A 65999-nucleotide genomic window follows, 5' to 3' on the forward strand; every position below is an offset into this window, starting at 1 on the left:
AAAATACAAACAACACAAAGAAGTTCAAAGTAAAAGTTTATAAGCTAAAAGCAGAGGAAACTGGTTTTTAATTTGGATTTGAAGGTGGCAGAGTCTGTGGTGTCTCAGATGTATTGTGTGAGAGAGTTCCAAAGGGTGGGGGCCAGAACAGAAAAGGCCCTATCCCCCCAGGTTAGGTGCTTGGTCCTGGGCACTATCAGGTTGGCATTACCAGAGCAGAGGGTATAGGAAGGGGTGAAGCATGTCTTTGAGGTAAGAGGGGGCCTGGTTATGGAGTGCTTTATGGGAAAGGGGGAGGATTTTGAATTTGATGCGGAATGGAATAGGGAACCAGTGAAGGTTTGGAGGACAGGGATGATGTGGTCTGCTGCAGGCAGCAGAGTTTTGAATATACTGAAGTCTATTGAGGAGGTTTATAGTAGTGACATAAAGGATGTTGCTGCAGTAATCAATGCAGAATGTCATGAAGGGTAGAGAGGGGTGGAGACGGGCAATGTTTATGAGATGGTGGAAAGCCGTATTAGCGACAAGTCTAATGTGTTGGGTGAAGGTGAGCTCAGTATCGAAGATAACACCAAGGTTCCAGGAGTAGGGTGAGATTGACAGAGTAGAGTTTAAGGAAAAACTACGCTCACTGGCACACAACCCTTTCCCCTACCTTAGTCATAGAATGCAATGTAGGATAATAAAATTTTTAAATCTAATTGATAGTGCATGTTTTATAAAGACTAAATATTAAAGATGCCCTGAAACTGAACCAACCCAAAAAACAAAAACTACAAAAGAAATAACAACTTATAATTGTCAAAATCTTTGGCCCAATTACACTAAAAACTCTATGACAAGTCTAAAAGCAATGATGACTGGAGGCTGGTTCAAGCAGATCCAACACAGCAAAGAATGTGGGTGAGATTTCGGAAAGACTCCAAGTCTGATATGATGGATGAAAAATGCACTAATAAAGAGTCGCTATAATAATGAATATGGTGGAATCCCAAAACCCCAATCTCCAACCATATTTGCCAATGTCTTTGTAAGTGCAGATGCCACATTATCATTCCTAATTTTTTTTAAAAAAAACTATCAAGATGAGCAGGTTTTGTGACTGAAACATCTGTTATATCTATAGGAGAAGACTCACAAACTCACTAAGATGTTTTCCTCCATCTTGACAGAAAACATGAATCAACAGGGCCTAATCATTATTTTGATAGATTACACAGATAAGCATTGGATGGTTTACTATGTCATATAGCCTTTGTCTTTAAAAAAACAGGGAGGTATTTGTGGCAATGATGTTTTTTTACTGTCCTTTGCAGGAGTGTGTCAGTATGAAATTCAATGCAGAAGGCGTTTTAACGGCTTCAGTGGGCAGCAACCATCTTTGCATCTCTGTCATTTTCCCGCCGCCAAGAAGAAAAGTTTGCCGAAATGTCAGACTGTTCAGAGGAAAACAGCAGCAACAAGCACCATCTATCGACTGACAGGTTGGCAGGCAGCTATTACTACGAGTTGAAGAGTTGAGGTGAAGTCGATTCACCAAAAATAGTCAGACAGGGTTATAAGAAATGATTTGACTACTGATGACAGAAACAACACACATACACACACCCACACACACAAAGCAGCTATTTACTGAAGGGAAGCAGTATCTCAAAAAAAGGGCAGATTTGCCAGCATTGTTTACTTGTGTAATTAGGCATTGAGGTATTTTTCTTAAAGTGACGGCAAACAGATGGACTTCAGCAGCTGCAGCCATCTATCAGCCTTAATGCAAAAAACACTGGCTTTCCAAAAAGATCTGCAAAGACTCATACAGAACAAGTGTGGGCTGGTTTCCATGGTGAGCAAAGCTAATCGGCCATTTCTCATCTCACTGAGTGACATGAAATGAACTCAGAATCCCCTTAAAATACAGGTTTGAGGAATTAACTTAAATAACCATCTTTCTCTTTAAATCGACCCCGCATGCAAAGCCTAAGCATTAAACATCTCCTATGTGATTCAGAAATTAGATGATCACCATGTCACCTTAATTCGCCATTTCAAGAGGAGACAGACGTTGGAATGAGCAGCAAAGTGTAATTGCCCTTGTCTAGTACGCAAGATTGTTGGTATTCTGAAGGAAAAGAGACAGCAGGCCCCCTTCATTTGCCTCACGATGAAACTCATTCTCAGAATATATAACGAGGTAATTGAGCGATGAATTACTTTTTGCACCAGCACCACTCAATGACACTGATTCTGAGGTAGTCATATATTATCTTCCCCTCTGTGGCAATTTATCCCCAGAATAATATTCAGTGAAAAATGAATATTCCCCTCTTTTATCAAACCTAAAAACAACCAAACGAGCTTTGCAAAAGCAACAAACTGTGTCAGAAAGTGGGCTGCGACATTGTGGTTTTTCATTATGTTAAGTCACGTCTCTGAGTTTGACTTGTGATTGCTGTGATCCCCTAAAGAGAAGAAATAAATGAGTTTTGCATCAAGTAATGAAATCGGCCATGGTTAAACTTAGTTTTACAAAAATATTACAGTCTGCCATAATTGGGTAGGCACCTCCACCTTGGATTAAACTGGTTGAAAGAAAAACTATCACTATGGATGATAATTGAAGTTTGATAGAGAGGGGGATATCTTAATGGGAGAAAACAAGGCAATTCAATAAAAAAAAAGAGGAAACATTTAGTGGAAGACTCATTTAGTGTCACTTGAAAGTTAATTTTGGATGTTACTTTTAAAGCAATTTAGGCTTTAGGCTTTTTATGTTGTTTTTTAAATCCTATAAATAATTTGATGGGTTTCTTTCTTCTTTTTGCTTTGTATTATGTCTATTTAGATGTATAATATTTTGATGCTCATACTGGCAGAACTGCAGATTTAATCTAATTTTATGATCTTGTCAGCCTACCATTTTTTCTTTTTTCTTTTTTTTGACAGGGCTCAAATAGCAAGTTTTTATGTATGTTCTGGGTCAACAAGCTACTGGAACATCCAGCTGGATGCAAGTTTCAATTGTTTTCCTGATGGTTTGAGGCTCAGAATTAAGACTTGTAAGTCACTCCCAGTTTTTTACTATTAACTTTGTGTAATTAGCAACTAATGGGGTTAATTGTCTTACCTTTACTTTCCTAAAGCATTTAATCTTCTAACGTCATCTGATCTGACCATAGACTTTAGACTATAGAGACCATCTCCACCACCAGTGCTGGGAATAACGATATTACTTTTTGGGTGACGAAGTAAAGTAGTGCGTTACACTTAAAACATCGGTAATGAAATTACTTTACTGTACTACAGTAACATGTTTTTCTGCGTTATTCGAGCTGTGTTTGCCTGTGTGTAAAGTTCTGATCTGTTTTAAGTGGTACGCGCGTGCTGCTGCCTGTGTGTGTGCTTGCCCTGGCACGTTGCCATAGAGATCAATTTGCGTGATGTAGCTGATTGTGCACCAACTAAAGAGAAAGAAAAATTAAGCTGGAGAGTCGGAGAGCCGGGCTTTTGGTCAGTGGTGATATTCGCATTATTTTCAGTTCAGTCCAGTTTCAGTCCAAACTTGTGGTGAAAGATCCTGCTCACCGGTTAGTGGAAGGAGTCATTCAGCAGCCGACCCGCCTAAACAAGCTAAGCTTTTTTCAACATTTCCTGTAGCGCAGCAGCCGGTAACACAGAAATTAACAAGCTAATTGCAGGGTTTATTGTAGGAGACGTGCTCCCCCTGTCGACTACCGAATCGCCAGGTTTAGAAAAATACTAGATAAAATGATTATGAGACAAGTGTGCCCATTTCTCTCCACAGACAGGGATGTTCTTGTAGTTTTAAAGCCATTTTGTTTACAATATACAATAAACACTATGCAGTCAGGTGGTGATGATTCCGCTATGATGTTTGTCCATGTCTACACGGTGAATTATTAAATGGTAAAGTAAAGTAATAAGCAGTTACAATTAAAGTAATTTCATTAAAATTTACAGAAGTAACGAGTAACTAGTAACTAATTACTTTTTTTAGAGTAACTACCCCAACACTGTCCACCACAAGGTTTTTTTCTTTGCCAGTGTGAACTTTGGTCAAGGTGGAGGTGTTTTATGGTGGGTGCTTCTTCTTTGGACAGCAGTCAATTGCAAAGTAAAACTTTTCTGTGGACGGAGCAAGTAATACTGTGCTGTGTAAGTAGTACTCTGTTAAAATGGTAACGTTAGCATAATTTAATATTATGCTGCTGTATATTTCATAGCAGCTGAGTCAAGGGCAAGAGTGATATCCTGGACATATGCAAAGTCTTTAGCAAAAACCTGTTTTTAAAGTTGTCAGAAACCCCAAAGATAACATACACTGCTGTTTGAGACCCCCATGCAATGACTAAGTGATTGTGTGATGTATCAAATGGGTCATCTCACAGCAATACAGTATATGTAAGGCTGGAAAACGATCATAATCGTCAGAAATAAGGAAGATAAAGTGGTTTGGGGGGGTTCGCTGCTGTGACAAGGCACTTGCATGACCAAAATGAGCTTCCCTCACACACTTACTTTGTTATGTATTTAAAAAATTAAGGTACTAATTTAAAAGATTTATCTCTTCATTAATGGTTTATTTTGGCAAACCTGGTAAAAAAATTATTTGATAAATGTTGGCAATATATGTTTTTATAAATGTTTTGCAACCCTCAGTCTTTGAACCACTGCTTTAGACTATTGTTTTATCTAACGTTGAGCCTCACCTCATTATGCATTCTGACACTTGTGTTTCTCATTATAGTTGAGGGAATAACTTCATATTTATACAAACATGTTAAAAGTCTTATTAGCAAGGTCAGCATTAGTGCTATCATGGCTAGGTCCAGTGGTGGCACACATTAGACCAGTGAATTAGTGTCACACGATCTGAAATCACAAGGCAAAATGTTGGTTTTCCAATCAATACATATATTTTACAGCTTAGGAAGGCGTTTTACAAAAAGTTTGCTTTTAATACCCAAAACTGTGTTTTGAAAGTTTGAAAGTTCTTATTTCCCCTTTGTTTCCATTTGCATCCAATCTGATGGGTTGAAGTTTGTTTCAGTGCAGTAATAAGACAGATGCTCCAACTTGCTTCATATGTTTTGAACATGCTTTCTATGGAGAACCACCCAGCTGGTTCTCTGGAGGAAACTGTAGTACATCTCCACCTGTTTGAAATGGCTCCAAAAACATCCTTGATTTGTGCAGATCCATAATTCTTTTTCTTTTCAGATTTGCTCAGAGCTCAATGGTCTTTCCCATTTTCTATGTATTGATCACTGAATGCCGTTAAAACCTTTTATGATGACACATAGAAGCCATCAGCTGCAGTCAGTTAAGATCACAACCAGCAAGTTAAGAACCCTTAAAAACTTTGGGGACTTTGAGTACCACTGAATTAATAATTTAACATGCTTTTTGAATATTTTTTGATGACCCAACTGATTTCAAGGTTATGCACCAAATCTGTTTTCTTCTTCTTTTATATTAATGATGTATGCTGTGCAGGAAATCTGGCCCAGAAAGTGGTCATTTAAAGACACCGTGTTGGTATTACAAACACTTCTGTTTACTATGACTAGATTTACATGTATTCAAGAAAGCACTGTGAATTCAGAAAACTGGATAAGGTTTACGCTGTTCTGAAGAGCCCAGCTATAAAGAAAATAGGTATTTTTGCATATAAACATCCCAAATATGTTTCACAGTAGTATAAGACAGGATACTACTGTGCATGTAAATAAATTTTAATTAGTTACTTGCAAATCTGACTGCAAATTAGACCAAAAAAAGAAAAAAACACCAGTCAAAAAGAAAAAAAGGACAAGCTTTATTTCCACTTTTTAAAATCTGTAATAAATTGTGACAATCTTAATTCAAAATAAGAAGAAGTTTGGCAGAGAATGACAGGCAACTAAGACCAGAAGGCAAGGTAAGGGCAGTGCGGTTTCACAGTAGTAATTACAGGTAACCTGCGTTACAAACAACAGGTTTGCTTATGTTCAGGTGCCTAAGCTGATCAAGTTTTCAAGCTAAAGCAAGATGAACATCATGTGGCTTATGCGAATCAGTGAGCTGCAGTTGGGCAGACTGTTATCCTTTGACAACTTGAGAAGCCATTTCCTTGTTTCCAGTCTTAATGCCACACTTCAGCTTGGCCTAACATACATTTGATCTTTCTCTACTTAACTCTTAATAAGAATACAAGCGAGTGTACTTTCCAAAAATGTTCAACATTAAATATCCAATGCTGTACTTGAAAAGGGAAACTTCTGTTATTTCTAAACAATTAAAAACAGGAATCTATTTAGCAGGTATTTGGGTTATGAAGCGTTATTTCAGGGCCTTAAAGTTGCCTCCCTGGATGTGCTTTTCTTTTTCTTTTTTATAAAAACAGAATTACACTTGAAATATATTGGTCTGGTGGATTAAAGGAATAAGCTGTACCCCCAATGGATTTCAGCTATTACATACACTTCAGTCACAAGGAAAGGAAAATAGAATATAGCTAGGTTTCTAAGCTTCAAGACCAACTGACAATACGTTGTAACAAAGAAAAAAAAAAAAAAAAGAAAGTCCTAATATTCTCTATGCTCAGTGTGCATCACTCTGCACTGGGATGTACACTTCAAAATGCTAGCTGGATATAATATAGGAAATGGTGATGGAGGTGAGAATGAAATATGGAAACAGACAGATCCTGTCTGTCTGAGGAATATGAGCTGTGAAGAGCTACAGGAGCCATTGATGCATGTTATGGCTTTTGCTTGACAGGTAGAACCCATCTATACAAGACATTTTAAGTGGGGTGGTCATTTTGGGTGGAAATGGGTTAAAGAAAAAAATCCTGACATGTTGGGAGTGATACAAACAGCCATTTAAGCTTTTTTTCATCGTCTTTTAAAACAAATGGACAGGTGGCTGACAGAAAAATAAGTCAAACTGCGCGACTGTCTCGGCACTTTGCACCCCTTGAAGAACAAGAAGAAGAAAGTTTTTCAGGCAATAGCATACAATAGAAAAAGTACATTTCATTTATGGCAGATCTTCCTTCCCGGGCACTTCCTTTTCACTCTGCACACATCAGTAACAACATCTACAGTTTGGGTCAGGGGAAGAAGTAAACAGAATTTTAGAGTAGTAATTTTATATGAAAGGCAATATTTATTGGTTTCTACCATTGCAGGATATATCAAGAATCAGAATGAAAAGAAAAAAAGTTTTAGATATGACAATGATATAATGGGGGCATTTATCTGTAAGTGGTTTCAAATAAATGGTATAACAGAGAATGTAAACCATCCCATTTCAGAATCATAATAAATAAGGTGGGTGTTTGGTTCACAGCCATCCCTTCTTCTTATAGATACTGTTTACACTCCATTATTGAAAAGGCCTTTAATTTTAATTCAGAGACTTCACCTAGCAGCCATCCTTACTCACGGACACACTGAAGATGGGAGAACAGTCCGTGCTAGAGGGGCTTGGAGGGGTTTTAAGAGGAAGTGAGATGAAAAACAAAGAAGCAGTATTACATAGATATGTCTTTGAGTTTCATGTCACTGCATTTGACTAGGCCTATCATCCTTTATCCAGCGGGTGCCCCTATGTTAATCGGTTTTCTTCTCTTCGGGATCCTTCTCTCCAACATCCTCCTCCTCCTCCTCTCCTTCTTCGGGACCCTCCAGCTCAGAGATGCGTTGCCTCTCCTCCTCCTCTTCCTCCTCCTCGTCAGTGAAGCCCTCCCTCTTGAGAGCATCCACAACATCATCTGAACCGTCATCTGACTCAGCTGTGCAGATGCCGTAGCACATCAGGCTAATTACACCCAGTGGTAGGCCGAACAGGAAGCAGCCCAAGAGTGGAGAGCTGCGAAAAACTGACTGATGCAGGAAAGAAGACGAGAAAAGATGACAGGCAAAAAATATATATAATTATGGAAATAGAGGGTTGATATAATTGTACATAAAGTAAGAAAAACAAATGATTGAATGAAGAGGGACAGCAAGAGAAAACAAGAGAGAAAATGCATTGGCTTACTTTCATAATTGTGCACTTAACTATCTTCAAAAAAAAATCAGTAATCATCTGCATAGATTGACATTCACTTAAAATCTTCCTAAATCTTTTGTTGCCTTAATTATGTCTGGATTTTACTGTAAAAGCAGGAAACTGTCCAGCAGGCTCCCAGATCTTAGAGGGGGATTTTTGTAAGGCCTTACTGATGATCATTTATACTTACAGACTTATCAATTCATACATAGACATCACAAAAAACAGGATTTTTAAGCCATTTTCTTTTTTGTAATCAATTTATTGCAGTGGCTCAATTTATTAATAATAAGTATTAATAATTTCATCATCACCACCTTGTTTGGTGGTTCATACCTATCATGATCTATGTGCAAATAACATACTGTGGAAAACTTTGTTGAGAAGTGTCTTAGTAAGGTGTTTCATGTGTGTGTCATATGCTTGTATAAAAGTTTCAAAACATCCTGATGCAGTTGGTTAGCACCTACTTCGTTAGTGGAGAAAAAGACACAAAACAGGTCAACAAAGGGCCCCCCACTCAGGAAAACACACTACACTTTTGTCATTTTTACCAACAGGGTTGTAAAAATTTCACTATTAAGTATGTATATATTTTAATTACTAACATCTGGTTAATATTTTCAAGTGGTGCCGTTTTTTTTTTTTATTATTATTATTATTATTTCTGCATCATCATGGTCACCCAGACTTATTCCCCTCCCCTCGCTCAGATATCACAAAGCACTTAGCTGTTTCCCTCTTCTTCAACTCCTCAGCCATGTTAATGCCTTATCCCACTAAACCCAGTCATTCTAATTGACTTCATTGATGTCAAATGCCTGTCCAAAATATTGCACAAAACTGGCTGATAAACTTGATTAGTTCTCATTTTACTTTCACCCTTCATTACATTATTCCCTCTTTTATCAAAACCAGCTAAATGACTGGGTTTATCAAAGAAACTGCAGACACAGCTGCTGTGACATTTTCTGATTAATAAGCTACAAGCTAACAATGTGGTGCAAAGCCCGTTACATTAAGTAATGAATACACGATGAAACAAAGCTAAAGTGACAACAGCATCTGTACGAATGCAATACATAAAGCTTAAATTCATTGTCCTATTACCAAATGAGCTAAGCTAATGAGTATGTATGTAAACTTATATTTATAAGCTTATTTGCGATTAGCCTATTATAAGCCAATTAAGTACCTTTTCATTAAACCTTTCTTTTTTTATGTTAAATAAAATGACCGATTTAAGTAAAAAATATTATAAAAAACTGACACTATCTGGAGTCTATTATGTTTGACTAATCATTTTCTACTTGACTCTGTATCATTTTTGTATTTTGCTGAGCCCTGATTCATTCCTTCTGGTTAATGTTAAATGACTATCAGTAAATGAGAGTTAGAGACTACTAACCAGTTAAAGCAAAGGACTTGTTAGCACTGTGACAAGTGACTAACTATTGGTGGGATAGTCTCTATGGAAAAGTAGAGCAGCTTCAAAAGCAAGTCTATCCATACTGACCCACATTAAAAATGCTGGACTTCACAGTAGATTATAATTCCCCCCTTCAAGAGAGGCTGGGGGGATTTTTACACAGAAAAATTCAAGTTGATAAAAAATTAAGTTTAGGCCTAAGGTTTTTCATAATTTAAAGTAATGCCTGTAATTGAGTGACAGGCGAGTGCCTTAGCTGCGACACGGCAAGCATGCATAGTATCCTCAAGTGTTCAGAAAGATTCATCTTATTTACGTTTCTTCCCTCTCCAGACATCCAAGATGGCAAATGCCAAATAAACTTGATGCTTCATAATGTGTGACTGCAAATCAATGAGTGACATTGTGATACCTATGTCCTTTTCTTTTCTTTTTTTAGTCTATGACTACTCTTTAGAGAGCGCTGTGGACAATACAATCATCCAACATGAACACAATGTTGACCAAAATCAATACAAGAAATACAAAATGTCAGCTTTGTCTCATCATCTGTCTACCACATCCAGCCTCTAACAAGAGTACTGGTTCGTGTGGGGACCTCTGGGTGAAATATAATGAAGCTGCCACACATGGTCTAACATATGCACTGTCTACGGTAGGTACTTAAGAGGAAAGAGAATGAACAGACACATCATTAGATACTAAGAGGAACTAGGGGTCGAGGAAATAAGGGTCAATGGGGCCCAATAGCTCAGTTTTATCTCCTGATGGGCCATCCTAGCCATGACCTTATTTCTCAAACACGCAAAAAAAACAAAAACAAAACACTACTAATTTATCTGTTCAGTGTAGTTGGGCTGTTTTTTGAGTGGGTCACTGCTTTTTACAGCCAGCATCTCTCTGAACAGTCAGTGATAGTAGATCAAAATGTATTTGTTGATACATCACAGGGAGGCTTTTATGCTTTTAGTAAAGACACATGATGTTTAGTCATTTATTCATACATTTGCATTGAGCCATTAAGCCTTGTGAGCATGTTGTAGAAACACACACAGGCTTCAATGTTTAAATATTTAATTGCATTTCTGTCATTTAACTGTATATTTGTAAAATGTTCAAATTATTTTTGTTTCTCTGAGCTGTTTGTTTTGTTCTACACTGATGAGCTTAATGGATTTTTATTCTTTTATCTAAAACCCCTGGGATCTTTTGTGATTGCTAACCGTAGAGTTTAAACTGAGATTAATAAATAAATCTCAAACTTCAAACGCAGGCAGAGGTCCACCTTTATAGTCTGTCTGAAGATACTGTCTGCATACTCACAGCTTTAACAGCTTATTACAACCGAACCACCCACCATGACATGCTCACACACTGAAGCTGATATTATGAAAGTGACATGAACAAAAGAGAGAGGGATGTTAAAGGTTACCACATTTCAAGATGATCGATTGATCCAACTTCCTGTTAAGACGCAAGTCTAAACAGTAAAGAATGAGAAATACCAGTAGCTTAACATCTATTGTGCACACATGCTGCATGTTGTGTGCAAGGATTTCATACTTTCTGAGATTTAAGTAGTTGTATTTGTCTTCATTTTTTTACTTTTCAGAACACCCTGCAAATTATTAATGTATTCTAATTCAGCACCTTATCTTAATGACTGTCTGAAACCCATAAGAAACTGCACAAAAGTAGATGCACAAAGCCATCCAGTTCCTCTGGAGAATCTCTCCCAGCCTATAATTAAGGCACTTTTCATTTTGAATTCATGTTTTTCACCTTGATAGATTTTTCTGTTTTCCACACCAGTCTTGTAAAATACACCATCCCTCATCTCCTGTGGGAAATCCACTGATCAACTAAAAGACAGCTCTGCAAGTCCCTTTTCAAATGATCCAGATGACAAAAGTCTCACTTGGCATTAATGTAGCAAGATACATCACAGAAAAAGTACCTAGGAGGGAGCATTTGGTCACAGCTTCTGACAGCCTCTGAACAGAGAGGAAGAGAAACCCTCCTGGAAGAGGGGGTTGGTAATTGTCAGAGCTCTGTGGTGCTAGATGAAGTTAGGATGGGTATGCTATGCTAACACAGCTTGCAATGAGTCATTGGGCTTAATGATGCTGCTTCCTAATGCTGCTGTCAGACATGCATTTAGATAAGCTCTTCAGGGGCAAGGTTATGGCTGTTGTCTGTTTCCTTTTTATTACATCATGTCACTATGAGCAACATCCGTCAATGTGATGCCTGCAGATTGCTAATTCAGAAAAGTGTTAGCGGTTCGAATTTAATTTCTTTTGCAAGCGTAACTTAACCTTTGGTACATGGATTTTTACTTTTGTGGAGCCGTTAATAAAAGCAGAATACAACTCAGCACATTAGGCTCCTTCACAGCTTTTGGAAATATATTATTATTGTTTCTGTACTAAAACCTCTACTCATTTTCAAAAATGGTTCTGCTCTCATTTAAATGTGTGAAGCCTGACCCAACAGTTAAGAAGTAAAGTCTTTCTAAAAAGCCTTTTCTGTGCTTCAACATCAGATTTAAGAACTTAGTAAAATTTCTATGTTGATGTTTTTTGCAACAAAATCCATCATTTTCCTTTATGTGTTTAGTAGTGAGATTTAATAAGTTTGCTAACTGAAATGTATTACAACACAACTGTATTTACACTGCAATTACACCCTTGTTAAGATAAACACTAGTTCTCCCAAAAGAAACAGCTACTTAGAGCAAAAGTGGGAGGAGAAGCAAGTTCAGCTTCCTGGCCCTTTGTTCTCCTCCCTCACTACTTCACCTCCTCCTGCTCTGCTGCTTGTTTCTTTTTTCCCCATTCTGTGTTTACTGCCTGCATTGCATATTCTCAGCTGTGCGCCCAATCTTGTCCTCTAAATGTCATTTTTCTCAAAAAGGAAAAGTGCAGGACACTTGGGCATTTGTTTACTACTGCTGCAGAACCTCTAGCGGGTTGCACAATCTAAGTATTAACCCTGCATACACAAACACAGTTAATGACAAACATATCTGCAAGAGCATTAATCTTTAAGATTGGTCATTAGGTGTTTAGTGAGACTACAATTATGGGTGCTGTAATTGTAGAGGTCAAGAGAGACATTTGGTTAAAGCTGCTCAAATAGAGGGAATCTCAGATAAATGGTTGATTAGAATAAGGTACTATTATACTGATACTCATTTTTTAAAAGTAAGCCACATTTATATTTGAAAAACATTAATGCAAATAGCAAATATCAGACATGAATGTTGTATGTACGTATATGTGTATGTCTGAATAAAAGAGTGAGGAACATTAATGTAAATGGGATCCAAGTCCACTGAATCTTGCTCAAACCATTTTTTTGAGTTCTAAAAACCCTTATTAACAAAAATCTCCTCTACTACAAACCCATGTTTTTATAATGAATACAGTATATGGTTAAGCATCACTGAAATATACGTTTGCCTGTGAAATAAGCATGCATCCCCATACCATCAAAGATGAAGGCTAGTGAGCATTAATAACAAGCTAGATGATCCCTCTCTTTAGTCTGAAGGATACAGTGTCCATCACGTCCGAATAGAACCTCAAACATTATTATTTATTTAATAATGTAATCTTATAATTTAATCTATTTTGAAATATCAAATTGTCTCATCACAAAACAGCTTTCCACTTTACCTCAGTCCATTATAAATGAGCTTCAGCTCAGAGAAGACAGTTTAATTTCTTGATCATATTCACATATGCTTTCTTCTTTACATGATACAGCTTTAATCTGGATTTTCTATGACATAATGATATTTTTTTTAATGCAGTACCATTTAAAGGCCTAGATATCTCAGGCATTCCAATACTGATGCAACCATGTCCCTTGAAAACAAAGATATTTCCACCTCTCTGCATATTTTGATGACATTATGTACTTTAATGGAAGATCCAAATTTGGATGCAATTTTCTTCTTACTATGGGACTCTGCCTCTCTAAGGTGCTCTGTTCATACCCAGTCATGTTGTCCATTAATCTAATCAGCTGCAACATGTTCCTTCATCAGTTTATTGACACTGTCCCAACATTTTCCTGTCAAGATGTCCCACATTAAAATTTGTACATGCTTTTACATGTTCTCTATGTTCTATTGAGAATGAAATACCAGTTTGTGAGATATAAAAATCTTTGCATTCTGTTTATGTACATTTTACATGCCACCAGTTTTGTAGACTGGACTAAACTTAAACCAGCTTACCATTATGGTGGATCTGGCATCAAAGGCTATACGTTTAATCCTCTGAATGATGCCGTCACCTCCATATGCCTGTAGAAAGACAAAATTAAATAGAGACTGAGAAACAACTATGTCTAATCAATGCAAATATCCTATTTAACATATGTATAGCACATTTTGGTGTAGGGCTGGGCAATATATCGAGATTTTCAAATATATCGAGACTTTATCAGACGTAATATAGAAGGAGGGAATATCGTTTATATCGAGATAGCTTGTTTTGAGTTAAAAGCATTGTTTTGTTTTGCATTTCGCACAGCTGTATTTTTGTTATGGTCATTGAAAAGTTATTTTAATTTATTTTGTTTTAGGAGAATTTAATTTAATATAAAGGTACTTTGATTTCAGTCAGCTGTTTTAATGCACATGTGCTGCTGATCCTTAATAAAAGTATATTTAGCACTGAAAGCTGTAAATTAGAACTGTCTCTTTTGTTACATGAAAACACAAAAAATAAATAAATAAATAAATAATCGAGATATATATCATATATCGTGAATATCGTGATTCAGGTAAAAAAAAAATTGATATAATTTGGTTCATATCGCCCAGCCCTATTTTGATGCACAGTTTTTTACAGTTCTTAAAAAATGAAAGCAGTTATCAAGGTCTCAACTCTTATACAACACAGACTGAACATTAAAGTCTCAGGTATGCAGTGATGAGCTCATTACATTGCAGACATTCTTAATATGAGTTAACTGCTGTGCCTGCCTCCAGTTTGTTTACTGTCCAACAGCTCTGCTCCATCTGAGCTAATTTGTTGGCAAAGGCACCTGGGCAGCCAATGAATGATCTGTCCTGACTCTAATTCATCAGGATGTCCAATTAGCAGGCTCTGCTTGAGCAGGAATTTCTGAGTGAACTCAAGACGAGCATGGGAGGATTTTTGTGGAGGCAGCTGTTGCACACTGAGCTTATACAGCAATGAGGGCTACATGAGTAGTTTCATAAGGTTTTACATGTACAGGTTTTTATAGCATATTGTTGGAACTGGGCCTAAGCAGAAAAGATGAAGGTGGCCTGTGAATCACAACAGCAGCAAATGGGGATAAACTTAAAAACTTAAAACTCCTAAAAGAAACTGGTAAAGTTGCCACAGCCTTCCACATCTGCCTCCTGATGACTGATTTATGCTTCACATGAAGCAAAACCCAGCATCTGTATGACAGTGTTTCTATTTTTTTATGCTTCCTTTGAAAAGCACAAAAAATTATATCTGATTTTTATTTGTATATGGAAAAAGAAAGAAACATCAGTTCAATATTCACCCATAAAATCCACAGTAACAATTGTTAACAATGTTAGCAACTGGAGTCCTCATACATAATGCTCAAACCAGCACCGGGAGACCTCATGGCAGGCATTACCATCACAGTGTGACAAGGTTGAAATTGTCAAGGCTTTTGGCACGAACTGAACAGCAGAAATCTGGAGGTTTCTGCTGCTTATTTGGTGGGACGTGGTTTATTTTACCAAGCAAAAATAGCCCAGACCTTACTGGGAGTTCTGGCTGTTTGACTTATGGTTTCATACATCTTGTGACTTCAATAAAAAAATGTGGTTAAAAGAGATGACATTTCTTTTTCAGATCAGTGTGCCCACCACAGCACAGGGTCATGTAGCAATCTCACTGTTTGGCTAAAAAGACAGAATTTGTAAAGATAAGCCTTTAAAATAGGGCAGCCCATATAAAATCTAAACATGCAAAAGGAGACCTCTTTTGGCATGGATATTTTCTAAGGAGGACTTACAATGCAAGACACAATCCCTGATTAATGGCGACTACTGGTGTGATTACAATGGTACAACACAAGGGGAAAGGGGGGGGTTACACTGAGCTGAATGCATAAACTGAAAACAAGAAAAGGGGACGGCAAAGGGGGAGAGAGAAGTAAAGGATTCTGACCTGTGCAGAACCGTTCAAAACATTGTTGATGAATTGGACCAGCTGTTCCATGGTCTCAGTTGGCTCACTGGGCAGGAAGTACTGCTCATTGGATGTGTTGAGGATGATAACAGAGGGCACCGTCACCTCGCTGACAAAAAAAAAAAGTAACATAACAGAAAACACAGCTTTTAATCTTCTTAACCTGAGCTCCATTATCAAAGTGCACCATTAGATGGAGCAAATTGTGGTTTCTTGAGGAACAAATTGCAACACAGAGAGTATAACAGTGAGATAAACAAACTCTTTGTACCAAGAGTAACCTAACTTTTCCCATGGGCTTTCCTTCAAAGGGAATATTTTCCTCTAAATGAAAATAAGCAATGCAGCCTGGCTTATTTCAGTGGCATTTTTCTCTTTCATAAAAAAAAAACAGTTTGAAACTCAGGGGTTCTATGAGTTTGTGATGGTTACATTTAAAGACACCTTTACAAACTATAGCTAGCAAGTAAAACACAGTGTCTAGAGGAAAGATACACAAACTGTGGCACACACACACAAAATGTAAGCGGTTAAGTCATCTTCCTTTCAGCCGAAGAGTCAAACTGTGAAACAGAGTAAACTCCTGAGCTGGATCATTTCAACAAATGGGCAGAGGAATCAAAAATCGCAGCCAGATAAGGAAGAAGGTCATAAAAACAAGAAATCCCTCCTCCACATGTCTCGTGCAACAGCAAAGCCTGGCTTAGATAAGGCATCCTGGTGCTTAGAAGCACACACACACAGGCACATAAAGCCCATCACTGCACTGCCACCTTGCATCCCTGCAGAGCTACTAAACCCAGCGACAAATTACTCACGCACATATCCATCTCTGTCCCAACCCACCACCCAGCTGAGATCAGGAGTGCAAACATACACGCCCGTGCGCTAGAGTCATCAACGCCTCACTGCTCTGTCCAGCTGAGATCTGCATCCACATGAATACACACACATACACACACATAATGAATGCATACTTCCATCTGACATCCAGCTTACTTCAACAGATGGCACCCATTTAAAGTAAATATGGATTAGCCTTTACGCCTGTGAGTGGGACTGCTGGGGGTTTGCTGCTATGATGAAGGGTCATACTTTGTAAAATTAGTCACTTCCTTTCCACTGCACTCTTTTCTTGTGTTACATGCTACATCTACTGTGACTGAAAGTAACTATTTAACTTATTATTCATAAATTTAGCTAAATAAGCTCTACTGAGGTTTTAGACTTCATTAATCATCTGAGCAGGAGTGCAGTGTCAGGTAGGATGACACATCAAGCACAAAGATCAACAGTTAAAACAGTCAAGTGATAGTGGATCAAAGTTGATTGCTTTGTTTTTCTGCATGTTTGTCATCTGATTTTTCTGACCTTACTCCTCTCTTGTCCCATCACCACAACCAGTTGAGGAAGATGGCCACTCTCCAAGAGTCTGGTTTCCTGTTGTTTCACTTGCTGACAGAGAATAACTGGATCTCTCTATGCCAAGTGTCCTGAAATCACTTTTTGTTGTGAACTGATAAAGTTTAATTGAAATGTGAATTCTTGTCAACAGTCACAGGAAAATATCCCACCAGTGTGTGCAAAGCCTGGAGCTAAAGCCACAAACTTGTGAAGGAAAACTGAATTTAGAATCAAATTTCACTGAGTATGCATTCATTTATGTGTGGGAATCAACTCAATTTCCTGCGAAAAGCCTTCGCCTTCCCCTGAAAAGCTTATCCTGAGATGTCTTCCCCTCATGCAGAATTTTCACTCAGCTCTCATCTCTTCATGTTTTCCACATCCCATTTAAAAAGTTGGTGATAATCCTAAATTTAAACAAAGGCAAACGCATCTTTGAGATTTTGAGTGGTACTTATCTCATATACGAGCGTATTCATAAGTGCGTTTGTGTCCATGATGACAACAAGGGCAGCCTTTACTCCGCACAGACTGGTGCTAGAACACAGTAATCGCGGTCATGACAGAAAAGGGGATAAAAGCCATCAGATTTATTTCCACAGCCGTCCTATGGGGGAGGATTAGTGGACATTGACAGGCCAGGATTTCATTCCTCAAAGGCAGGCAATTAATCCTGCACGACAGCAGCCAAATTCCATCCAATAAAGCTCAGAAAAATACATATTGTATGTACCAACACAAATTTAGGAGTGCTAATCACCTCTTTTATCCTTTAATATACACAGTGTCTACTTTCAGCCATGTACCAGGACACTGTTGGTTCAATGTTCTCTTATTTCAAATGCGACTTCTACTAGACTTGCTAACACACTGACTTAATTACACAGGACTTAGGAGACCATGTCGGCTATAATCTGTCTCATACAAACAATAACATGCTCAAATTAAAATAACATCCAGCAGTGGACCCATTATGCTTGCAGATTCTCGCACAGGCACACATAATGAGATACCGTAGGTTGTGTAGACACAAAACAGACATGCCAACTGCTAAAGCCCGGCTGGCCTGTAACACTATTGGGCTCTGTCTAATTAAAAGTGTGGCATGTCAGTTGGAGGGTCTCTTCGAGCATGACACCCTAACAGCCGGCATCAGACTGGGCACACAGCGACTGCAGTAGGATCTAACTGCATCATTAGTGCTGCTCTGTGGCAAGCTATGAAAACATAGGACCAAGATAGATAGAAGAAATGACAGTCTGTCTGTGTAATTGACTTCTCCACAAGAGAGCATCTTTAATGGCAAAGGCTGGCATTACAACCCGGTGCAAACCTGGATAAGTGGCTGACAGAAGGTAACATGAGGCTGAGAAAAGGGGGGGTTGACATGACAGGAAGAGGAGGAGGTTGGATATGAGACACTCACCCCATAATGAGGCTGTTAATGTAGTCGTTCCCATCCATGTGGCCAAACTGGAATTCTCTGGAGATGCAAGAAAAAATTGTGGTATGAGAAAGTGAAAACAGTGTGTCCAAAAAGAAAAATAATAAATAAATAAAAAAAGAAGAAAACTTTCTTCTGTCTCTGTGGACTGTGTAACATTAGCACAAACTGGGACACTGACTTCAATGTACAATAACATACAAATATAAAAACCTTGGTGGGTGGAACTGAATGTGCTTACTCTAAAAACTGGAGATAATTTTTGTCACTGAAGGAAAAAAAAAATGTATCCCAAAAACTCCATCCTTCCCACCCCCAAATCTTTTTTTATGCCATAGAAAAGACTCAGGTGATTTATCTAAATGATAAGAGAAGTAGAAGAATTCAATTTATTTCTCATTGTACTGCACTATGGTTGAGTAGTGTGTACTGTGGGTACAAAACATAAGTCCAGGGAGGCCAGTGACTTCCACTGAATGACTGATTATTGAAGTGTCTGCATTCCCATTATTTTCCTTCCAAATCATAGCTGCATCTAGAACGCCTGTCTCCAGGGTGCTCAACAATACTGACTATGCTTACATGAATGACATGATTAAAAAGACACCAAACTACATAACAAATACAGTGAATGCAATATAAAGTCAGTCAACATTGGAGATAATCTAGCTGACAATAGTAGGCCAGACTGGGAATAAAGCTCATCACAGAGTAAGCTTGTAACTCTGGAAACTGTGACACAACAGAAAATTATCTACATCTCTAAGATTAACAGGAGGAGCGAGACTGAGGCACACAAATATGTAGAAATTAAATTGCTTTTCATTTTTTGTTTGTTATTAGTACTTTTCCACTCAGTAACTTCAATATTTACAGATCTGTTCGCTGTGTGTGTCCATCTTCACCCTGACATTTCTTCTTGGCAAGACCACTGAGCAAGCTGGCCAAAAGAAAAGGGTCAGTAACTTTCTGAGAAGAGGAGGAGGCATGCAACAAGCTGAGGGCAAGAAAGTTCAAATTCTGCTGGACTTTGGAATAAACAGCACAGAGTTTGAAAAAAAGTATCTGTGGCTTTAAGTGGGAAAACTTGAATAGCTTTAAAACATTGTCACTCAGAAATATTTGATCATTTTTGGACTAGAATTATTTATCAGCCAAACACTGGCCAAAAGAAAAGCTGCTAGACTGTAACTACGATGGTGCATAAAACCAGTAATAAAAATCTGACAGGCACTGGTATGACTTTTGCAGTCCTCATGCTACACATGACAATTAATTTTTTATTTATTTTTGGTGAAGTGGTAACAGTTGATTGACTAATCCCAGAGTTAAATTAGTAAGAATAAGTCAGAAATGTGACACAGTAAATGGGAATTTTCTTCCATGTGTAACCTTTTCAAAGCACCTTCCATAATGTTTTCCCTTTCCAGGTGTACAGTAAGAGCGTTACTGATCCACCTTACACACACAGTCTAATCAATAAATCTGCAAGACCTGGCATGGAGGAATAAGCCATAGGAGACAGAGATGTTTTCATGTTACAGGTCATGCTTTGATTTCTGCTTTGAAGGCAAACTATTTGAAAGGACAAACTGGGATGGTTCTACATAAAAATAGCGTGAAAAGAGCATGTATGATGGGGGGAGGTGGGTTTCTTTTTAGAGAATGAAGTAATCAAATGGTTGGAAAAAAGGTTAAAAGGTTTTATAAAAAAAAAGGTTCAGTAAGTAATGATGTCCAGTATCAAAATAATCTACATAACTAAATCACTTTTAAAGACGCTGGGCCTCATTCACCAAACCTTCGTATGAACAAATTTGTTCTTAAATCCTACTTACGAACATTTTGCTGTAGCCTTAACCAAAATCTTTGCTTCTTGGATTTGTTCTTAGCTAAGAACAAATACTACAAACACTCAGGAGTACACTTACGAACTTTTGAAAGCTGACATATTCAAACAAAATCAGCATTTGTGTCGTTTTCTGCAGTTCTGTTCATTAAAATACAATAATAAAACTACAGTAATGTTTTTGTCAGATTTTAAAAAAACTTTTGGTAAAGTACAAAGAACTTAGTTATTTAAGATAAATACCAATATTGCAGATTCATACGTTATATTTTAGCTTAAGGGAACATTAAAATATTTTTCATACATTTCATTCATTTAAGAACGAGTTGCAGTCATGACAGATCTATCTAGTTCTATTTCTCATCTTCAAACAGCATCAGTGCAAAAGATTTCACACACACCAGATACGTTCCCTCAACCACAACAATAGCACTCCATAAATGTCCAAGTCCCTATCAGACTCATCTGGAAGATTCATCGGATGCAGGATTTGCTCCATAGAACCGCATCTTAAAATGATGCCACAGCAGGTGGAAATTTGCTGTGTAAACGGTACAGTAGGTTATGTAATTAAATTTTATTCTATAGTGTACTACTTCCCCCTTTAGCCATGACACCACAAGGATGTGGATCTTGGAACCAGGCCGTTTGCATATAAATCTGTTTTCATATTATTTGAAGCTCACCGTGTGATTATTTATAATCAAGTAAATACCTTAAAAATGAGGAAAATCAGGCTTCATTGTACATCTTTATTATTTATTCTTTTCATTTATCATTTTCTTTGTTATTCATCGTCTGTCTCGCCTCTGCATCTGTTTGCACATGGAACATAAGTCATGACCTTTTATGGGCTTTTATGGGCGTTTACATATGCAACGCAAGGCGGACTGATTGTCCTTTCAACTTACAAGACTGGTGTTCACCAATCTAAGAAGAAAGATACAAACAGTTCTGCAGCCTACAAAAAAATGCTCATGAATCTGTTAGAGGGCTTTCATAAAACATAACAACTAAAGAACAAATATAAGAAGATTCGTAAGAAGACATTGGTGACTGAAGCCCACAACTCTAGTTTTAAAGTCTGTAAATACTTATGGCTACGTGATATTTCAGTTTTTGTTTCTTAATAAACTTGCAAAAATAAATACAATTCTGTGTTTTCTGTTAAAATTGGTGCTGTGTGTACATTAATAAGGAAAAAATCAACTTAATTTTAGCAAATGGCTGCAAATTAACAGAGTGAAAAATTGTAAGGGGGTCTGAATACTTTCTGTGCCCACTAAAAAACCACAAAAAACCCAAAAAATAAACCTTTGTCTACAAGCAGAACTGATGTGATCTTCCAGCTTCCTGCTTTGCATGTTCTTTTCTAGCTTTACTAGGTACTGGACACTCAGATCAAAATCTCCAGAAAAGCTTTTTCGCCAAGCCGTCAAAGCCATCAGTCCAACACAAGACTCTCAAAAAGAGAATGTGTCCGGGTTAAAGGAGATGTCTGGTCAACCTAGTGAGTGCTTGCAGTAGCAAATACAAGCCTAAAATCATGCAGATATAAAAACAAGCCAGCTCCAATTTGGTGAATCTACTGTGGGAAAATGCTTCCTCTGGTGGTAAAAACTGCATTGCTTTTTGCTGCTAGCCAGCTTTATTACCATTTGGTTCAAGGCGAGCAGAATATAATATATTTATATGATTTTTTTAATTGACAATAGCTGTATAAAAGTAGTCAGGGTAAAGCGGAGCAGTACATTTATGGGCACTATAACCAAAACAATGAGCTACAATATTACAACAGCCAACATGGCTGAGGTCAGAGCTGGGCCTTTTTTACATTATACTTAGTCATACTGTGAAAGCGGACACTGGTGCTGGGAACATACAGCCTCAAGTCTAATTTAATTTAAACAGGGAATCTATGAAAAAAAGAAACAATTTATAGACAGAAATTATGGGTGAAAAGTGTCAGTTTGTATCCCCTTGTCTTTTCTTACAAGCAGCCACTACACATAAAAGCCAAAATACAATAATGACTGGTGAAGCTATTCAACATGACACACACACCCAGCAACTGACGAAACCCACAAGTTCAGTTTTTGTACAAATACAGGCATGCGCTCCTTATCCCTCCACATACACACATACGCTACAAATGGTGAGTGAGCTGAATACAGCATCTTTAATTACAGCATCAAACAGGATCGGCTCATTCAAATGTCAGTCATCACCCGTGATCTCTTGACTCTGTGTGCTGCCTCCTCCCACCACTGGGGGCCTCACTCCAACAGGCGACTTGTAATTACAAGCAACGTTTAGGTGTGTCAGAACACCGCGGGCGGCTCTGATCTCAGTGGGGTTCCCAAAGTCAAAAGTCTTCAAACAGAGCACTGGGTAGTGTGGCAGATAGTGGTATAATTGATGATAGAGATCTGTGTAATTCAATCAGTCCTAATAGGATTGGCTGTTGAGGCAGAAACACTTTGATCATTTGTCTGAGGTGCACGTCTTCATTCAAAAGCAGCAGTCGCTTCGGCTGATCACATGCATGTTTTATACTGAATCCTCTAACTGTAGGATGACCCACTAACTATCCACACTAAAGTAACCTGTTAAGACATTCTGCACATTTCATTTTACAGGTCTGTGCTAAACATTTATGCATCATTTCTGTCTTCCAGCACCTTCCTTTCTACCCTTCCTTTCTGCAACAAAAATAACTGTCTCCAGTTTATACATTGCTGTGTTTTCATAGTTTTTTTTTTTTTTTTGCCTTGTTAGAGCGGATTTTCTCCACACAGGAACAGGTCGAACAACATACTACACAACATAAATACCCCCTCTCAAGTCATTATTGCACATTTGATGTGGCAGAAAACAGAAAATTATGCATTAATACGAGCTGAGTTGAGTTTTTGACTGACAGCTGAAAGGAACACCTATATTTGGAAACTGACATTTCACATAATTACCTTTCTACTCAACTGCTACCAAAAAAAATAAATAAAAAACAGACATGCTCTGACAAAAGCATAAACTTGCTTGTGAATAGACAGGCAGTATTCCCCAGTGAACACACCATCCTAGAATAAATGTATAAATTGGATTTTCATCTGTGATCTCATCACGTATCCGTGCCTTACCTGTTAAATTGTTCTCTGTATTCCTTCACCACTCTCTGCATCAAGGTCTTTAATCTAAAACCAAATGAGAAGAGAGTGAAATACCACAAATTAGAGTCTATCTTTTTTTTTTTTTTTTTTTTTTTTAGCCAGTGGCTGCAATTTGTGGGAAGCTGCAAACAATAACAGGGAATCTTATCTTTATTTAAAAGCCACGCACTTAAGTGCAGCTATTGTGGCAAGTATGAGGGTAATCTATAAACAAGCATGCTTTTTAATTTCAGTGTTCTTTGTACCTGCCGCTCTTCTCTGTGGGGTCCTTCTCATCAATGACTGCAATCGCCACTAGTTTGCCTGAGGTGCCAGACAAGGATTGCAAATCACAATCAGGCACACACACAAAAGAAGAAGAAGAAAAAAAGCGGGCAAATTAAAGACTGTATAAGAGATGCATCACCTCTCAACAAGAGGAAGAAAGGAAGAGGCACAGAGGGCTATTTTACTCATTCATTTCTCAAACATTAAGCTAACTTTCAGCATGGTTGAACAGGAAACAAGTGGTCACTTTCTGGTAGCAAAGCTATTTTAGTGCCATTCAAAACCCAAACCCATAACATGACAAATAGGTCTACTATAAAAACACTGTTACACAACTTAAAAGGTCTCTCATTCAAATTGGTATGGTTTGAGGCTACAAGCCTTTCATATTTGGATGAGAGTACCAGCCTGCCCCCTGCTGTTCACTGATGCTGAAAAGCTATGCAAAGAGAATGGACATACAGTACATCTCTACATATACCCCCCGAAAACTTGCAGTGCATAAGAACTTTGCCACTTTTTTTTCTTTCCCTAGTACGATTTCACAGGAATTCCAGCTGCGGGAATATGCATAATTAACTGTGTTGAGTCTGAGCACCTAATAAGGTGCACAGGATCCACTGCTGGAGTAGCTGAATTTTCTCCAGTGCTGGAATAATCAGCAGAGAAACATCACTCATCGGTGCATTGCCAGGAATTGCTACAGGGTTTTTAAGTTTAAAATGTGCTCCAATTTGAGGCTGAAAAAAGAAAAAAATGCATCATTTTAAACATCATTTATTTCATCTTTTTAAAAACTGTAATAAGTGGCTTAAATAAGTACTGCTATACATCACTTCCAAAAAAATATTCCAAGCAAAAATCCTAGTTGTGAAGGTTTTTAATATTCTTTTTTTCCTGGTTAATGATCTTCTCTGTGTGGTAATTAAGTAGCTAGAAAGGTCTCTCAAATACAGAGATTTTCTGCACAAATTACAGGCAGACTAACTTATTTCACGGTCTTCACATTTTCTACAAACCTTGTGCAATTTTATATACAAGTGTAATCATTACAGTCATTAACGTAATTATAGAAGTTACAGGTAACTGAAAAAAAGCTGTTTATTAAATGGATTTGGGCTCAAACGACATGCAGAATATCAGGACTCAAGAGTCTGTCAACAGTATTAAAGCAGCTCCCACTTCCTGCTTGTAACTCACATATAAAGCACTTAGATTTATGGAACACAAATACATTTCTCATCTTCAACTTTTAAGCTTTATTTTAAACGGAAAAAAAGCAAAGCCATGCAAACCATACTACTGCTGACACAATCCTCACAGCCTCTGAACATTTGTTATTAATTAAAACAATCAAGCATGTCTTTGTTACGACCGGATAATCTCATCTCATTAGGAGACGTTCACCGGTTTCTCAGCCTGCTACCCCCCTGGCATCACGTCTCCCTCTGTGAATTTTGGAATAATCTTTGACCAACGGATGAACTGAAGCAGCACTAAAAGACAAGATGCATCCTCCCAATTGAGAAAACGGTTCAACTTCTTCAGTTGCAAATGATGTTTCAGATTTTTAATCGGTGATTTAAGATCAATAATTGAAGAAAAGTCTTAACATCTGAATTCAAGCTTTAACGCATCAGAAAACATTTCTGAATCCCTTAAAAATGCTCAAGTCACTCAAGTTTAAGGATTTGGATGAAAGCTTGCACACAATCCTATTCGTTCGTGTCCAGTGATGTAATCTAGTCTAATACAAACCATTGGAAAGCTCAGATCATATTTCCTGAAACCTGCTAAAGCATCTCCATAGGCTAGTCGGGCTTGCTTTCTAATCCACTGGTTCGGAGATTGTTATTTACCCAGCTGATGATGTTTATTGACTAATTCAGAGTGAAAATCCAGTTTTAATATGCAGTGCAGTGGATTCTTACAGCTCAGGTGAAATGAAAAAATAGAAAAGTAACCTAATTTGTGTGTCTGTACAAATATTTGTTGCACTATTAAAGGGTTTGTTGTGTTACTGTGCTCATCTCCGCCCCTGAAGATCAAACCGTTTCACCACAAAGAAAACAGAACTGCTTTTGCTTTCAATTTGGAAACAATATTTGTCCCTGTTAAGTGTTTCTGTCCCTTAAATCATTGCCCATAAATAGAACTAAATCACATTTTCAGGCTCTTCATTCATTGTGGTCACGCTATTATTTATATGTGTATAGCAAGTTTTGTGTTTGTATGACATCTGATATGCGAGCTGGGGATTTTAGAGCATAAAATATCATCCGACCAGCTCCTCTGAGCCCAAGTGCATGAAATCTGTTCTTTGGCTGAAACGATTTCAGCGGCATGACACCTGCCAATTTTGTCATTTATGTATATTCTTACTGTTTTCACACAATCGCATCAGTTTAAACTGCAGAGTCTTTAATCAGTCACACAGCGTGTATCCAATTACGACGATATATAAAACATGAACTGAGCAGAAATTTAATGCCAAACAGCCAGTCTGCTTTAGATCTTTTAGGGAACAAAACTGTGAATGGCCACAAATGTAAGCAACATCCTACATTTTTGACCAGCATTACTTTTCTGAGTAAAATGCACATAAAGGAGAAAAATACTGGATCTAATATTAGAAAGCACATCTTTCTCTGCACAGAGCATCAATTTACTGCTGTTTAAGAGGCAGTTTGTATTTCACTCCTGCACTTAAATTACCTTTTCAAGGAAAAGTGTATTTGAACAAGAGGAGCAACACGGGCTATTTCTGGAAGGCAAAGAGACTCTTCTCTCTCACAGCCCCAATACACATTATGTCTGATATTTTTACAAGGACTCTTGACAACAGCAGCTATATAATATTTGATTTTTCATATTAAAGCTGCCATGGGATGGCCTGTATATTTGAAGGTGAGGCTGCTGAACATTAGGGACTTAACAGTATAATAAAATTGAGGTGAAGCACTTTAACTGATGTATGCTTGTTTTTAATATGCAGTTTGAAAATGCTTTCAAGTGACTTTGGTTCCCTGGTCGTAAAATGTGAAAAAGACACGTGCGCACAAATATGGCAACATATAAAGGTGCACAGCTTATGCTCAAATGTTGTAATTTAAATGAGTCAATCTGGAAAAAAATGGAGCTGCTTGATGATGAAAAAACATAATGTCGACAAGAAATTTACATCTGGGAAATTGTGATTTTTTTTTAATTTTTTTTTATGATTTGGGTGTCATTTTATTTACTTACCAAGAAATAACCCTGGTGAATCCAAAGCAAAACTAATAGTTGACTTTAGGTCATGTTTACATTATAGATTAAAGACATTATAGAATGCATGAAAACTGCATACACCACCTGTTTCTCCCAGCTCGTACAAGGTAAAACCATCTATCTGAAGGTATCCTTGGAAGCGCTCCTTGTTCACCCACGATGACAAGCTCCCATCTTCATACTCTGCAACACAGAGACAGAACTTTTCAGAGGCAGAAGAGCACAGCAGCTCATCAACATTCAGCGAATAAGCTGTGCACACGAAAAGCAAAGCAGAGCAAAGCATCACCGTGTTTACCACATGCAAGGTCTGCAGGGGGTAAAGAGCTGGACACACGCTGAACACAGGTCATCTAAACAATGGTCAGAAATCATTTAGAGAAAAAGGTTGCCCCTGAAGTAGTCAGGGAGGCTATTTAGGCTCTGAAACAGCACAATGGGGGTGACTCAGTGAGCAAATCGAGAATCAATACAGACACACAAAAACAGGAGCAGATTTAAGAACCTGTTGTTTGGGCTGGACTGTCTGCAATCATGTGCAATAGTTTATTTTTCCTGTATTTACCAATTGTCAAAAATATTCAGTTTTCAGATTTTACCAGCCAAATGCATGATGCAACATGCGCATTACAGAGAAAAAAAAAGTCTAGGATGTCCTCCTAAATGAAAACCACATGTTGCTTCAACGCTAACATCTGCTGGCAACATGCAAACTGCCCCAGGGATTGGATAAAAGGTGCAGTAAGCCTGCACAGCTGAGAGAGGCTATGCAATGCTCATAATTGATGTCAAATATAGCTGGGACCTCATTATGACATCTTAATAAGTTATCACGACCTTTCTGCTGCCGTTATATTAATTACAAGAACGCTGATGGCTTTTAACACAAATCTTGTGCTCCTGAGCCTCGAAGGAGCTGGGAGCACAACACCAAACATGACAACTTAAAACCAGGGAACATGCTTTTAATACCTTGAGGTTGTAGCTTACAGTAGAGTTAGAATCTATTTCTCAGAACTGCTGCTGTGCAAAGGCAGAGAGCCTTGGTGTAAAGCCTGCTGAGTCAGTCGATGAAGCAGACATTCCAAAGACTTTTTTTTTTCCCCCACAGATGCTCTAGCTTTGTAGACAGCATGTAGATGCCCAACTTTTCCTCCAGAAGCAATACAGACAGCAAGAGCAGGAGGCCCCTTTCTGAGATTGTACTGTCTGATGAAGCTCTTCTACACTGACTGAACCTGCTTCACCTTGAAACAAATTAGCGCCGCTCTCTTCCAGGGTGTTAGCTTCACAAACTCTGTGCAGCCCTGCAGGAGCCTGTCAGCCAAGAGTTCACACAGAGACAAGATGGGAAAGATGAGGGGCAGGAGAGGGAATAAAAACAGACAGACACTGGGTGGAGTTGGGATGATCCAGTGTCAGAGTTTGAGGCAGAGGGAGGAGGAAGCCCTGGCACATTTCAAGGATGAAGGTTAATGGCAAAGAAGACCTCCAAGACTATGCAAATAATGTAGAAGGAGGCTAAACCGCAGGGAGATAAGATAGAAGAGGGAGGGAGGAGGAGGGCAGCATCATCAAAGATAAGTCAAACAGAGTAAGACACAGAAGGTGGCATAGGGTGAAAAGATTAACGCACATAAATGCAACAGAGACCAGCATGTCTCTCTTACCATATTAAAACAGCAGGATTCTGAGTTTTCAGTTTAATTTTTAACAAGAATTTATACAGTGTTCCACAATTCTCTGCGTGTAGGATTCCAGTTAATTAAACATTTTAGTTTTCTGTGCAAGAATTCACTTGTGTTGTTTAGATCACTGCTGCTACAGGTTTTATTAGTTTCCCAGTTGAGCTGAACAGACGGGAAACTACTTAAGAAGGTTGTATCACATTATTAAAGAGGTCAAAGCTTTTATGTAGTATGAGGAGAACCAGGCTTGTTCAGATCAAGTCATATCAAGGAAAGTCCATCAAATGCATTGCATTAAGAGAATTGCTGTTAAAAAGCTACTGATGAGCAGCAAAAAAAAGTATCTTAAGCTGCTGGTGTCTACAGAATCCGTCTCAAAGCAGGATACACCACAGGCTTATTAGCTGTGAATAAAGCTGTATATTGGCCTCAACCACATCTCACAAAGAGAAATGTTTGGATGGTCCCGATGGATAGTGTTCTGGTAGTTGATGGATGGTCACCAGGCCCTAACAAGGCAATGATGTCAGCAAGGTTGTGATGTTTTGGGATGGAATAGCAGGAAGTGAGATCATAGGCCCTTTAAGGGTGCCTGAGCGTGCCAAAATAAGCTCTGCAAAATGCATGAAGTTTCTAACTGACCATTTCTTGCCATGGTATAAAAGGAAGAACTGTGGCATCTGCAGTAAAATCATATTCATTCAAGACAATAAACCATCCCATGCTGTGAAAATACCACTTTATACCACTGAAACGGGTATAAAGGAAGAAAGATTCATGGTTTGGCCACCATCAACCCAACTGAGAACCTGTAGAGCATCCTTAAAAGGGAAATCTATGAGGATAGGGGAGCCAGTAACTCCAAACAACTTCGGGAGACACTTCTGGTATCCTCAAAAGAGATCTAGGTTGAGACTAATGGTTGAGTGACTGATTAGTGACACTGAACTTCATCTAAATAAGTTTTTAGAAAAAGGATCTTGTACATAACGCAAAAGTAAAATATGTAAGTTCATATGTTCATTTTCAGTTCTTTACTAATTTTTCAATGTTTTAAAAAACTGTAATGCAAAATAATTAGGAACATCATATTTTCAATGATTGGCAAAAAATGCTGTTTTCATCATTAGTAGTTTTGCTCTGGAAAATCCAAATTATTAATTCAATTCAGCCTTATATGTATAGCACCAATTCACAAAGTCGTCTCAAGGCACTTTACAGACGTAATCAATTCAAGCCAATTCATTTTGATCCAGTTAAAAGAAAATCCTCATTAGTCAAATATAAATCAAATAAATTTTATTTATAAAGCGCTTTTCATGCAGAAAGCAACACAAAGTGCTTTACAACACAAAAACAATCTATGCATATTAAAATAAAACAAGCCTTCACACACAAAAGTACATATTAAAGTAATTTAAAAACATCAACCTCATTGTAATCTTTCACACACACACACACACAAACAATACGCATGTACACTTTCCCCAGCCCGTCTACCCCTAACCCCTCGTTACTGTCTCTTAACTTAATGTAGGTATAAAAATGTGAAAAGAAATAAACATCCGACTTGAGGCTTGATACTGCTGTGAGGAAATAATATCTTGGGGATCCATTTACACCAGAAGCCAGCCCACTCGTGACCATGGAGGGCTCCACCACAGGGACCACACAGATTAGGGCAGGCTGGAGTCCGCACCACAGCCAAAGGGCTGCAGTGCAGGTCCCCCCAGCCACCCAGACAAGGGTGATCACCATGGCAACAACCTCGCAGACCAAGCAGGCAAAGCCCCCAGTGTTGAGGATCCCCATGAGGTAAACACTGGAGTTAAAAAAAAAAAAAAAAGATACAAACAAGATCATATAAACCTAAAAACACTAAGAACAGATAAGAGCAATATGAATAAAAATACAGATAAAAGAGTTATTAAAAATAATAACATAAAATGAGATAAAATAAGACTAAACATACATACATACTTACATAAATAAATGTCAGTAAAAAGCTTAGCTAACTTGGTTCATACAAGCCAATTCATAAAAATAATTGTTAATTCACATAACCTAAAAATTCATGTTCACTGTCACTCACTTCGATTATTTAGAAGACATTATCAAAAAAAATCTGAATAATAATTTGGAACACAGTGTATTTCAGGAGAGTTTATATGGGTTTATAGGGAGAAACATCTCAACAACTACTTGAGAAACTTCCCTGAGATTTCCACAGTTATGGTTCACTTGTGTGTGAATGCTACAAATTCATCTTATGTGGACTGTTTCTTTACACAGAGAAGCAGAGAGAAGCAGTGAGCAAAAAGGAGTCCTTAAACTATAATAGTTAACTCCTGTAGAATTGACAAGTTGCCATTATTGTTCAGATTTTGCAGTAAATAAATAAAATACTACAGTGGTAAAAATTTTAAATTTAAAGGTGCAATGTTTTCCAGTGCTTGCTTTTGCATCTTTATTTTTATTATTATTTTTTGTAACATTACATACCATAAAATCTTTCACAGTTAACATTAATGTGGGTCAAAGAACTTATCTTATTAAAAAGGAATAAGGTTAAAATCTTTTTAACAATATTCATTTTCAGCTAGATTAGTGCAAATGTTCTTCCCTTTTGCACATGCTCAACTGGCACTCAGAAAATTTAAATACTTTACGCCCATAGAGCAGAGAAGGAGGATAAGGGGCTAACAATACTTCATACAGCTTTTCTCGGTTTGAAATGTAATTAGGTAATGGTACCATTCAGGAATGATGGAGTTCTGAAGCGTGGAGGACTAAGAGAACTTTAACAAAAAGGCTTATATAAAAAGTCAGTTTGAAAAACTAGGATTCTGTGGAGTCTGAAGAGGTGAAGCATTTTTGTACTGTGCTGTGAGACAAATGCAACACTAAAGGAAGCATTTCCAGCACCCCAATCACCAAATTCTGCATCAAAGGTTTGCAAATTAACAAGAATAAGCCTGGTGCGCTGTAAAAACAGATCCTTGGGGTGGAAGCAGTTTTCTAGCTGAGAAACTTAAATTAGTTTAATCAATAGTTTTATGTATCAAACTATAAACATCATCTGGTTACCAGGGGGCCTCATTTCTAAAGCTGTCGTAGGTAGAAAAACCAGCGTACGCCAAATATAATCAACTTTTGGGATTTATAAAAACCAAACAGGGCGGGAGAATGTTCCTACCTCCACGCAAACTCTGACCATGGCATACGCACAGAATATGGGTAAACGGGAGAATATACATATATATACATACATATATATATATATATATATATATATATATATACACACACACACACATACATATATATATATATACACACACACACACACATATATATATATATACACACATATACATATATATATGTATATATGTATATATATACATATATATACACAAAATTAATCACTAAGCTCAACACTGTCTTTTTTGTGGCTTACTTACATGAGGTCATTGCATTATCGCCTGTTTTCAACATGTCATCCCATGAAGTGTTAATCGGTCTTTCAGTTTAAATGCCTCACAGCTGGCAGCTTTATGAACATTTCCTTAAAAGGAGCACCCAGGCCAAACCATTAACTGCTGAAGCAGATTAACACAAACCCTTATGTGGAACTCTGAGGATTAAGTAGAGTAAATTAAGACCGCGATAACAACATACTCCGTCCTCTAACAAACATCCTGATTATATTTTTCTGTTTTCACATCACACTAACAAGTCAGCCCCGTATCTTTCTACGCAACCAAAGCACCACCCGGTGCTTGAAGCACAATAACAGTGCAGACCTGTGCAGCACGGGGAAACTGAGGATTTGAGTAATTAAATATGTATGAGGCTTTGTCCTGAACTATATTTTAATGCTGTTCTTCAAAAAGGATGCCACCGTTTGTGATGTGCACTACAGCAATCAAAGCTGAACAACAACATGTCAAATATCACTTCACAGAAAAAGGAAACGTTGTGTTTGGACAGAGTGGCTCCGCACACTGGGACCTTTTTTATTTTTAAAGACAGCCCTGCACGGTAAGAACAGAAACAGTATTTCGAATCTGCCTCTCCATACACTTCATAAAAATACAAATGGCAGGGGAAGAGCATGACGAAAGTTGTTTGCATATTCTGGAAAGCGCCAGCAGATAAAAACAATGCAGCTCATAAAATATAGAATATTACAAGGCATGCAGTGAAATATCTGCACTTTTGAATCAACGTCACAGTCAGACATCAAGCTGTGTCATTGAGACTATGCAAAAATATCCAGGGAGTTCAGCCAAATAACATCTGATAAAAAAAAAATTCTGCCAGATCATCATGCAAAGTGAGGTTAATAGAAAACCACATAAGCTGTCGGACTCATTTACTCTTCTATCCAACGTCTGGTGGAATTTCAGGAGGGTTAGTTTTTAAAAGAACCATACAGCAAACAGAAACAAGACGCTGAAGACCACAGGGGGCAAAAAACAAGACAAAGCATTTGATGCAGAGTGGAGAAACTTCTTTTCTGCTTTCACTGTAAGTAAAATATGTTTAATGCTTAATGTGCTCAAATCTATTTTTTTGCCACAGTATTCAATAACAACATTTTTTTTAATGTCTACAGTTTCCAAAGAATCTAAAAGCGAGAAGAAAGTACGGACACAGTCAAGTTATTTATCCATCATGCTCTGCTTTTCAATCTTTGACATATTTAATACACTGTAACCATGGCAATGCTAGACATTCGCCGCATCCTCTGTATCAGGGTCCTGGAGGACTCTGCACAATGTGGAGTTTTTGTCATCAGCGTCTACTGTGGTGAGCCTCTGCTGCTACGCTTCTGGAGCAGGAAGCCCGCTTTCCATAACGATGGGGTGGAGCAGACGGATGTGAATTTGCAGGCGGGGGCTGAGATTGCTTTTGTCCTACGGGTGACACACCGGGCACCTAGCCTTCCAAACAGCCACTACTGGGGCCCATTTGTGTTGGCGCTATGCCTCGACGCCTTTCCCTTCCACTTCCGCCTCCCAGTTCAGGCTCAATCTGGCATCGATATACAACACATCATGGAGGAATGCGGTGCATTGACGCTGCTGCGCTGAGAAGCTTCACCTCCAGCTACGGAGCAAAAGTAGCTCCTCTAAACCTCTTATGTCAAATATGATTATTTGCTCAGACTTGATTGCTGCTTCGGTGATTCAGCTCTCAGCTTTGTTTTTACTGCATATACAAAACAAGCTCTGCACAAGTTTCTTTTTCTGAAACAGTGGCCTCCCACGCCCACTCATGCCTGCTATGCATGTCTACCGAGAGACAAACCACAACAACACAGGCCTAACCAGAAACATATAATAGTGGGCAGAGCCCTGTGTGCTTTATAGTGGGCCAGGCTCACCAGAAGTCAGTGTGGTAAAGGAAGAAGAAAGATTAAAACTCAAGGAACAAAACTCCAGTTGCACAGACAGAAGAGGACAGTAGGAATGAACAGTCACACTACCAAGAAAGCAGCGGTTGATGACTCACCATCATAGGTAAAATAGGCTCCGTCCTTAAAGACTACAACAGTGGGAAGCTCCGAGAAAGACACCGACTGTCAAACAGACAAAAAAAAGAAATATGTATTTCTTACTTTTACTTAATGACTCCATAAATCACCGTAACTCTGTAAAAACCTGAAATATGAGGTTATTTTGTTTTCAGAAGATGGTCAAGTTAAAGACATAATGCAAAGCAGAAGCCTGTGAAACTTATCTATGTCCTCCAGAAGGACAAATCTGCTAAAAGAAAGCACTTCTATTATTTATTTTAAAATAATAATACCACAAGGATGGAAGGAGTACCTGGACACACAATAGCGAGGGTATCAATGACCTTTGATGACAGAAATATAAAACTTTCTGAAAACAAGCCTGTGCATATTTAAAGACTTACCTCTGGTAAAGCTTCCTCTGAAGCCGAGAAGAAGTAAGTATAAACAATGAGCTCAGACGCTACATCATGGTACTTCTCCTGCAATGTTAAAAAAAAAAAAAAATAGCTTTAAATAAATCAGTATAAGAGTTGAGCCACTACAAGCTAATAGATGCGGCTTATTCTTTTAGAGCATCTGGGAATAAAAGAGCAGCCTTGATTCATGTTTGGGTGCCACAAATGTTGCTTACTTTGAGGGGAGACTCCCCACCGACGTACACAAAAAGAACATCATGGCGTTTCATCATGTGCTCAAACATCTGCCTGCTGGGAAGCGCCCGAACGGCTGGACTGAAAGAATAAAACCAACAGAGATCAGCTCACTTTGATGAATATTCAAATGAAAACCAGCACACTTGCAAACAGGATGCACTGGTATGTGAAGTCCTGCTGCAGATTTCTGCACCGATGGCTCCACCCAGTGGGGATTCAAGATCTTTCCACCCAATTCAGAGGTTGAGTCTGAGCTTTTGATCAACCACTTTGTCACAGAACGAGCTTGATTTCCCCTCAAGGAGGAGAAGATCTGTCAGGCTGGGGTGGCACAGGGGCTTAAAGTGGAGCATCAGAGGCAGAAATCCATTAAGCTCTGAAACAAACATGGCCAGCGTTGATAAGCTGGTTTGGACGGCTTTCATTAGGGCAAAAGCTCTTTCTTTGAAATGAGTGAATTTGTGCATAGATCTTACTTTCATGTCATTTTTGTTTGAAGCCTGTGACTTACCCTGCCACCCTGTTGGCAAACTCTACTATATCATCTTTTGTCCTTGGTCCCTTGTAATTGTAGGCAAGATCACCCTTTAACCTGAAGAGGGGAGACAAATATAAAAGAAGGGCAAAAAAAAAGTTTAATTGGGACGAAACAAAACAAACATGAATAAAAAATGTAAAATAAATTAAATGGAAATTAATGGTGTGCTGTTTATACTGGTATTAAGGATGCAGTTTAATTTGTGAAAAATTATTCAGTAAAATGCAACTCTAATATTTGGAAGTAACTTTTTCTTTAGATCAACTCATGGACAGGTGTGAGCAGCTAGAGGTGTGAAGCTCAGTCCAAGTTTGGCATTTCTTGTTGGTTGCAGACAGCAACAATTAAACAAATCCATCAGAAGAGGCAGGAAGATTAGAGGGGAACAAATCAACATGTTGGTTCATCCTTTAATTTATCTGGATACAGATGGAAAATGACCCCAAAGATAGTGTGAAAGCAACCCAGGAGTTTTTTGTTTGTTTGTTTTTTTGTTGTTTTTTTTTTTTTGAGAAGAATATTCTACAGCTGAGTCAACCATAGCTGGACAAGCATCTGCAGACGGTAGCGGTAAAGGAATGGAAGAGACCAGGGAGAGAAAATCCTGATGATTTAAGCAGTCATTGCCTTCAAATGATTCTCAACAAACTAATAAAAATTAACCTTTATTTAAAGATGAAACTTTGTAAAGTCTTAAGCCCCTGAAAAAAATAATGACTGTGGTTTTTTTTAACTCTTTAAAATTTTATGTTTTTGTTAAACCCTTGAATTAAACCGAAAAGTCTGCATTTGAAATAGTTTATTTCAGTCCTTTAATAATAAGTAAGAGAGCTAAAGCAACCCCCCCCCCCCCCAAAAAATAATGAGTATATCTTTTCTTTGTACCCAGAACCTGAATATTTTGTGCCATATAGGTATAAAACATTGCTTCTACATTAGGTACAAGTTTAACATAGTAGCACCAAATTGTTGCAGAACTGTAAGCTCTCCCAAAGATGCTCGGTGGGACCACATTGATGGGACCAGCTTGATACAAGTCATGCGCCTTAATCAATTGGCAGCAGCCATTATTTTATGGATATGGCCAGCATCACTACTTCACCATGCAGGGCCATTTTAATGTCACTGAGCAGGTGTTAAGGGCCTTGATGTATGCCAGGAAAGCACATTCCCACTTTGTCACTATTAGTACGAAGAATTGACACCAGGCAGGACAAATACAGTTTGGTAAGGCTGTCCTGTGAATCTGAATGTTGCAGCAGAAATGAAGAAACAACCGACCACATTTTGCTTGTCTGCTATTTAGCTGTCCAGTTTTAATGAGCCTTGAGTTGTTGTTGCCTCTCTATCAGCATGAACGCTTCTATTGATTCTCTTCTGACTTTAGTTAACAACAGCAGAGCTATACGTCTTTTTTGGCAAGATCACTGCCCATGTTCAGACGTTGAGCAACTTAAAACACCTCAACTGAATCTGTCAGTCTACAGCAGGAATCCTCAAAGTCCAGACTCCGGTTTGAATCAGGCCCGTCAGGCACGTCATTCCGGACTCAGCCCAACTTAGAATTCAACTTTTGAATTACAAAACGCTGTTTTCCTAAGTCTATTCAACAATTAATCTTCCATAAATAAATAAATAGTTTATAATGTGAAATAAAGTGTCCCCGGATATTATTTACGGCGATCTAGTGAAAACAAATCTTTATGTTCACCGCGAGTTGCCGTCTCTCCCGTAAAGCGGTGTACGCTCTGTCTGTGAAACAGGCAGGACCATAGATATATATAGAACGCTAGATGCCTTATGGCGGAGTCTTAAACGGCATCACAGGTCGGCCATCTTACCACAGGTTCGCTTCCTGGCAGAATCTGTCGAACCTGAGGTAAACCAAGGTAAGGTCAGTGATATGCTGAAACATTATTATTCTTATCTCGATGAAATTTTGACGGATTTACAAATGGTTGGATTTATTAGAAACAGTATTAACGTGGTTATAATCCTGGATGCTTGGACATGTTGAAATCGCAGATTTTCTCTTCAGAAAACGGTTTAGTCAACGTTGTGTATGGCTAGGCTGCTAGCTAGCACCTAGTAATTTTACGTCGAAGTCAGAGGCAGAATTGGTGTTTCTTTTCAATATAACTAAAGTTAAAGACAGAAGCTCAACAAAACGGTGCTTTTCAAAGGGCATTAGCGCAATGTGGATGTTGGGTCTTCGGACACCGAGTTTCAGCTCCTAATTAAATATTTCTAAACAATGTGTTTCAGACTGGTTTTCTATGATTTCATATATGTAAATGTAAATTATACTGTACATTGAGGACATTTGATAATGCTGAAGGTTACCGTTTACTGTTTATACCAATATTAGTGGTATTAACCCTTTCAAGCATGAATTATAAGAAACAGTGCCACATGTTTTTTGCATACAGTATTTTACTTCCAGAGACACATACAGTGATGCTTTTTTATTTCTTGATCATATTTTACCTTATTTTTTAAATGTATTTTGACAGTTTATTCAAAATTATTAATTAGATAAGCTTTTCATATTTATATTATCTGGCTATTCTATAAAAATATGGCTATCATTTTTATTTTCCTGTTTATCACTAAAGAAAGTTTGGTTATTACAATGTATGAATTTACATATATAAATATTCATTCTAGAGTAAGTGACAGTGTATTGCATGACTCACTGATGTCCCCTGAAGTGGCAAAATTACAAATATCCACCCAAGAATACACTAGAAAACAGCTGTCAAATAGGTGTCCACCGTAGTGGATGCTACGCATGAAAGGGGTAAATTTATATTGTGTATTCTGTGATTATGGTACATTATGAGCATGCATTATATTGAGAGGCGGATGAAGTATTGTCAGAGGTGGGTAAAATGTTCAGTTAAGTTTATCCCCTACATGTATGGTCTCAAGGCCTCAATTATTCAAGTATGCAGTGTCTACAGTATATACATCTGTGTACAGGGTGGGGATTTCAACATAGAGCCTTTCTTATAGCCTATTTGTAATAGGAAATATTAATCTACCTGTTTCAGAAAATTATTTTTAGGACAACATAATCATTAAAGGATTTCAACATAGAGCCTTTCTTATAGCCTATTTGTAATAGGAAATATTAATCTACCTGTTTCAGAAAATTATTTTGAGGACAACATAATCATTAAAGGATTTCAACATAGAGCCTTTCTTATAGCCTATTTGTAATAGGAAATATTAATCTACCGGTTTCATAACATTATTTTTAGGACAACATAATCATTAATAACAATTGAGTATAATTATTACATCCACCCATGTTTATAACAAACCAAACCGTTTGAAAATCTGTTGAAATTTGATCAAGTTATGGTCCTCTGAAAAGTACTTTTACACTACCAACAGCGTTATGGGTGAGAGAGCTACCTGTGGTAAGATGGCCGCCAGGCACGGACGTTCGACTTTGTTGGCTGGCAACGCGGACGAGGCATCTAGCGTTCTATATATATCTATGGGCAGGACGAGAGCAGAGGGCTGCTATGAATGACAGGAACCAGTAGCCTATCAGTACACAGGGGTTTGTGACTTAGAGCCAATCAGAAGCAGAGTAGGGCGGGCATTTGTAACAACTCCACTAGAAAAAAACTAAACAAAACCAGAACTCCGAAGCGTCGGTTTGGTTGAGAAACAATGTCCCTGACAAAGTTTATCAAAAAGAGAAAAGTGGACCAAAGAAAACAGGGAGTTTGATAAGTAATAATAATAACAGCTAAAATATTACAAATAAATAACTTAAATTTAAAGTTATTTGTTTATTTGTAATATTTTTGTTGTTATTATTATTGTCATACTTTTGTAAGTTGTTTATACATGAAAGAAAAAACTGAACAAGTTCGATTAATAAATGTGTTTTTGCAAATTGTTCAGGACCCCTGGCCTTCAGATGCGGACCTTTAAAAAAATAAGTTTGAGAACCCCTGGTCTACAGTCATATTAGTTGTGTTTCTTTCCTATTGTACTTTCCAAAATACCAAACCACTGCGAAACAAGATATTCTTGTCCCATTTTTGTACTTAAGTTGAGAAAGTAAGCAGCCTTTGTCAAAGCCATTAAAGATGTCTTACTTCAAGTCTCTGCCTACACAGTAAAGATAGCCTGTCTTCTACAACATGTTCAGATTAAAACTACCATAAAAAGCTCATTTACGTTCAACTTAATCTAAATCACTGCACTTTAGATGAAAAAAATCCTAACAGATCTATCCAAAGAAGCTGGTTGTATCATGTTCCTCCAACGAGCAGGATACATAAAGGACTGCTAAGGTTGCATCAGCCCACAGGACTTAATGAACTCTGGGGAAACAAACTCTAAATCAAGTCTTTCTGTCATCAAGGGAAGCGGTTCATGTTCTTCCATGGATGTTTCATCACTTGCTTGGTTTAATGTTATGAGCCCTGCTGGGATCCTGTGGCACTTTCCCAAATGGGCTTGATGAAACTAAATGGGATGCCCATTATGACACTGAGCTGATAAATGGTTGAGTTTCAGATACACGGAGGAGACTCTGATCATTTATCTCATGTCACACCAGCTGCTAGCTACCTAAAAGCCATCAATTTTAAGCAAAATATGTCACTTGCAGTTCGACTTTCAGTTAAAACTGGTAAAAAAGTAAAAAGAATATCAGCTACATGTAATATTCTGAGCTTAAAACTTTAAAAAATAAACAAAACAGGTACATTTTAAATTAAATGGCTAGTTTTTTAACCATTTATCCCCACGAAATGCTTAATTAAAAGCATTCTAAGAGCTGAACCTGATTAAATTCAGGCTCAAAATATATGGTCACAGTTTGTCAGTTAGTTATGCCTTCAGGAAAACACAACAACACCTTAATCCCTCCTGAACACACTAAATATCTGAGGGCATCTCCACAGGTTTAGCCTGGTGGGAGTAAACACAACAGTGGCAACTAAATATGCAGACAAGGAGCGGCTAAAATAACACTTACAGGGTTTTAAACAATACCACACCTGAATCACAAAACACACGTAGTTACATCACACTGGGCAGATCTGCTGTACTGGACCATAATGAGCCTTTTAATCATTTATAGGTTTATTAGAGCAGAGAGAATTACAGCAATTTGTAAAAAGGGTAGGTTTTATAAAGTGTTTTATACAAAAACAAGTCTAGAAAGCTTGCACTGTCTGGCCAAACACTGGAGAGAGACACTTACAATTTTATTGTAGGGTAACCACGAACACCAAACTCTGATGCCATTCCTGCATTTCAGAAAACAACTATTAGTGTTTCAAACAAGAAAAGATTATTTAAGAACAATAACAGCTGCAAAACTGACTAAAATTTGGAGTATAGGTCTGGAAAAAAAGGGGGAAAATGTAATTGAAAAGCAGGATTATTGCACTCATTCCCAACTGAGTTTTAGCCATAAAAGTAGTAAATTCATTTTACAAAGATCTGGCAATATTGAGGTAATGTCAGAATAAACAACATAAAAAATGTTAAAGTAGACTTAGCAGGCAATACGGTCAGCAAAGAGGAAGCACATAAATAAATAAATAAAATAAGAAAATATGACCTGAAGATGCAAAAGCTCCAAGGGAATATATCAAACTGCCTGATGATTTACTCACCTGAGTAAGCAGTGGCATCCATCTTTCCTACACGAACCGGTGATCCGGAGCTCTTCAGCTCTGCTCCCACTTCGTGCCATACTGGCTCTAGTTTTTTACAATAACCACACCATGGAGCATAGAACTGAAAAAGACCATAAGAGGAAAGCAATCATGTTGTCACTCTCACATAATTAGATACTTTTAAATTTGAAAAACACACAAATTAGGTCAATATTTTGTCATTAAGTTCCATTTATCAATGATGTCCATTAAACTGCACCTATTGTAATATTTAGAGCGTTGCTTCTTGTAGCTACGTTGAAACACCAGGCTATATTCTAAGAAACTAAAAAGACGTGATCATAGATCAGAACTTTGATTGCACAATTATAAATTTAGGCAAGATAATAGTCTGTTTAACATGTCTTGTCCAGTCGGTTTGGAACGCAGAGTGGTTCAACAAAACCAGAAATATAGTTTTAATTGCCACCGCTTCACCATGGTCGCACATTAAACTGAAGAAAAACACTTTTCAGTGACTCATCCTCAAAGTCTTTCCTTCCCTTCATTCATTTCCTGTTGTGAGACACTCAGCAAGGAAATCTGACATTCTAATAAAATGGAAAAACCTACACAAATTATGCATGTCCAACAAAACATGGGAATTTTTCCTTGTATGCTTAGTATTTTAGTAGTTAGCATGATTTTTACAGTTCATTATGAATTTCTATAGGTTTTATACAAATTAAAAAAGAACCACCGACTTAAAGTTGTCTGTACTCTGGCAGAGTTCTATTGGCTTTTGCATTTTTAATGTTTTCTGCAAAAACAGACCTGAATGAGGCTCATCGTCCAGCCAACGCTACTACCCACCCCTCTATATCAGCCTGGCTCAAAATCCAAGGATGTGTTACTAACTTATCTTATCCATTTATAAAAAATAACTTTATGGGTGTGTTTTAACTACCTGTACCATTATCTGCTCAACATAGTTTATAGAACTTGTCTATGTTAAAAATGCTCCTTTTTGGATGCAAATTAATGTCTTTTTTATTTTAGCTGTTTAAATTGCTTAGTAATGGCATATAAACTTAAATGATTTGCACTCTCTTAACAGAAGATAACATTTATATTTACAGTTTGAAATAACATTTTTGTTTGTTAATCACATCCAGTATGTTTGCTTTCTTTTTTTTCCCCCTGATACATCTTCATCTCATAATAAGCATGTCAGAATATTTGCACATTCCCCTCGAATCTATTTGTTGACAATTTATCTCAATAGTTTTGGAATGGCTCTTTTTAACTTTATTAGGAGCAGCCAACAATCGCTTCTCTGTTTCTCTGCTCTGTCTTAATGACACCTGAATGAACAGCTGTTTCTCTTGAGGTGCATAACTTTTTTGAGCTAATTAGCTGCAAACACAACTGAAGCGCTGTGGGCAAATTTTGGTACTAGTCCTAGCGATAAAAAAAGAGTCCAGTCATCTGACTGCAACAAAGGTCACAAACAAAAGCTCCAATCTACAAAACTCTTCCACTGTTACACCCCTCCATCCAGTTCTTCTACATAAGCTTCATATTATAACACACAATTATTTTATGATGAACTGGTGACTTGATTTTCATTTTTATTATTTGTGATTTCTCTAAAAACATGGTAGCTTAGTATATATCCTTTGGAAGTCCATACTTGTCATAAGAGAAATATCAGACTCTTAAGATATTATTTGATTCAATGTTATCGCCTACTTCTCACCAACTATGTCAGCCAAAGAAATGAGGAATGGTAAACTTTACGTGCTGTAAAACCAAAATAAAACAATAAGAAAAGACAATTAAAAACAACTTAAGAAACTTTGATCTTTTTGATTAAATCAATATAAGTGTAGCTTTGAATGTAAGACTATATTAGATAAGTAGTTTTAAGAAGAAAACGTCATAGATTAACTTCTCTTTCACTACTTTGAACTGAATTTGTCAGTTTCAAATAACATTCATTCATTTATTTATTTTTTATTTAGCATTTTGTCTTTTGTTTTGGGTTTTTTTTGCTGTTTGTTTTTTTTTTGTGGTTTTACACTTTTTAAAAAAACATTATGTCCTTATTGACAAAGTTGAGTGCTAAAGTCTTACGCCACCTCTCGTTTAGTTTTATTATGTTTCCAAGCAGCCAGATGTTCTTGAAACTTTTAAGGTAGTTCCCCAGGATTTCAAAGGTTTTTCTATCAAGTCCTTCTTTTTGACCAGTTTCAGAAGAATGGGTATTGTTCTGTTTTATAAGCTACTTAACGCTGGCCTAGGAATCACTTAAGCGTAACAAAGATAGATGACTGAAGGGATGAACCAGTTTAGTGTCTACACGTAACAACTAAGCACTTTAGATTAAATTTAATTTTAGAAGTTCGGTTGTAAAAATTTCAGAACATGTTTTTGTGTGAGAAATAGTGACATCAATACACAAAACTTCCTGATTTGAATCCTTACTTCTGTAAACTAGCAACGAAAGCAACTTTCCGTTTAATGGGCCTGGACACAAATTCTGATATAAACCTCTGCAAACCCCGTGGCTTTGCCCGGCACGCATGACTTCTAATGCACTAATCACCAACACAAGAGGACGACCTGTACACCCCCACCTTGCTTAAATCCCACCATGACTGCCCTCACTTCCGCAAGGGATGATCCAGACAGCGGAGCACTGGATACCATGTAAACCAGAGCTCAATGGACCCAGATTAGTGTGTGAGTGTGTGTGTCAGACTTACATCAACCAGCCAGATGTCATTCACTCTGGTATCTTTAAATCTATTAAAACGACAAAAGAGAGCATACACAGTTGTGGTGACTTAGATTAAACTGTATCATTTAAGATGACATAACATTTTCAAAAACATACTGAAGGAATCCCTTTACAAGACATTTGTAATTTGTTGAACACAAAAATAATCATATATATTACATGCATGGAAATCAAACTCTAGTATAACTGCACCTAGTCACCATTTCATTGCAAAATAAATATTTAGGATCTGCCATAAGCAGGCTTATACAAGATAGCCTATACATACTTCATATAAAAGGAATCCAGTTAAAACTTGCCCCTGGAACCTTGAGAAAAAGTAAGCACCACCACCGTTCCTGTATGCTTTTTATAGAAACACGTGGCTGTTTAAAAAGCTGAATCTTTAGATTTTTTTGGCTCTGTTTCACACAATACCTACTTTATTTAGAAAATGGTCTAAATAAAATAAGTAAGAGGCACCGAGTCGCTGAATGCGCAGAAAGGATCATTTTACTCGCGGAAGTTGCATTGAATGAGCATGTTTTATGAGACTAGCAGGAAGCTGAATTGTGGAGCAAACATGAATGCATCACTTACGAGTCATCTAGGTCTTCAACAAAAGCAAGCACCGTTGAACTTAGGAAAGCCGCTATAGCTGCCATGATAAAAAGAAACACAAGTATCAGACAAAGTAAGTGTTTATTAGTGTCAACCAGAGTCCCAGCCTGTATTCTCCTCCAGTCTGAGACCTCATGACTGAAGCATCACCAGCTAAAGCTGTTGCAGTAGCTAACTGTGCTTCCGATTGCGCCTTAATTTCAACAGCAGCAGCTTTAAGGGTCGTTTTAAATACATGTTGGTATTACATATGTAGTATAGTGTCAATTGTACATGAAGTAACAAGTGAACGTACCTCCACAAATCAGGGAAGCTTTCACTTCTGCCATTGCTCCGAGTGGAAACAGCAAGCAGGAAATACAGCTGCTAAATCTGCTCTCTGCGCATGCGTGTCGTTACGCAGCCTCCTGAGGGCAACGTCATATGGTGGCAATATAGTTTTTATGGATTGATATTTAGTATCAATAAATTAATTAATTCAGGAAAATAAGTTCATAGATAATGTATACATATTTGATCAATACAAGTACATTGTTTTTTATCCATTCATGTATGATAGTACTCATCAATTAATAGAGACAGATACAATGCTAAATTGATCTTAGAAATATTTTTGAAGATTGTAATTTTAAACAAGGATTACTTCCATTTATTTATTTATTTTTATTTATTTATTTGTTTGTTTGTTTTCTTGTTTGTTTGTTTGTTCAAGTATGTATTAGCACTGGTAATGTTGGATTTTAGGAAATAATAATACATTCTCTTTTTATTTTACTTTTGGTCTTTGTTGTTATTGTTTCTGTTTTGTTTGTTTGTTTTGTGCTTTTTTTTACTGTATTTTCTTCTTTCTTATTAAGTGCTAAAGTCTTGGGGAGGGGGTTTGGGGTGATCACGGAGCAGAAAGTGGGTGGGTTGGGATGCACAGGCAGAAATGATTGACAGACAGCAGCTCAGCTCACTGGCAAAATGGAAAGCGAGATTCACAAAGTATCTATGCCACAGAGCAGTCTTTTGAGGTGGAAGACTTTTCCCCTCCTGCATCTCTTCAGCTACACAAGAACAAGGTGTTCCTGAACCCTATCAGTCTGAGCCATTAGCGCTGTTACACTGGCCTTTTAGCAGCTCTGGAAAGCTGTGGAGACTTGCAGCAGGTTGTGGCAGCTGCAGGAAGTGCTGCTGTAATATGTTGCTGCTATGATTTGAGCGGTTGATGATCAGATGACCAGATGAGGATCAGCAGGTAAAGAATAAAGTAAGGTGTTACTCTTACACCCCTCAAAAGCACAAATCCGTCCCACTGCAGGAATATTTAATCAGAAATTCTGTGGAAGAAAAAGAAGTCTGAAACTAGCATATCTACACCATATAAGTTCACGTCTCTTCAGACCATCTGTTTGCATCTGGAGCAAGAAGCTGTGGGGGTTTTAAAATTTTCTCATGAGGTAGACTGGTTTCACCCTGAGGGTGAAACCCCGAGCCATTTCTTTACCCACAAAATCCTGTTTTAAAATTAAAAAATTAAAAAATACAAATTTTATCAACAATATATGTGGTATTCATCACAGTTAAGTAATACTGTCTTTTTTACAGCTCAAAAATGATGAACAAGATGATGCCCAGAGACTTATTAGACCATCTGAAAACCTGGCATATTTCAGTGTGGCACAGTTCGTCTTAAAATATTTGAGGAAAGTGAACAGGTGGAGGAAGAAAATAAGTTTGAGGTCTAAAAAAATATCCACAGCAGATTATTAATGTTTGAAAGTCATTTCCTTAAGAAATAGGAAACAATTCAGCAAAGACCTGACACAGAACCTGAGAAATGCATCTGGACATTCTGTTGATCCATTTACTGTTTATTAAAGCTTAATCAGAAAAGGTCTCAATGGAGAGGTGACTTGTAAGAAGCCAATCTCATGAAAGGAAAACAGGGATAAAAGGCTGAGATATGCCAAGTGACACAAGAACTATACAGAGCATCAGTGGTAACAGGTCTTATGGAGCAGTGAATCCTTTCCAGAACCTGGACCTCAAAATTACTGATGCAGTATAGGGTCATCCTGATAGAGAACACAACAAAAGGCAGCAACACCCAAAGCTCCGAAATGCCCTTCAAAAAGTCTGGAGAACTATTTCTGAAAGCTACTGCAAAGAGGGTTCAAGCATAGTTTAATAAAGGTGCGCATAATCCTTTTGTTCATTTCTTACTATGAAACTTTGGTTGCAACAGTGCAACATAATACTTTGATAAAATGGTAAAAAAATAATGTTTCCGTTTGGCATGTTTGGTAACATATTTATGTAATTAAATCTAATAACAAACGTAGATTATGATAATAGGAAACTACATATTTAACATGTTTATTTTTGTCCTTTGTTATTTTTTATTTACAAAGTTGTATTTTTATGCTGGCTGTATTTAATAGTTTTGAATGAGAAAAACACTGATGAAGACTACCAGCAACAACCACAGGGTGTCCCTCTAAGACAAAGAGCAGCAGGATGAGTCCATCACAAGCTGTTCCCTCTACTGGATATAACTCATTGTAAAACATAAAACATTCTGTTAAAAGCTGAATAACGCGGTCAAAATAATCATTGTCATCATGTGTTCTTATTTCTCAGGTAAATGATTGCAGGATTTTTTTTGTATTTTTGTTCTTAAGCACAGAACTCTTTTATTTGTTTTGTTTTTCATGTTATCACTGCTGACTGACCCCCTCCTCTGCGATCATATGAATAATAATCATATCAATTACATTTATTGAAAACATATTTATTTGTTTTGAGAGCGCATTCAGAGTAATAATTTGTATTTAATACTGAATAGCTTCATAGTTATCAAACATGTTAACATGTTATTATTAAAGTTCATCATTAAGATAAACTACATTTTGACATATTTACACAGCAAAGAATCCTCCTACACATGACATGAGAATGTAAACATACAATAACAAGGCATAGAACGGTTAGTTTCACAGAAAGTGGCTGAAGTTTGCAACATAAATACATTTTTTATGTATTATGTCTTAAAAAGCTGGCATAATGAGGATTCTGACATGTTTTAAAATGTCACAGAAACTTGAGTAGCAGCTTTCTGTTACTCATTCCCTTCACTGCACTGAACAGGTTTTGTACCATTGCAGCCAAAGTTTTACAGAGACTGTGGCAAAATATTCAAAATGGGGCTGAAAATGGGCAAAAAAAAACATCTTAAGATCAGTTTTTTCTTTTTATATTAACTCATTTGGCCTTTCAGGAATTTAAAACTATTCTTGGACTCGAAAACCTTAAATAAGAAATCCCAGTTCCTTCTTATTAAATTAAAATAACAGTGGCGTTAAGTATGCTACAAAAGATCCATTTATCAGAAACCTTTATGATCAAAACAAAAAAAGAACAGCATGAAAAAGTTGTTGTACCCTGTGAAAGAGCTGAACTTTCTCACGGGGTGAGTAAAGATCATGACTGTGTTACTAAATAGACTCATGCGGAGGACATGCTGAAGGCCCATGTGCCAAGTCTGTGAGGGTTCAATGCTTTTTGTATTTAGAGGGGCAAAAACCTGGACTCAAGCTGTTAGCCTACATTGTAAGACTGCAGTGGCTCCTGCAGTCATAAAACTGCCAAAACAATGACAGTTAATCCTACACAAATAAACATTTACAGCCTTTCAGTTGCATTCAAAACATATGCAATGCTCCACTGATTTCCACGATCAATTTTTCAGAAATGAAAGTGCCCTTAGGATGTGAAGGTCTAAAAACCTGCAAAGGCATGAATTTTAATAAACTGTTTGCTTTTTTCTTCAAACTTTTCCTATATGAGGTTGCAGTAAAGCCAAGCTGTTTGTCTTCTTAAGATAAAGAAAGGACTTGTTCTGCCATCACAGGCTAAGCTGCAGACTCCCACACTGAACCCACTCATGTCATCTTACAGAACAGGACAGAAATGACCTCAGCAGAGAAAATAAACAAAGCCCCATTTTGTCATTCTTCAGATGGCAGCAAAAGCAGTGACATGATTTAGTTTTCCACAGAATGGCCACACTTGGTCTCCACCATAATATAGCAAATTATCTGGAAATTGCTTATAGTAGATAAACACTACCAGCTACATTTATTACATAATTACATTCTATTTTAGCATTAAGACAAAACATCATAAAAAAAACATTCTTGGCAGCATTATGTTCCCACTTTGGAAACAAAATTACAAAAATCCTTTGTGTTTCTTTTATATTCTTTATCTTGATGGCAGTCCAAAAACTAACACAGAAGCACCATGAAAATCAGTCTCCTGCTAATGCTAACAAACATGGGTCTGTTGCATAAAATCTTCATGAGTCTTCCTCAGTGCACCATCCACTTATAGTGACTATTTGTTACAGAGAAGAATTTCTTTTCTTTTGTTTAGCAGCAGCTAAATTCCTCATGTCTGTCATCAGAACAAATGTAGTCCAGTTTCACACGGCTGTTGGAGTGCTATCATGCCCCAAAAACACACTGTGTATCACAGCAACCAAAATAAGAGTTTTAAGCTGGTGCACAATCTGAAATTGAATGCTGGTGGAACGTGCACCATAAACAACAATCTCACACAAAGCTTCACGGCAGCGTTTTTGTACTCCCACACCAGAGGTAATACTGGGGGTAGCACTTTAGGGAGTAGTTCAAGCAAGAAGACAATGGGCTCTGCAGATGCATCACAAATCTCTCCATTGAATCAGGCAACCGGCTTCAAGGAGCGGTCGATAAATGAATAAATGAGACGGATAAAACGGTTCAGTCAGATAAAATGTTTGCTGGTCAATCAGATAAAGAAACACTGACTGGTCCAATAAGTTATATTGGTTTATAAAATTTAAATGATGCGTAGTCCCCGCTCCATCAGTCTCAGACACACTCCAGTCCACAAACTCTGATAGCTTTGAGCTCTGTTAAGAGGCAAGGTGGCATGTTCCTGCTGCATCACTTTAAAGCCTTATACACTCAAATGATTAAAAAAATGTAAGGCCCTGGGTGAGGCACACTGGTGATGTCACATAAAGTGGATGAAGTGGTGCCGCTGATGCAAACAACCAATGTTGCATACTGTTTTATATATATAAAAAAAGGGAAAAAAAACTTAAGCAACTCTATAAGCTGCTACAATAAGTAGCTGCAGCATTCAAATGGAGACACCATGTGCAACATTGCGTAGTTTGGTTCCATTAAAAAGGTTTCCATCCATAAGTCTTCATTCCAGGATGTCAGTTTCAAATGGGACTAGATGGTAGTAGGAGAGGTTGGTGACATATGCTTCTGTTTCCTCTTCACAAACATCTGCTTCCATTGGTAAAAACTCTGTTCCATCTTCATACCTGGAAAAAACATGGAATAGATATTATCCCAGGGACAGGATATGGATTTGTGCAGTCTACCCTCAGAATCTAAAGTTAATGTGTGAACTGCGTACATCAACCTGCAGAAACAAGCCCTGAAGCAGCAAATGCTCAAGTCATTTAGGAGTGATGCAACATGTTTTGTGTGAAGCACCGAGAGGAATGTGTTCCTCTTTTATTTCCACCCAGGGAAGGAAGAGGTGTACAGACCCATTTCCTGTGGTGAACGAAGGGGAGCGGAGGGTCACGTTTAAGGACTTCTTCACTCAACAACTCTAAAGCAAACAAGGAAATCCTACATTTTGTGAGGAAACAGGTTCCTAATTTTCTCTAAATTGTAGCCAACCTGATATAAATGGGTTCATTCTGAGTTAAGCCTTTAATTTTAGAATAAAGGCTAAATTAATTTGTTTAATTTGCATTTTATACTGGTGTTTATAGAGTAACTTCATTAAAAGGTAATTATAATCATGACTGAACAATAAGTGGATGTAAACATTGGTAAGTTCTGTCAATACTCACGTATGCTCTACAGAATCTGTTGATGAAGGTCTCTCCTTTTCTTCAGGGATACTGTGATCGAACACTATGGTTTCTGTATTGGCCAGACAAAATCCATTCGACCGCATGATTTCTACAAGTTACAGAGTGCAATGTTATGCCACTTGTTGTGTTATCATGACCTTAGGGATGACAGCAATAGGTGTACCTGATATCTTGATCGGACTCTGAAAACATGGCTGGATTCTGTGGACTTTGTCGTTCCTTAACACTTGGTCCAGCGGTGAGCGCTCAAAGAAAGTCAACATCACCTCTGACCTGGAATACTGCAGAGAGATGTTTTTAAATGCATTAGTAGCTGTTTCCATAACATCAACCAGTAAAACACAGACGGGAGGATTTCCTAAGTCTGCAAACATGGAATGCTAGTGGAATGCTAACCTACTGTAAAATTTCATTTATCAGTGCCTTTTAGTTTTTTGTCATGGTTACTTTTCTACAAAACACAACTATTACTTTGTGAAAACAGCAACATGTTTTTAAGGTACAAGCTAGTTAACAAAAGGACAGTTCTTTCTAACCAACTTGGATAAGTTGGTTAAAAGTACTTCATCCTCCTTCATGAAGTTTCTGATATATGTTATCTCGGGGATCATGGTTCAAAAAGTGTCAGGAACAAGTGCACTAGAGCAGTGGCTTCCAACCAAGGGGGTCCCCCAAAGAGTCCCTGAGGCTTTGAACATTAGAGCCATTGTGATTAATGTCCACAAATTTTCCCTATTTTAAGGGGAAAAGTAAGTCTGTATGTTGTTCAGGACTCGACCAGAATACATTATATATGGTGAGAATCTCACTTATGAAAACCTAAAACCAGCATGGTTCCAGCACAGGGGGCCAAAGGCATTTATTATGTATGAAGGGGGTCCCCAAGGAAAAAAGGTTGGGAACCAGTGTATAGGAGGATATTTCTTATATTGAGAAAGTTGTGCTCATATCCATTATGAATCTTGAAGCTGGTATAATATGTGAAATATCTTCAAGCAAGCGTTTCGCATTTTCTGTAGATCTCTGTTGTTTATTTTCTGGCATTCTGACTGCATAAAGTAGCTCGCAGTAAATAGCACACTGACCTTGCATGGCATGTTGATAGCGTTCTTCAATAGTCTCTCTACCTCGTTCAGCTTCTCCTCAATATCATGTGCCTCTTTGATTTTTACCAGCCCTGCAATAAATAAAAAATAATAAATAAGTGCACACACACACACACACACACACACATACAAAAAGATAAACATGGCCTACATAGATACATATGTCATTCATGTTGCTTACTGTTTAGTGAGTTCTGGAAATAATAAATTAAAGTTATATTTAGTTATTTGGTGCACATGTGCAACAAAATAAACAGCCATCCAATTAATTGGTGAAGCTTTTCTTAAACAATCTTTGTGGTTAAATGGTCAGAAAGATTAGTTTCTATACCTCAACAATATTAATAGATTAAGAAAAAAAATCTAAGGTTCTACTTAAATTTCCCAAAGGAACATCATCATATTAACCTTTTTTCCACTGTAACATATTGTGACTGCGAGGCTGATAATTTGGTGCTGATATTACTGGTACCTTGTGCTTTAGTTAGAATGTGATTGGATCTATTTTGACTTACTTTATTCTACTGATTCTACCTTCTACTGATTGTGTCTTTGTTGCTCTTTGTTTATTCAAGTGTAGTTGTACACCTCTTTGGTTCACCTCACATTGCTTTACAAGTACTTTATGAATACATTTGACAGTGACAAGCAGTTTCCTGGTTTACAAATGGAGGGATGTAATAACATGCAAGATGTGAAAATGTAACAAAAAAAAGCTAATACATTCCCATCAGTCTCAGCTTCACCTTTTTAACTTCTTTACTTTTATATGTAATAAAGTCTGGAAACAAAAAAACAAAAGCCAGACAGGAATTTTTCCTTTTTTTTTTTTTTTTTTTTTTGGAAAGGTTACTTCATATACAAGAGGGAGGTTGATAGAACTGTTTTTACATTAACCTTTTAATTAACAATGATACCAACCTGAAGATAGAAGGGGAAAGAAACAGACCTATTTCATTGTTTTTATGGAGCAGAATTGCTCCAGAATTGCTATGTAATTGCTACTATTTCTTTAACATGAGTAATAAAAGGCGACAGTAATAACTGAGGCTGTTTGTAATAATGTCAATCCTGCCAAAAGGTCTGTGAGCAAGAAGTCATCAAAGCATTATTTACTGTCAAGCTGACACAGGGATGTGGTGTGATGAATAGCGATGGAGACAGCAGCATCACTGATGAGTTTCTGTCTCGTGTAAGCAACACAGACAAAACGTAGGCACACAGCAGCTTCTGTTACATGGAAGTACTGAGTAAGAGAGTCTACAGCAACACTACGAACACTCACAGCCTCATCCATTTATAATGGCTGATAGTGATGACGTCATGCTCAAGGGGATGTGGGGAGTGATTAGGCAGTTAAAACATCACAACGTATTTTATCCTGCCACCTACTCTGAAGCTCCTTTTTAGCTGTTACTCTGTTTTTGTTTATCTTACATTGTCACTTTGAGACCTGTTTTCTCATATTCGCTGTAAACTTAATTACATAAGACTGATGTTTACACTCCCAAACTTTTGTTCATGTTGTAAACTTGGGGAAAGCCTAAATGACAACTTTGCAGGTGAGAATTTAAACACCACCCAGCCTTGTTAGTTGTTATCTTTGGAGAAAGATTAGCAAAATTTATGTCCTGCCATGGACAGCACTAATGTTCTGAATCAACTCAAAACATGTGTACCTTATTTATTGGGCTGGGCACATGCACATAGCTCATTATAGCACATTGATTTTTCCCCAAACTGGGGTTTATATAGTAGCCTATAAATTATATCAGATGCTTCAGTGTTGACAATAAAATGACCAAGTGCAGCACTTCCACTCCAATGGGAGCACACGACAAATCAGCAAAACAAGGCACAGGCAAAGAAAGAAGCAAGGAGCACTACAAACATGTATATAAAAACAAGCCATTTCAACATCTGTCAAAAAAGTGGGGATTTTCTGTTTTAGTTACAATTACAATTAGCATCCATCCACAATCCCTGAGAGTATTTCCTCCAACTTCCTGTTGAAGTGTCTATTTCCGGAATGAACTTCTTGGCATCCTGTTCTTATGGTACAACTAATTATACAACATTTTCTAGACTGCTTAGTCAGTTTGTTAGCTCCTAGAGCATTTTATCAGCGAAACTATCTTCCAAAAAAATGCATTTAGTTCTAGCAGTTACTTTTGATTGTCTACATGTTCTGAGAAAAACGTGACAACAGTTTATCTTGTCAGGATTGCAAGAGCAAAACATGCAACAATACCAGTAAAACCAGTCATTATGAAGAAACCATAACAGTCTGAAACAGTATGCAATGTTGTTGTTGTCCACAAAATTCATCTACCTTATCAGACATCTTGAACTCGGTGGCGTTCATCTTCCTCAAACTTATTATCTAATACAATTATCAGATGTTGTAACACACATTTCTCCTTTTCTGCGAGGATCTGAAAAGCTTCGGTTAGCAACCCAACACTTAATCATTCAACCACAAACTGCCAGCAGTTTGGTCAGCGTGTTATTTCTACTTGTCTTAGTCAACATGTAGAAGACAACATCAACAACTAAATGACAACAGACAGTTTTAGAGTCTCTCCTGGAAGGCATTGTTTGGTTTACCTAAAAAAAGGACAGAAACATATGAGCTATATAGTAAAAGATAGTCAGTTCAAAGAGGCTGTGTTATCTTTTTCTTTTCTTTTTTTTGTATTTATTTAAATTTTCAAAAATTAAAAAAGCTTTTGGTAAATATATATTTCTAAGGCCTCATAGCTGAAAATGACTCTCTACAATGTAAAAAAAGTTTTCATAATGCCTGTCTGTTGGTGCATTTGGCAAACCTGAAACAAAAACTCATTTTTTTCATTCCACTGTGACTAACTAGCAGAACAACAGAAGCAAACAGACTTTCATAGGTCTCCTAAAATGGAGCGATATTTACGATTATCTGATCATTTTGGACTATGAGTACTTCTTCCCAGTGACTTAATAAACCTGCTGAGAGGTTAAGTATATTATGTACTTAAGTAAGTTAAATATAGGATATCCTCATACGACGACATCTCATATTCGGCTGTCTGCACCGTAATACTTAATTCTGCCACTGGAACCTGTTGAACACTTACCCTGCCATTTTCAATTTAAAATTATATTTATATCTACATCATATATAATCAAATATGTGTAATCATAATGATTACACATATAAATCATCAATTTCTATTTATTGGTTTCTTCTAACTGAGAGAATAACTTTTTAAATAATTCTACATTTCTCTATAAATGTTAAAAAACATTAAAAAAAAACAACTTCAGTCCATGTGTGTATACAACTAAAATGTAGTGTGAGTAGTGAATTAGTGTAGGAAAGGTAGATTTCTGTCACGCCTACATTCCCTGATGATATCACATGGATCATGAGCAACCATGTCCCTTTGTGTTCACACTGGGGTCACATGAAAGGTGAGTCTTATGAGGCCTTCACAGACCAGTGGGACTAAATATGGTGAGTCCACTCCTCTCACAGTCATCCTCTGCCTCTCTTTCACATCATGACATCAGTCTGAAAAGCTCTGCACGCCATCATTGTTGCCGAGGTGCAGCACAGTAACAGGAAAACATGTCTGGAGCCAGAAACTGAAGCAAAATAGACAAGAGGATAGAGAAATATTTTTTTCTTAATGCTCTCAATCTGAGAGGGAAGCAAAAGGAATGCAGGTAAAAAAAATTGAAAGACTGGGAATTAATGAAAACCCATTAAGACAATGTTATTAACGCTGTGGTTAATAATCCATGAGTGAAATGTTTAAGCCAGCCTGATGTCTGGTTTAGCAAGCTTCAGTATCGCAGCTCCATTTGCTATTTAGCAGCGTAGGAGCTTGACAGACAGAATAAAGAAGTGAAAAGCCAGTCATGAGATCTGAAATGTGTCTTCTCAAAATACATGACACATTACACTGGCAGAGGCAATGTGGTGAGCTGTCAACAACTCTGTCAGCTATTTCAGTGGATGTGCAGGAAGTGAAGCTTTCCAGTTGCCACTATAAGAGATGTTTCCAAAACACTTGAACAGGCTCAGTGAGCAGAGACAAAAGGAAAGTGCCAAGGAAACTGTAGGGGATCATAAACACAGAACAAACTGGGGGCAAAGCTGTGGCAAAGCCAACTACAACATCTAATGTTTAGTTCAGTTGGCTTTATTCTTAAAGCATAAACAATGACTTGTTTACCAATGGATAATTGGGATCTTGTTTTTAAACTTTTGATTTATTTTACCAGTTAAAAAGCTTTGTTTGTCCTACTTGTCTTTTTGTGAGTCGGACAAAATGTAAAATATTGCCTTCTAAATTTTTAAAGAAAACATTTTTTATTAAATTTTGTAAGAAAAAATATTTGTAACCCTGTAAAGTAATTGTATCGTTTTGTTTAAAAAAAAGGGCAGATGGACATAAGTACTGACATAAAAAATATAACACAAGACATAAATCATGAAACTAGGTGATTTTGCATTTTAAGAATAAACATGGCCTATACAGCTGTTGCTCACTTTAAAAAACATAAAAAATTCTAAAGAACTCCCTTAATTTTTCATGGGAATACAGCTGCTTCTCTTTGCATACTCCTTGAAATTTGTTGTGTGGTGAAAGACCACAAGCCATTACATGGATGTAATACACAGAGCCAAACCAGCCAAATAAAATGTCCCTCATGGAAATATTCTATTCAGTGTCATTTCAAAGGTTTGCTTAAAATTTGCTGAAAATTAAATGAGAGCACAACTACTGACTGAATATTTATGGTGGGTAAAAACATTTATCAACAGCCTCATGTTCAAAATAAAAATTGAATAAGTTTTAATTGGTAAACTAAAATAAACTTGTATTCAGGCTTAAGATACGGAATTCGTCTGCTATACTATTTGGCATTTATGTAAACTTGAGAATTTATTTAGAACATAAGAAAATATATCAGTTTAAGATCTAAATAAAGGTTGCTAATCACTGCATTTAATGGCAAATGAAGTATAGGAATGCCTAAGTCGTTGTCTTTTTAAACTTCTCCCCTTTGTTTCCAGATACTCATAAAAAGTTGGCCCATCAGCCCAGAAACATTTCCTTTACTTAAGCAGACTTATAATATAGAGAACAGATTTCCATATGGACGTCTTTGTTGTATTTTCCCTGATGGCAAACTCACTTTTAAGCTTCAAAGACAGAAAAGGAGACCTCACAGATTACATTTTTAAGTCCTAAATATTGAGAAGAAAGAGAGACATGCAGACTATTTAACAGGTCTGCTACCATGACATCTGAAAGTGGATTTTGTTCATTATTAACCTGTCCAAGCAAACCCATGTCTATGTTAGCTACAGTATCTCACAGAAGTGAGTACACCCCTCGCATTTGTGCAAATATTTATTATATCTTTTAATGGGACAACACTATAGAAATTAAACTTTGATATACAGGACACCAAACTATAAAAACCATTCTGTATGTCAAAGTTTAATTTCTATAGTGTTGTCCCATGAAAAAATATAATGAAATGTTAGCAAAAATGGTAAGGGTGTACTCACTTCTGTGAGATGCTGTATGATGTACACCAGTTCAGAGAAGCCTAAGATCTAATTGATTATGTTGACTGTCTTGTTTTCTTATTTTGCTTTCTTTCACACCAGTAACAGATGATGCTGCCCCACATCTACAAAAGTACAAAGGGTGACAGACTAAACCCAGGAAAAATACTAAATGATGTGAACTTTGTCCTCTCCCAGCTGTTCTGGTGACAGGGTCTGCCTGTAATCCACAAAAATGAATAAAACAACAGCTGTGCTAGCTGAAGCAAAATGCAAACGGGAATATGAATTTTCTGGGGATCATATGAAGTTTTTTAGGTCAGCTGCAGTGTATCAGCGTATATGACAACTGGATATATTTTCTAGACGCACAAGATTAGCCCAAAACATTATCAGTACTAATATACACATTTATGTTACTGCAAATAGAAAAAAATGATTGTTTGTTTAGTTAAAGAAACCAATTATTTGTTACTTTAAGGTGAAAAGTTTGAGCAGTTTGGTTCAGATTAGCTAAATGAAAAGATTTTTGTGAAGATTCACGTTATTTGGACAGATAAGCGCAGCTGAAAAGTAAAAAGGAGCCCAAGATGCCCTACTGTGCACACGGCCATTTGATCTAAGGCTACGCCCCTGACTAAAATAAAAAATTCACACTTGTGTGTAGACTATTAGTTGGGTTAATAATAGGCCTAACAGCTCAGTCATCATTTCCTGTTTAAGTGTCCGTCTCTCTCACCAGACCAACCTTCTATCAGAGGAGATTTAGAGAGATCTCTTCTGTCCTCAGGAAAAGACTCCAATAGTCTCTTAAACAGCCGCCCCAGGTCGGAATAACTCCGATGTAAGTATAAAATGTTCCTGTCTGACCATTCAGTCCTGATCTCGAAAAACTCCTCTTCCTCTCCGCGCTGACTGATGATGAGTCTCCGGATCCCGTTAACCCAGCAGTCCCGGACAAACATATTGACCAGCGACGTCCCTTCAAACACAGCCGATGCCATTCCTCAGACGTCAGGCCAGCATGCTGCGGCGGCCCGGCGGACTGCTGCGGGGTGGGGGGGAGTTAGCTGGAGGAGTCAAGGCCGCAAGAAATGGGAAAATTCAAACCCAGCCAACAAGGAAAGGCAACTTCGGTAACTTTTTCGGTCAGCCCACACTGAGCGGCAGACAGCTGCAGCTGAGTGAGCAGGAGGAGGATGATGTTGGTGATGACTGTTTGCTCAGCCCATCGACAGGCGTAATCTCAGACGTGGCATGACTTGGGGGAAAAATGACTTTAGAGACTCAGATAACGCCCCTGCTAAATTGATTAAACAACATCGATCGTGCATCTGTTTGTCTTTCAGTCAGAGATTAACAGGGCGCCTAGAAAAATAAGCCGAAAAAGTGTAAAAAAAAAAAAAAAAAAGCATTGACAAGATAAAAAGCCTTTAAAAGTGTATGTTTCTCCCTCTCTCTTGTCTTCTCTATAGTTGCATGTGTGCAGAGAGTTTAACTTCACACTGTCTGTATCAGCAGTTGCTTTTCTTGCAGCAGTTTCCTCCCCTCTCCTTCCTCTTTCCTTCCTCCCTGCTTGACAACAGAGTGAAATTATGCAAGGAATGCAAAGGGCTGCAAAGACAAAACTGTCCATCTCCTTATATACAGACAGGAAAAACAGCCCTTTTTTTATCCTAAATTTGCTCATTTAGTTATCTGTAACTCTGAGTGTGATGCAGCTGCTGCAGTTCATATTAAAACCAGCAAACTTGAAGCTTGAAATATATTTGGAGACAACCACTGGAAAAAATAAATGGTGCTGAAATCTCAAACAGTCCAAAAACACATTGGATTGGACATAAACTGGCTCTGTAATTTAAGTCTTGTATGCTTCCTTGTGGTTGTTTTGTGTTTCTTTGCGGTAATCCTGCATCTCCATGTGATCCTTTTTTTTTGTTTTTTGTTTTTTTTTTTAAATACTTTAAATGTTCATACTGCAGTCTGAAGAGACAGACCCATGAGGAAAAAATTATTACCGTTTTAGATTTAGAGGCACACCAACACAATTAATCCATTCTTAAACTCAATATTTATTGTCACAAAATATCAATATTTGAGCCAGTATGTAGCCACACCAAAAACTAATTTGTCCAAGCAAAGAACAAGCAGGTTTTTCCCTGTTTCTCTCCACTGAACAACACAATGACATTTCACAGAAACAGGAGGCAGACAGTAATCTTTACTGGAAGATATGGTCAAGGCAAGAAATGACGATTCAGCTGTAATTAATGCTAGGGGAGTGGGAGAAGAACCGTCTACAAACAGTTCTGGTAAAAGCCATTCATGAGAATACAGCACAGGAAGTAGCTTGTTAATTGCAAGTGAGAGCGAGCTGTTAAACCTTCCTTACTGTACAGATGCACAAACGTACCCGCGGACATTAAAGTAGAATTCTAAGCAGACGACTCGACTGAACGTTGTGCTGTTGAGATGAGGCAAAGAGAGCAATCCAAAGTGCACATTACATTTTATGAGATAGGACAGATGGCTGGTGTAAAAGTCTGCCATGGTGCTACTTTTTTTGTTTATTTACTCCCAATTGCATCTTTGGTCCATACAGAAATTCAGCCAGCCATGAAAAGACAGTTTCACTTTGCCACAGTTAAGATGTCCTTTAGTCAAGAGCCCCTTAAATTGCTTCTGCCCAAAGGGATTTTTAGCTTAGCTAAAAGCTGTCTTGTGTGCAAGCTACCAAATGAAAACCATCTTGCAGATTAGAAATATTCACCTCTTGGTAACTGAGAAATTAAACGTATAGGTTGTAAGGTTAAAACTAATTAGCATGTGTCATGATAACTTCAAGTTTTTTTGTGGCTATGATTCCTGTTGAACTTCACTACCAGCAATGATGATGGATCTCGTCCACCTAAGTGGACACATTACAAATATGGGAGCATCACAAAAAGAGTTTGAAAGGATGTGTTTACACCTCTCAGTGTGTAATATGAGCTGGATCATCTTACATATAGATCTCCTTTGGATATTCACACAGCATCAACCACTAATCTGTGCCTTTACAACAGCAATTACACAATGGGAGGAAAATTACTGTCTTCTAATAATAAATCGCAGACTGGTGCAGGAGGCTTAACTTTTGTTTGGTTGAGGTATAAGATGCTGTTTCATGTATAACCTTTTACAAAAACAGCTTAGCTGCCTCTCTGCTATCATCTTGTATTTGCTGGCATGAACAGCTCAGTTATTATGAGATGGTGTGGTCCAGGTTTGTGGTCTTGCGCTGCTTTAATAACTGACTCAGACCTCCTTCTATAGTTATATTATCTAAACACAAAGTCTGACTATGTTTCAGTTATTGGTGTTTTATCAGTAATTTACAGCTTTTTTCCTTAGAAAAAAAAATTAAGCCACTTAAATGTTTATATTAACGTTCTAGTAATGTAAATAATATCTGGATTTGGTTTTGTATGTTGCCACATGGACTGATTTAGAAAATATCTGAAAATAATTTGTGATAAAAGAATAATGATAAAGTCAGAATTTCATCTCAAACTTTAAAGTTATTGGCTAACTTTTCTCTTAAAATGAGTAAGTTTAGAGATGCGGGATGTTGCACAGTTCATGTGAAGCACAAATGATTAGTATGATTATATTACAGGAACAGGCTGCCTCTGTATTATCAGAAAATCCCTTCATCCCATGTGTAATAATAGGATCTGTATGTTTATAGCAGGGCTTCAGTCTGTGGTTTGGCCACATTTACAGTGTCAGCACATTCTGCCTTGGTATCTCCTTCCAGTTCTTCAGAATGGGGTTTTTTTAATGGAAAATGTACTTTTGCCCACTCTTCTTTGCAGCCCTTCTTATGCACATTTGTGTCTTATTCCAGCGGGACAAATGCCAAACCGCTGAGCAAGGAGAAGAAGAGAGAAAACATGTAGTTTGTGTGTGTTCAAATATCTTCTTGTGACTGAAAAATGAGACAGTTCAGGACTGTTGCCACTTTTTCATGGTTCAAGAACTGCAACTATACATTTATGAGACAGCAAGATAGGGGTTTGGGTTTATTGTTCAAACTGTCAACATTCAAGACTCACATGAAATACTTATTCTGTTATATTTTAAATAATATCTTGGTTAAAATTTTTCTTGTCTTTATTGTTTTATTTATTTATTTATTTTTAGCTAGCTGGACAAGCAAATTGATCTGTCAATCACATATTAAGTAGAAGTCAAAGTGGAGTCATTTTTACCTGCTTGGGCTAAATCAAGACTACTTGGGTATTGCTTCCAGTCTAGTTTAAGCTAAGCTTAGTATGTAATACAGGTTAGTGGTCATATTTCATTACTTTCTAAAGATGACTCAGTGCATAGCTTCCTGCTATGGAAGCCAGAACCATTCTGCAAGGTCTATTTGGGTCAGTAGCTGAGCACCATCACCTCTATTAACCCCGTTCCAACTTTTGGAGAAGGAAGGAGGAGCTATGACAGAGATTTCACTCAGATTTCTAGCTGATGCTTGGCTGTGCTCTCTCCTCTCGGCAGCTTTCCAGCATTCAGCAGCCAAGTTGGAAAACCTCCAGCCCCTTTTCCTATGGGACAGTGACCTCAACTAGATGGAAATTCTTGCTGATCACAGACTATATCACAGTGTCAGGGCAGAGCTATGTTGCAAAGATCTTTCGTAGAATCTGAAGTGGATGGTCTACTCACATGCTCCTCTCCTTGCCAGTTGAGAGTATTGTTGCTCTGTCTCTAAGGCAGGGTGTTTTGATGCTCACTCTAGGAGCATAAAATTTCTAACTTGGACTGGAGGGTCTCCTGATGATGAATCACACAGGCATGATTCTACCTTGTTTTCCACTCGTCATGCTGGCATTTGGAGTATCGTGGTCCTGCATCTGTAGATATACTGGCTAACTGGTGATTACATAAACAAAGTAGTCCTCCTCATTGCTAAACCATTGGTAGAGATTTTGGGCAAAGATAAGGTGTTATTTGCTGCAATAATCAGGACAAACATGCCTTGACCAATCTTTCAAAGATCAGACAATGATAGTATTCTGTCTGAGTCCATCCCATGTCTTTCAAGCTCCCTGCAAGCAAGGGACCCCACTTTGATTAACACAAGAGGATGCTTTCACAACTCGAGGCCCACTATGTTTATGAATATCCACAGCTTTCACTAGTTTTGTGGTGGACTCCTGCTGGTCTTTGTATTTTCTTGCTCTTATACCAGGCTTATCAAACCAAAGTGGCACCTGCAGAGCGTTCCCACCGAATCTGTCTCAAAGACACTGCCACTTCTTGCCATTTTCATCCATTTGTCCTGCTGCAGAGGACACTTTGCACAGCTTCAGATACCAATGCCTCTTTAGTCCACTGTGAAATTGTAGCATCATAGCTTGTACTTGTCAGGGGAGCTGGCTCTGATCAATTCTGGACAGATACAATAAGATATTATCTCTCACTTAATTGTTAACCTGAAATCTAAAATTCATAAATACTACACATAATGGATATCTGCTTATGTGATCATCAAACTATCATGAAATGAAGCAGGTGCAATACTCGTGTATTTTTGAGGATCAGTGAAGATAGAAATCCTTAAGCTTGTTGAAAGTAAATTATTAAACTTGAAAATTTGACTTTTTTTCTGATTTATTCATTAAGGGTAATAATGGAGCATCATATATTTGCTTGAAAAACTCTTAAGAAAAAAAGTTTTTGTAAAATCTAGTTCTCTAATTTAAAAGTAACTGGACAAAATGACAAGGGTTTCCAGCTTTGAACAGGTTGGTCTAGAGTGGTGGACTGAAATCAGAGATATAAAGGCTGGTATTTAGGACCTTAACTATCACCCATACACAGTTTTACACCTACACTTAATTATGCGTTGAGAGGAGGAAAATAAAAAGGTCTTAGCAGTCTGTCTTCTAAGTTGTCCATGCTTCCATGGCTATGCACTACCACACCACAATGACGTATTAATGTTAACAATATTTCCAGTCTAGCTAGATATGGTTCTGTAAAGCATTTAATCCCCCAACAAGGCCATATGCGGAGGTGGTCCTCCTAAACTCAGTTCTTTGCTCTAAAATATTGCATGCCACCACCTATTCTCTCAGAAAACCAAACATCCGAGGCTCATAAAGCAAAACTCTCAAGAAAGGAAGTGACCAGTAACAAAAACAAAGATGGCTACATCTGTCACATATCAAAGAACATCTGCGGTTATGGAGGCAGGCGTTCCCTTTTCATTGAGAAGCACTGGCACAGCTTTACTTAGAAGAAACCATCCTAAACCATAACTCTCAGCATCTAAACCACCGGACAAAACCAACTGAAGGGTGCAGGGCTTGGGGTGACAGTGGGTTAGCAAACTGCCTGAGTGTCTTTAACAGGCTCTATAATGGACTGTGGTTGTCTTCGGTGAGCATCTGTTGGACCCCATGTTTTATGGCCCTATCCATATTGTGTCTCCAAGAGGCTTGGAGAGTGGAGGCCCGATGAGCCGAGGCAGACCTAATGTCTACTTCTTTTATTCCCTTGTTGTGGAAATACAAGTTCCAGCAAGTCGTAAATCTGATCTTCGGGCTTGGTGCTAGAAAAATCTATTTTCCATTTGGCCTCAGACTTTAGGTAAAGTTTTTGGTTGTGTTGTTGTTCACTATGAATATTACCTAATAGAGCATAGTCTAACACCTGTTAATATATAGGTTTTAGCCATGTAATCATTATGTCAGTGTATCAGACATCAGTGTTTCAACACCTACAGCATTTTTAATGTCACACATCAGGAAGGGTTTACACACTTACATTTACCCTAAAGCCACAAGTTTTAATTAGCTTGTTCTGAATTAATGCCACAGCAGTGTAGTAGATAATCCCAATACTGACACACTCACAAAACAATTAATATGATAAGGGCAGTGTGGTGTGTCTTGCAGCTGCTTTCCCCGCTGTTTGCAAAACATTCAACAGAAAAAACACCCACACCAAGTACCAAGTAAAAAGGTCAGTTTTCTTGGCTCATTCTCCAGTTTCACACCATCCAAGGGCAGGGCCATAGGGGTGACCTGGGGGAGGGACACAAGCTACCCCTAAAATCTGACTGGTCCCGAGGTGCATATTTTAACAAATAAATAGTGTAAACTGAACTTTACCTGGGTTAATCTCAGATACCCAAGTGCAACGAATGCAGCATGAATACTTGATTATGTTGTTCTACAGAAACAATACCAGGTTCTTGCATGGTAATGTTGCTCATAATGCAGCACTTATACAGCATAATCTCACCAACTACCTACATGGGTGATAATATGTGTCTATTAAAACTGTAAATAAATAAATAAACGTGGCAACCTTCGCCCGGTCTGTGCTCCTCCTTGACCACCTGATCTGAAATTTTCTCAGCCCAACCTTGCTTCCTGCAAAACTATCTGCTAAACATCAGCTTGTTAGCATTAGCATAATGTGCATGTTGGCTTATTAATGTTAACGATTAGCTAAAAATAGAGCTCCAACATTACAGCTTTGACCACTTGTGCCATCTAAAGAAACAACTCAAAGACCTATATAGAAATAAATTTAATTGGATTTGCTTTTTATTTTATTTTATTTTTTTAAATACTGTTTCAAATAACACACATTACTCCCAACCATACTTTGGGAAAATAGGTCATATCTTAGGTCATATTATAATTGATTGCATTTACTAAAGCAATAGGCCATCACACATAATAAATTAGGGTGGCATGCCTTCACATTGCACTATAGAATGCAGTACACAGCATCTGTCTCATTTTTTGTTTCTCCATTATTTATTGGACATGCAGGGACAGAGGTCTCAGCTTACAGAATGTCTAATTTCTCTCAGATTGGGACTTTAATGTGTTGTGAGACTTCCAGCTTGCAACTTAACCAAATAAATCTGAGACACAGTATACAAAAGGCCCAGCTTGTGAGTTACAGCTCCAAGTTGTCTTTACATTCAATGCATAGTTTTATCAGAGGGGCTGTGGAAAACAAATCAAGCCCTATTTCATATTTAGATTTTCTCTTATCCTATATATTTTAAAATTGCAATCAGAAACAGATTTTCAAAGAAACCCAGTTCACACAAAGCAAGATGTCATCAAAACCATCAATAACATCTGTAGTTCTATCATTCAGCAGATATTCTCATCCCCTCTGTCAGGTTGTCAGGTTTTATGCTGCAGCATTGTCACACTTCCTTTACTTTCTCAACACTGTGAATAAGCAACTGCAGGTGCCTCACAATAACACAATTTACTGCTTCATATAAAACTGTCAAGAGTGGATAATAACAGCCCATAAATGCTTTAGCATCCTTGAAAGTCACAGGATTTCACAGACCTGCATCAGACAGACAAGCCTCATCTGGTGATTTTAATGTTTTTCAAGTTCAAAGTCATTTGTTGTGGTTTTCCTTTTGAGAAATAGCACAGTATGTCTAATAATAACTTATTATTTCCATGCTTTGTACTTTTTGGCAGGTTGAATTATTTTAATCAGAAAAATATTGTGCTTGTATGCCAGGCATGTAACTTGCATATCACATTAAAAGACTTATTTTGCTGTTTCAAATACTTAATTATTTGATATTAGGCTTCTAGGCCAACACATAGGGGACAAACAACCATTTACACTCACACTCACTCCTAGGGAGAATTTAGAGTCATCAATTAGCCTAACATGCATGTCTTTGGACAGTGGGAGGAAGCCGGAGTACCCAGAGAGAACCCACGCATACACAGGGAAAACATGCAAACAGGGAAAACATTCAAACCAGCGAGCTTCTTGCTGTGAGGCTGCGGTGCTAACCAC

General features: G+C 37.6%; 2 protein-coding genes across 2 annotated transcripts; both read right to left on the minus strand.

The window, feature by feature from the left end:
- Positions 1-5812: 5812 nt before the first annotated feature.
- Positions 5813-44937, minus strand: LOC121628928 (protein disulfide-isomerase TMX3-like). The gene is made up of 16 exons (XM_041968349.1): positions 44844-44937; positions 44528-44585; positions 43914-43953; positions 41164-41287; positions 40746-40791; positions 35486-35566; positions 34953-35052; positions 34723-34800; positions 34315-34381; positions 27191-27289; positions 23815-23872; positions 23540-23593; positions 18533-18589; positions 15682-15811; positions 13734-13802; positions 5813-7889 (listed from the first exon to the last, which is right to left on the minus strand). Exons 1-16 carry the CDS (start codon positions 44875-44877, stop codon positions 7617-7619), a joined length of 1368 nt encoding a protein of 455 aa, XP_041824283.1. The 5' UTR covers positions 44878-44937; the 3' UTR covers positions 5813-7616.
- A 2374-nt stretch (positions 44938-47311) lies between these two features.
- Positions 47312-58623, minus strand: pxdc1b (PX domain containing 1b). Its single transcript, XM_041968241.1, has 5 exons — positions 57898-58623; positions 51566-51657; positions 50644-50761; positions 50457-50568; positions 47312-49913 (listed from the first exon to the last, which is right to left on the minus strand). Exons 1-5 carry the CDS (start codon positions 58151-58153, stop codon positions 49790-49792), a joined length of 702 nt encoding a protein of 233 aa, XP_041824175.1. The 5' UTR covers positions 58154-58623; the 3' UTR covers positions 47312-49789.
- Between the last annotated feature and the right edge of the window lie 7376 nt (positions 58624-65999).

Source organism: Melanotaenia boesemani, chromosome 18 (assembly GCF_017639745.1).
Source record: "Melanotaenia boesemani isolate fMelBoe1 chromosome 18, fMelBoe1.pri, whole genome shotgun sequence".
In the NCBI taxonomy this organism is placed as follows: Eukaryota; Metazoa; Chordata; class Actinopteri; order Atheriniformes; family Melanotaeniidae; genus Melanotaenia; species Melanotaenia boesemani.

Bases quoted from the DNA above. Each gene is read 5' to 3' on its own strand.
- LOC121628928 (XM_041968349.1), bottom strand. From the start codon at position 44,877: ATGGCAGAAGTGAAAGCTTCCCTGATTTGTGGAG. The intron at 41,288-43,913 runs GTAAGTCTGACA...GGTCTTTTTCAG, and splicing joins ATGACATCTGGCTGGTTGAT to TTCTATGCTCCATGGTGTGG. The intron at 23,873-27,190 runs GTGGTGTATGCA...CTGGCACCTCAG, and splicing joins GTACGAGCTGGGAGAAACAG to GCAAACTAGTGGCGATTGCA.
- pxdc1b (XM_041968241.1), bottom strand. From the start codon at position 58,153: ATGGCATCGGCTGTGTTTGAAGGGACGTCGCTGGTCAATATGTTTGTC. The intron at 50,569-50,643 runs GTACACCTATTG...TGTAACTTGTAG, and splicing joins GAGTCCGATCAAGATATCAG to AAATCATGCGGTCGAATGGA. The intron at 49,914-50,456 runs GTGAGTATTGAC...TGTTTTTTCCAG, and splicing joins ACAGATTCTGTAGAGCATAC to GTATGAAGATGGAACAGAGT.